The sequence below is a fragment of the Lycorma delicatula genome, chromosome 1 (assembly GCF_047948215.1).
Source record: "Lycorma delicatula isolate Av1 chromosome 1, ASM4794821v1, whole genome shotgun sequence".
Lineage (NCBI taxonomy): Eukaryota > Metazoa > Arthropoda > Insecta > Hemiptera > Fulgoridae > Lycorma > Lycorma delicatula.
Window position 1 is genome coordinate 104,760,927 of NC_134455.1, and position 72,089 is coordinate 104,833,015.

At 30.7% G+C, this 72,089-nt stretch overlaps 2 protein-coding genes across 2 annotated transcripts; both read left to right on the forward strand.

Moving 5' to 3' along the window:
- The first annotated feature begins 6,329 nt into the window (after positions 1 to 6,329).
- LOC142320680 (uncharacterized) lies at positions 6,330 to 25,268 on the forward strand. Its single transcript, XM_075358735.1, has 3 exons — positions 6,330 to 6,483; positions 14,727 to 14,900; positions 23,655 to 25,268. Exons 1-3 carry the CDS (start codon positions 6,430 to 6,432, stop codon positions 23,904 to 23,906), a joined length of 480 nt encoding a protein of 159 aa, XP_075214850.1. The 5' UTR covers positions 6,330 to 6,429; the 3' UTR covers positions 23,907 to 25,268.
- A 9,097-nt stretch (positions 25,269 to 34,365) lies between these two features.
- LOC142320696 (uncharacterized) lies at positions 34,366 to 53,808 on the forward strand. The gene is made up of 2 exons (XM_075358736.1): positions 34,366 to 34,555; positions 52,585 to 53,808. The coding sequence occupies exons 1-2, from the start codon at positions 34,502 to 34,504 to the stop codon at positions 53,041 to 53,043; spliced, it is 513 nt and encodes a 170-aa protein (XP_075214851.1). The 5' UTR covers positions 34,366 to 34,501; the 3' UTR covers positions 53,044 to 53,808.
- Positions 53,809 to 72,089: the final 18,281 nt, after the last annotated feature.

Genomic DNA, 72,089 nt, shown 5'->3' on the forward strand with positions numbered 1-72,089 from the left:
ACTACTTCTAAATGCACATCAAATATAAAAATTTCAGTATATAAAAATTTGATTATATAAGGATCAACAATAGGAGTGTGCTAACAAATAGGAGGATAAAAATGAGAGTTTTTTTTTTGTCTTCAGTCATTTGACTGGTTTGATGCAGCTCTCCAAGATTCCCTATCTAGTGCTAGTCGTTTCATTTCAGTATACCCTCTACATCCTAGATCCCCAACAATTTGTTTTACATACTCCAAACGTGGCCTGCCTACACAATTTTTCCCTTATACCTGTCCTTCCAATATTAAAGCGACTATTCCAGGATGCATTAGTATGTGGCCTATAAGTCTGTCTCTTCTTTTAACTATATTTTTCCAAATGCTTCTTTCTTCATCTATCTGCCGCAATACCTCTTCATTTGTCACTTTATCCACCCATCTGATTTTTAACATTCTCCTATAGCACCACATTTCAAAAGCTTCTAATCTTTTCTTCTCAGATACTCCGATTGTCCAAGTTTCACTTCCATATAAAGCGACACTCCAAACATACACTTTCAAAAATCTTTTCCTGACATTTAAATTAATTTTTGATGTAAACAAATTATATTTCTTACTGAAGGCTCGTTTAGCTTGTGCTATTCGGCATTTTATATCGCTCCTGCTTCGTCCATCTTTAGTAATTTTACTTCCCAAATAACAAAATTCTTCTACCTCCATAATCTTTTCTCCTCCCATTTTCACATTCAGTGGTCCATCTTTGTTATTTCTACTACATTTCATTACTTTTGTTTTGTTCTTGTTTATTTTCATGCGATAGTTTTTGCGTAGGACTTCATCTATGCCGTTCATTGTTTCTTCTAAATTCTTTTTACTCTCGGCTAGAATTACTATATCATCAGCAAATCGTAGCATCTTTATCTTTTCACCTTGTACCGTTACTCCGAATCTAAATTGTTCTTTAACATCATTAACTGCTAGTTCCATGTAAAGATTAAAAAGTAACGGAGATAGGGAACATCCTTGTCGGACTCCCTTTTTTATTAGGGCTTCTTTCTTATGTTCTTCAATTGTTATTGTTGCTGTTTGGTTCCTGTACATGTTAGCAATTGTTCTTCTATCTCTGTATTTGAACCCTAATTTTTTTAAATTGCTGAACATTTTATTCCAATCTACGTTATCGAAAGCCTTTTCTAGGTCTATAAACGCCAAGTATGTTGGTTTGTTTTTCTTTAATCTTCCTTCTACTATTAATCTGAGGCCAAAATTGCTTCCCTTGTCCCTATACATTTCCTAAAAAAAAAATTGGTCTTCTCCTAAGACTTCTTCCATTCTCCTCTCAATTCTTCTGTATAGAATTCTAGTTAAGATTTTTGATGCATGACTAGTTAAACTAATTGTTCTGTACTCTTCACATTTATCTGCCCCTGCTTTCTTTGGTATTATGACTATAACACTTTTTTTGAAGTCTGACGGAAATTGCCTTTTTTCATAAATATTACACACCAGTTTGTATAATCTATCAATCGCTTCCTCACCTGCACTGCGCAGTAATTCTACAGGTATTTCATCTATTCCAGGAGCCTTTCTGCAATTTAAATCTTTTAATGCTCTCTTAAATTCAGATCTCAGTATTGTTTCTCCCATTTCTTTCTCCTTAAATTCCTCTTCTTCCTCTATAACACCATTTTCTAATTCATTTCCTCGGTATACCTCTTCAATATATTCCACCCATCTATCGACTTTACCTTTCATATTATATATTGGTGTACCATCTTTGTTTAACACATTATTAGATTTTAATTTATGTTATCCCATAATTTTCCTTAACTTTCCTGTATGCTCCGTCTATTTTACCAATGTTCATTTCTCTTTCCACTTCTGAACACTTTTCTTTAATCCACTCTTCTTTCGCCAGTTTGCACTTCCTGTTTATAGCATTTCTTAATTGCCGATAGTTCCTTTTACTTTCTTCATCACTAGCATTATTATATTTTCTACGTTCATCCATCAGCTCCAATATATCTTCTGAAACCCAAGGTTTTCTACCAGTTCTCTTTGTTGCCTGAGTTTGATTCTGCTGATTTAAGAATTTCCTTTTTAACATTCTCCAATTCTTCTTCTACATTTTCTACCTTATCTTTTATACTCAGACCTCTTGCGATGTCCTCCTCAAAAATCTTCTTTACCTCCTCTTCCTCAAGCTTCTCTAAATTCCACAGATTCATCTGACACCTTTTCTTCAGGTTTTTAAACCCCAATCTACATTTCATTATCACCAAATTATGGTCGCTATCAATGGCTGCTCCAGGGTAAGTTTTGCAGTCAACGAGTTGATTTCCCAATCCTTGATTAACCATGATATAATCTATCTGATACTTTGCAGTATCGCCTGGCTTTTTCCAAGTGTATATTCTTATATTATTATTTTTAAAATAGGGTGTCGGCAATTACTAAATTATACTTCGTGCAAAACTCTATAAGTCGGTCCCCTCTTTCATTCCTTTTGCCCAGCCCGTATTCACCCACTGTATTTCCTTCCTTGCCTTTTCCAATGCTTGCATTCCAATCTCCAACTATTATTAAATTTTCATCTCCTTTTACGTGTTTAATTGCTTCATCAATCTCTTCGTATACACATTCTACTTCATCATCATCATGGGCGCTTGTAGGCATATAGACGTTAACAATCGTTGTCGGTTTAGGTTTTGATTTTATCCTTATTACAATGCTTGTATCGCTATGCGTTTTGAAATACTCTACTCTCTTCCCTATCTTCTTGTTCATTATGAAACCTGCTCCTGCCTGCCCATTATTTGAAGCTGAGTTAATTATTCTAAAATCACCTGACCAGAAGTCACCTTCCTCTTCCCACCGAACCTCACTTATTCCTACTACATCCACATTTATCCTATCCATTTCTCTTTTTAAATTTTCTAGCCTACCAACCTTTTTTAAACTTCTAACATTCCACGCTCCGACTCGTAGAATGTTATTTTTTAATTTTCTGGTGACCCCTTCCTTAGTAGTCCCCACCCGGAGATCCGAACGGGGGATTAGTTTACCTCCGGAATATTTTACCAAGGTAGGCGCCTCCATCGTTGCTATAGCCATCATTGCTATATGAAAATGCAGAGAGCCACATTTTCTTGGAAAAAAAGCAGCTGTAGTTTTCCATTGCATTCAGCTACGCAGTACTCAGAGGACTGAGTGATGTTGATATGGCCGTTTAAGTCATTCTGACTCACGCCCCTAACAACTACTGAAAGAGCTGCTACTAACAAGCCCTCTTTCAGGAATCATTCGTTAGTCTGGCTCTCAACAGATACCTCTCCAATATGGTTGCACCTTCGGTCCAGCTACTCTGTATCCCTGAGCACTCAAGGCCCCTCACCAACGGCAAGGTCTCATGATTCATAGAGGAGGAATGAGAGTTTACAGTCATAAAAAACGCATTCAAGAAAATTATCTACTATAACCATTTAAATTCTAAAATAAACATAAAATTTTGAATTACTCAAAACTAAAGAAGCAGGTAAGCTTCAAAAGAAGTTTCAGCTCATTCGATCTCAACCAGGAGGTTCAGCAATTACCCAAAATAAACAGGGTAAAAAAACACAATTTACATAAACTTGCTACAGTCGATATACGAAGAAGCAAAAGCTACCATCTGTCTCAACATAAACATAAAATACAACATAAAGTAAAAATTAAACATAAAGTAGTAACTTAACATAAGTAACAACATAAAGTAAATTAAACATTGTAGTTGAACATAAAGTAGAAATTAATGCACAAAAATGTGTGTGACAAGGCGACACTTTATCACCCACTCTCTTCTCAGTCAGTCTTTAGGAGGTATTTAGAAAGCTTTTAAAGCATTTGAATAAATGGCGCATATATAAACCACCTGAGAGACGTAGATGATAGAGTTCTTTTCTCACAAGAACCAGCAGAACTAAAAAGACTAATACTGGAAATTCTGATGCCTGGCAAACCCAGTGACCAAAAGATGAACCTTAAAATAAACAGGTCATGTACAAGTTTGCCGAGGAAAGAATGATTTTTTGTCAATGGAGAAGAAATCGTACCGGTGGATCATTACATATATCTTGGCCGAGAAAAATTAACTGGGGATGATACAATCAAAGCCGTTGAATGACGAGTTAAATATTGGGTAACAGGCATTCAATTTTCACTTTTTAAAATGATTCATCATTTTCAAGAATAAACTCCACTTTTGACTTCAAATGAAAGTTTTCGATTAATGCACATTCCCAGTCATTACTTATGGGAGAAAAACGTGGACATTAAATGTTCAATCTTTACAGAATCTGCAGGTAGCAAAAAAATACGTAACGATGTGTGCTTGGAGTTACAAGACGGGATAGGAAGACGTATAAATAGATCAGAAAAAAGATGAAAGTACATGATATCATAATAAAAGTTAAAGAATTAAAATAGTGGTTGGTAGGTAATGTAGAAAGCAGAATTCATGGCAGATGGACTAAATTAGCACTTGAATGGTTATCATTAGACATCAAATGCCGACTAATAAGACCAAAGGCTGCTTGGATTGATGATATCAAATACATTGGACCGAAATGACGTAAGACCATAAACCTATAACGAAAGACTCAAAAGACCGTATTAGTTAGAAACTTGATGAAGAGGACTTCATCCTGCAGTGGATCGGTAACAGCGGAAATGATGATGATATATTTAGTGTTTAGAAAATTAATAAATTGTTTTAAAGACGTTATTAAACTATCTCGGCGAATACAGATTTATTCTTTTAATAAGCTGTTGTAAATATTGTAGTGGTAATATTCAAATGAGGTGACATACAGAGCGTTCGGAAAGCAGTTCACTGGAATTATGAAAGTGTAGTAACAAAATTTTTTTATTTAATTTTTTATGTTTATTTCATTATATTATTGAAATAGATATTGCAATAACTCAAATAGTTTATAAAATGTGTTGAAAATGATCTCCTGCAACATCAATACAGTACTGCAGACGTTTCAGTTTGCTTTCAAACACTTAAATCAGGTGATGTTCTGGAAGTTTCGTACGTATGCCGTTATTGCGGGTTTTTTCGTAAATCATGGGTGGTCTGTTGCGATATACTGCTTGTTTTGCTGTTTTGTAGAAAGTAATCTTACGCAGTCAAATCGAGCGATCATACAGGCCACAAACCCGTCGAAATTATTCGTTCACCATAGACATTTCGTAGAAAAATCATTGACCTGCATGCTGTCTGCGCATGGCGCCATCTAACAGGAACCAACCATGATTTATTTCCTCCTCTGTTAACAGAGTAATGAAGTTAGTTAAAACACTACAATAACGATAACTATTGGCTATATTTTCCAAAAACATGGACCCACAATCCGCGTTCTACTCGCATCGACCCAGACTCCAATTTCGGCTTCGTGTAAAGATTGTTTGTTTAATTCACGGGAGTTAGTTTCAACCACAGTCGTATATTTTGTGAATTAATATATCCTCCCAGATCAAACTACGGTTCATCTGTAAAAACGTTATGTCGAGGATACAGAATTTTGGTTAATAAAGCGTATAAACCTTGAAATGAATTTAGAAGTTTGGCATGATATGTAGGATTTTAGTTCTTGATTACACAATACCTCGTAGAGGAAAAGTTTCAGTTCCTTTCTTACAGCTTTATGATTGGGAGAAAGTCAGATATCTTGCTGCAGTGCTAACTTAAGCATTGACTTTCGCCTATAGCATCCGAATTACAACCAGGTTTTGTTAGTTAGTTTAGGTGGTCTCCCACTTCGATCATCGTCTTTAACAGATCCTGTTATGGGAAATGTATAATAAAAGTTCGAATTTCATTGCGATGAAAAACAGAAGTATTTGGAAACTTTTCTAATACTAGCCTACTACAAAGATAATAAAATCATTTAGTAAAATCTAATTTAACAATAATGAATCATGATTAAATACTTAATTAGGTATTCTTTTGAAAAAATAGACATCAAATATAACAAAAAAATAAAAATAAAATAATATATATGGCAAAAATTATAAACTATTTAAAGGTTAATATGTTAATCTGTTAAACAGTATCTATAATTTTCAAGAAGTGGTAAGTAATTAATAGACAATATGTAAAAAAAATATTTTAATTTGATTAGGGGTAAACGAAATGGTATTTTATTTAGCAATCAATTGATATAACCTTGGACCTTGTGGCGTACTTCGATATATCAGTAGAGAGATATCCATGATAAGATTCTCCCATCAGATCATCACGTAATCTAAAGAGTTACCCCCCAATACCCCATTACTATTCATCTAGACGTAACGCTGTTCAACAACGGGCTCAACCGTAATTACACAATACTGTATAAGTATTAATACTGTTCGTTTAACTACAAGTCAGTTATACTTGAGACGTCGTAGTGGTTACATCGTTAAAATGAGAACACTTATCTTAATATCTTTGTTTATTGCTTCTGTTGTGATACTTCAGGTGAATATAAAGTAATATCTAATTGTCTAGACAAATAATAGTAACATAAGATAATATTTTTTTCAAAAATATCAAATGTTATTCAATTAAATTAAGAATTAATTAATTTGAAATTATTGAGAATACAGAAATCAAAAGAGTTTCGTAGTTTTTATAATGGATGTTGGCCTGCCGCTTGTTCGACTTAAAAAAATATTTAATTCAGTTTATTAAAAAAATTATTTTATTGATACATTTCATTAATAAAATAATTTATAAAAATTCAAAATAAAAACCGAGTTCAACAATTAATGGTACTACAAATTACAAATAATTATATATTTATTTATTTACTAGAGTAAGAGTATTTACAACAAATAACTATTTTTTTGAAGTCCCACATATAAAGTGTGATCTCAAGAGCAACTAAGAGAGAGCGTATCACGACGATACCTTACTTTGATTTCGCTAAGGCATATGTACTTGGTGAAAATATATCTACCTAAGCATCTATAAAGTATTCTTATATCATATTTTTGTAAGACGAATTTTATTGTTGAAAAACTTCTATTACCAATTTTATATTGCTTGAAGTAACATTTGATTTATATAGATCATAGATTTTCTTCTTTTTTTTTGGCTAACTTCAAAAATAATTATTTGTTGTAAATACTTTTACTTTTGTTAATAAATAAAAATATAAGTACTTGTAATTTTTAGTACTATTATTTGTTGTAGTCGGTTTTATTTTTTATTTTTTATTAATTTTATTTCAAAATTTTCAGTGATATCTAATACCTATATAATAAAATATTAACTGTAACACGGATAGACAAAAAACATTTTTTAATGTTTCTCTAAGTATGATACCATTTCTTGAATTGCTTTTCTGCGTACATTACAGATCTCTAAATACAATTTTTTTATCACCATTAGTTTTAAATAAATTACGCTTCAAAAAAAAATTAAGGGAAAATAAAGTTAAAATCTGTAAAATTTATAATTTTGTTTGGCCATACCTTAGTAATAATGATTTTGCTCTTGTTTTTTTTTTTATAAATAGCCTCATGAACATCCCGAATTAATGTTCAATAGTAATCGGCTAGCATGTCAGTATTCCATTTCGCTTGATAGCGGCTTTCCATCACCAAAATATCTTGGTGGAAAACGTTCACCGTTTTCGTCACTTACGTCTTCGAGGTTGTCCGGTAAAAAATCCAGATGTGAGTGGAGAAAATGTATTTTCAAAGACATATTACATCCCGTAGCTTTGAATGAAGTAAGAAGTTGATAACAATATCGTGGTAATGGTCCGATTTTTATTTGCCGAGAAAGGTTTTGCAAACTTCTTTAAATGAAGCCCTAGCTGCACTTCCTACATTATTTAACATTGATTTACATACATAATATTTGACCAACTCTCTTATTTGAGGACCAACAAATAGTCCTTCTTTAATTTTTTCTTCACTTACATTCGAAAATTTCTGCCTGATGTACACATATCCGGGACTATTCCTCTTCATCACTTTTACAAAATATTTCATTAGTCCTAGCTTGAAACAGTGAGCAGTAAAAATATTTTTTTAGGTACAACTAAGGGCTCATGAATAATATTTTTTTTCATTTAGAGTTAAGTTGTCTCGTTTCTTTCACTCTTTGGTAACACAATATTTAACAGTTCGGCTGTTCCATTCGCATGTACGTAGTATAGCCTGACTGCATGCCTAGCAAAATAGCTATAACTTTCAAATCACCACAAATATATTCCAGCTATGTTTTTTATAATTTATTTTTTCAAGAACGTCTTTCATCACATCGTAAAAATTATAAGCGATTGGTATCGAAGGTTATTTGTTACGGTTGTGTAGAAAAATCAATTTTAAACTATATATGGATGAATCTGTGAAAAAATGCCATTCCTCAGGTTTATGAATGTTTCCTAAGTGCAACATAAGCTCATCAGTATTTGTGCAATAAACCCACCGGGTTGGTCTAGTGGTGAACGCGTCTTCCCAAATCAGCTGATTTGGAAGTCGAGAGTTCCAGCGTGCAAGTCCTAGTAAAGCCAGTTATTTTTACATGGACTTGAATACTCGATCGTGGATACCGGTGTTCTTTGGTGGTTAGGTTTCAATTAACCACACATCTCAGAAATGGTCGAACTGAGAATGTACAAGAATCTAAACTTCATTTACACTTATACATATCATCCTCATTCATCCTCTGAAGTATTATCTGAACGGTGGTTACCGGAGGCTAAACAGGAAAAGAAAGAAAAAGAATTTGTGCAATAAACCAAATTATTTTCATCAATAAAATACTGAAAAGGTTCTTTTAGTCGGCTTAGAAATCCCGAAATTTCTGAAGTAAATTGTAACCTTGCATTCTTGATTCTAACAGCTTGATATTTTTATAAATTTAAATCCCTAACCAGATCATTTAATTCACCTTGTGATATAAGTTGTGGTTTGTTAGAAGATGCTTCAAAATCATTGTTGTCTTCTTCAGTCCTGCCCGATTCTTCATCGCTGCTTTCGAAACATAAGTTTCACAGGTGGCTCAGGAACTGGAATAATTTCACTGTGAGGGACAGGGCTGACTGCCGATTGGAATGAAGGATATTTTACAGTATGTTCAGATTTTTTAGAAACTTCATACACACTTGTTAAAGAAAGCCTTCCGTGTACCTTTTAGCCATCCTATTAAATATAGAAAAATTAGTGCATACTATAAGAGGAGCCCCCGTCTTATCCGATCACCAATTTTACTCTGAAAGTACAAATGATATGCTTTTTTAATTAATGGTGTAATGTTTATTTTATTTGATTTTACGGTAACTCACCACATACATAACAAAAGGCATTCAGATCATTTACACAATTTCCAAAAATTATGACACAGCACTGTTAATAAATTTAATACAGCAATAAGATTAAACGAAATTAGTTCATCCTAAATCTAGTGCTTAATACAAACAATACAGCTGTGTTTTCAGCTACATGTTTTGAACTGCACACACATGATTAATCTTGTCCATCAAGGCTCACTCTTCAATATTAGATATGATGTCATAATATGTGACTATGATACGATTTCATTCTTTGTCTAGTATTGTTTACTTATAGCTTACACATTATGTTAACAAAGTTAATCAATAAAAATTGAGCTAACAAAATACAATATAGGGGCTTAAAATGCTAACTATACTTTTGAAAAATGAAAAAATTTTGTAATAAAATTTAAAGATTTTTCGAAAATGGTGTGTGATAGAAAGGTACTGAGTTCATATTCGTTTTTAGCATCACAAAAGATTAAAATCATGTATTGCATGTTAGGAAACAAAAATTATGTTTATCCGTGTAATATAATTAATTAATTTTTATTATTATATAATTAAAATATGAGTAAGCCTGCTAAACGAGCTGATCAAATGAGATAGCGACGTTTTAAGAAATGTTGCTAAGAAAGGAGAAAAGGAATGATCCTTTATGGAAAAATAGAGAAAGAAGTGCCATGAATACTTCCGCAGAGACTTTTCAACAACAATTTTTTGTGGAACCTGTGTCAGAAAATGTAAAAACGAATATCTCATTTTTAAACGGATTACCATACCTTCCTTCTTGTGGCATAGCTCTAGAGCTATGAAGTAAAAATAGAAATTAAAATTTATTAATTGTTTAAATGAAAAATAAAGAAAAGAAATAGACTTCATCTTGCCAGATCGATGAAAATTTAAAAATACGGATAATCTATATACATTTCTCAAAGAAAAACAGGAGCTTGAGTATATATATATATATATATATATACACAGAGTGATTTAGGAGGAAAGGAAAATACTTTGGAAACTGAGTCCAGAGCATGAAATAATGAAAAAGTTCATAAAAAAAATATGTCTGAAAACGCTTTGATATTGAGTTACGGCTAGCGAAAATTTTCACTTGAATTCAATTCAAATAGTGAAATGAGGTCATATCAAAAACTATAAGGCATAATATAACGAATATAATTGACGGTTTCTTTGATTTTTTAACCTAAAAAAATCAAATAAATCAGTATCTAAAATTAAAAATCATAATTTCTTGATTGATTCATCATAGTTTCGTAACTACCTTCATTCCATATAAAATGTTTATTTGAACGTAATGAGATTTTATTGCAGACCGCTGGATTATATTGCTGTATGCCTTTCAGTTGTACACGTTTTGTTAGTAAATTTCTGTAAATTGTATCCTGTTTCAGGTAAACGTTTTTGTTATTAATTACATTCTGTAATTTATATCTATACACTATTATAAAAATAAAATTTACTAATATTACTATTTAAAATTATTGGAGTAAATCGTTGCAAGTATTATATTTGAAACTGATTAGATTTACAATAAAATCCAACTAATCTAAATATTATTAACTACAAAATTTTATTAGCATCATTAATTCATATATTATTAAACTATTATGAATTTATTGTTTGGTTTAATGAAGTAATTCAAACGCAAATAACACGTATTCCCACTCTAAACCAGTATTTTCAAATTTAATCGTACGTGCAATATAAATCAATTTTATTATTCTTTTATTTTTATGAATAGTAAAAACTGATTTCCCAGAAACATAAAAATAGTGTAGTGATTCAACTCCAAAAGAGCTAATGCAATTAACAATCGACAGTTTCATTATATGTATGGGGCAATTCTAAAACAGCAGAACCGATCTTCATAATTAAGATTTTTCTTCTTTTTCTGTTTAGCCTCCGGATCCACCGTCAGGATTAATTCAGATGATGAATGAGGATGATATGTGTGAGTGTAAATGAAGTGTAGTTTCGTAAATTCTCAGGTCGACCATTTCTGAGATGTTTGGTTAACTGAAACCCAACCACCAAAGAACACCGGTATTCACGATCTAGTATTCAAATCCGTATAAAAGTAACTCCCTTTATTAGGATTTGAACCGTAGAATTCTCGACTTCGACATCAGCTGATTTGCGAAGACGCGTTCACCACTAGACCAATTCGGTGTATTTATAATTAAGTTTGCTGGTATCTTACTTTTCATTTTAATCCTTTGAAAAACAATGAAAAATGTGAAAATTTATACAAAATCCTGTGAAAATTTAAATCAAGTAAACACGAAATAACGCTAAACAAATATTTTATAGTTATTTCGGTTTGTGAACAGACATTTCTGGTTTATATGATCATATTCTCAGAAATCATACGGTTATTTAATTCTACAATTTTCAAAACAATTATTTCAAATTTCTTGACTAAAACTTTATGTTCATGCTGATGAAATAAGTAAAATTACATACATATTTGATCATATATAATTTAACGTGACTGAATATAGGCTACTTTCAAAGGTGAACATTATTAGCATATTATTATCACACGACTATTGGTGTAAAAGAACTACACCTTCCCACGAATTATATTTAACAGGTATTTGGTCAGTATCCCGTATGTAAAATAGGGTGACTGTTTTGTTTATATAAAACCGTCAGTTTTATATAATCACCAAATCAATAAACTTAAAAATGTTTTCCTACTAGTTACAAGGCCTTAAAAAAAATGTTTTTCTATTTCCGTTGTTATTAATTATAACTCAGTAGAAGACATTTCATATCAAGAAATAAAAAATAAATAAATATTCCTTAATTATTAATCAATTCCGGAGAATATTATAAAATAGAATTGTGCTGTTTTGAATAATGACAAGAAGAAACCTATTCACAATTTAATAATAATAAAATTTTATTTATGCCAAAGATAATTATTTTAACTTCAAACAGTTATGTTATATATTTCCTTTGTTCATTAAATAAAACATTTGGTTAACAAGAACGTAATTTCCTGTAGTGTGAAATAAAATAAAATTATTTTGTAGAAAAAATGAACATTAATCAATGGTATATTTTCCATATTGTCCAATAACCTTTAGCATCTTTATACCAACTTTATGATTCCGCGCGCGTAATTCTTCGGGTTCTTATCAGAAAAAACTGAACCTAGTTCGAAACAATAATCTGATGGTGCAAGATCAGAGATTTGTGTGGGATAAGTTATCACTACACGATTAAGCACCAGTAATTTACTACTAGTTAAATATATCCCTCTCCATACTTGACTAGTTAAACTCGTCATCGCTATTCAGCTGATTTCGAAGTCGAGATTTCTAAGGTTTAAGTCCTAGTGAAGGCAGTTATTTTTACACGGATTTGAATACAACATGATGGATACTGTTATTCTTTAGTAGTTGGGTTTCAATTAAACACACATCTCAGAACTGGCGATCTTTTCTTTCTTTTTCCTGTTTAACCTCCGGTAATTACCGTTCTGATAATACTTCAGAGAATGAATGAGGATGATATGTATGAGTGTAATTGAAGTGTAGTTTTTTACAGTCTCAGTTAGACCATTTCTGAGATGTGGGGTTAATTGAAACCTAAACACCAAAGAAAACCGGTATCCACGTTCTAATATTCAAATCCGTGTAAAAATAACTGAGATTACTAACTCTCGACTTCCAAATCAGCTGATTTGGGAAGATGCGTTCACCAATAGACCAACCCGGTGGGTTACAACCGACCACCTGAGGCTGTACAAGACTACACTTCATTTAAATGCATACATATCATCATAAATCATCTTCTGAGGTAATACCTTGCGGTGGTTGCGGAGGCCAAACAGATAAAGAGAGCTACAAAATAGATGCCAGTCTCGCATTATGTTGGTGGAACACGTTTTCTTTGCGATATGCTAATTAAGGGCATTTTTCTTTCTTAATTGCTTCTCCCAGTTTCATTCACTGTTGACAGTAAATATCTGGATTGATCGTACGGTTCCTTGGAAGCAGCATAAAATTACAACACCTTCGTAATCGCACCGGATGGACGTCATTATCTTCTTTTGCTGTAATTCAGCTTTAGATGTGGCTTATGCCGGCCGATCGTACTTGGACCATGATCGGTTTCGAATAAATATTATTTTAGATTTTCCATTTTTCTTTACCGATATGATTCGTTTCAAAAAATATAAACTTTTTTAGTTTTGAAAAGCATATCACAATTATCGATTCCTTATATAAAGTGAATCTGTTTCAATTAATTCGGAACCCAAATATCGAGTCTCTTTACGAACCAAACATATTTGGTATCTACAGTTAAATTACATTTGGTATCTACATTTGGTTATAAATTAAACGATAAAAATCAATTAAAATGTTTTGTACATCACTTATTCACTGACGAGCGGGAGAAAATAAAAGAATAGACATATAAAATTTCTTCTGCTAGAAAACCGAAAATGTAAACCAATGAGACTATCTAAGTAGAAGGGAATAATCCACATAGTGATGTAGCAAGGCCATATTAAGTTACATTTGAAGAGAATTGAGGCGAACAATCCTTTCTTATTGTCTCTTTACCAGATACTGAGGATAATTTAATAGAAGTAAAATAAAGTTTTTTAATCAATTATTTTTTCCTTTCATTACGATAACAATTACAAAAGATATTATTTGAACCTATCCAAAAAAAAGTGATGTCAATTTTATTGGATTTCTGATTTTGCCATATTAGGCGAAATTATTTTTTATGTAATTTTCTATTTCCTTTAGAAAATCAGCGTGATAAACAATTTTGTTTGGTGAAAGATCTGTCTAAAAACAACAAGAAAATAAAATTAGGTTTGCTGATTTTAGTAAACAATATGTAACTACAATATGTAATTAAATAAATATTTTAAAGCAATAAAATGGACTGAAAGGTAAAATTTTCGGGTATAGAATAAAAACAAGTCAGACTGATTAAATTTATCCCACCACCTTATTAAACCTGAAAATAATTTCACGATCTCTAATTCAGTTTTTATAACTTGAAGTGTTTCTTTTTTCTTTTTTTTTGACTTCAAGTCCTGAAGTTAAATGATGCTGAGCTGAAGAGTCTGAAATAGAAAATAAAAACTTCTTTTGAATGAAGTGTGAAAAGAACATCCATGTTACCAGTTCATATATTACTGCAAAAACACAAAATCATCACTATGTAATTTTCATGAACTCAAATGAATATTTCAACGTCCTTGATAAACTAAATTTTTATAAAAATCTTATTCAGTATTTCAACGTTAGCTACCATGGATGTGATATCGGTGGTATATTTTTTAATTAAATCAGTAGTAAAATTTTATTTTAAGACTTTAAGAGCGATTTTAATAGATTTTATGAAAAATAGTAATTTAAAAGAACGTTTTGAATTTTTTCAGGTCCGTGGTGAAGAAGAAGGTACACCTGATCAACTAAGTTTACTATTGAAAAATGTGGATAAAGCAATTAAGCAAGAAATGGCAGCTTTTCAAAGAAGAACTGATGGCCTAACGGAAATAGCTAAAGAAAAAATGGAAGGTTTAAGTGACAGAATTAAAGAATTGTTGAAATCGGTGAGAAAAAGCGTTACCCACAAACCCAAATATCGAATTTCTTAATGAACATTACATGTTTGATGTGATTTTCAATTGTTGTTTGGGATACATTAAACCCCACTGTAATCTCTGGTACAGTTATATCAAGATCCGAGTAATTTATGCCTTTGATTTGGGTTTCATCCACGTCAATAGGTGGGTCAATCAGAACGTTGGTTAGTTTTGAATGAAAAATCTCGAGAACGGTTCTTTAAACCGATTCTGACACGTGCATTTTATTAGGCCAATAACACCATAAACTTCACATATCTCTCTGTGAACCTAAGCAGCTTTCTTGCCTTTACTGCAATATTTAAGTGTAATATCTCGAAAATATTAGTTTTGTGCTCGATGTTAAAACTGAACATAAACTAATAGGTGCAAAGATACAGTCAGTTACAATTGCGCAGTATGCTTCTATAGTATGTTTCAAGTGACATTTATCAAATTCCAAAGAAAAAATCATAATATTGAGAGAATTCCTTCAAAAGCAACGTAAAACTGTCTATTTGTGAAAACCGAAATTACTTTCTTGCCATCCCCAATAATCTTAGTTGTTTACTATTATTACTAGTTTCACATTTTTTTCTGTACATAAGTGTTCAATATTTCATTTTAAACAAAAAATTCACATTACTGTTTGCTCTTTTATCACTCATTTTGTCAATTGTATCATACGTGTTTTATTTAATTATTATGAAATTTTGTTAGTTGCAAAAAAATGTAATTCCTGTATTCTGCAATTAGTATGAATTTAAAAAAATTGTTTAAAAAACTGTTTTACTCATTCATGACGCGATTGGATGAATTTCAATCCTAGCAATATTTCATACACCATCACATATATACGTGTAAAATAATTTAATTCATGTGAATTCTATATTTGTGATTTGTATTTATTACAGAAATTCGACAATTTTTTGTAATATGTAGAGAACAGTTTTATGGTGGATTTTGTAACCCTAAACTGTTATAAAAAAAATGGGGAATTAAAAACAATAATAAAAATATGTTTTAACCAAGTTTCTTAATACCTCAGCAGTAAGATTTTCATAATATAGTTTTTCTGTTTTGACTTGACGATATCGCACATAAGCTTTTTTTTTCGTTGGGATGGAAAAAAAATTGTTTATCGTATAAAAACTGCTATACGTATCAGGATTCGAATCCCGTACCTCTAGTTGGAAGGCAATGACACTACCACTCCGCCACGGAGATCGACGAAATTATAGAAATAGTAATAAGGTAGAATTTATAGTTATAAAAGTAGTAATGATCATTGCTGTAAAACAATATTCCTGAAGGTATAGTAAGTGAACATTTAAATTAAATATTTCTGTGGATGATTTTTTTTTGTTTTGCTTGCTAGCTTTCTTTTACAATATGTTTTATCGTTTTTTTCCTTTTCAAATTATAGCCTGATTGTGTCGGAAAATTAAATTAACGGACGGTAAAATCTCATAATTATTGAATGAATGCTTTTACTGACAACTCATGAAATAAAAAAAAAATGTTTCAGATTATTCCTTTGTTTTAAAAGTTTATTTATTTTATATTATTTACAGTAAATTTAAAATTTATTTAAGAGTTTTGTTCTGTTTCAAATTATAATGTTTTTCTGCCTCTCTTTTTTAAATATTGATTTTAATTTAAATCGAATTTCTGCAATTCTATTTGTACGAATATTTTGTTGACTGTATTTTCATTAATTTTTTGGGGGATAAATTTTTAACAAATGTTATTAAATTATTTCTTAATTGGAAATAAGGCGACGTTGTTTTACGGAAATAAAAAATAATGTGTTCATCTTCAATGTTTTGGCTTTTGTTGGAATATTTTCGGAAACTTAGAAATATAATTCTGAGTAGCAACATTTTATATTTTTTAGGTTTAAAATAAAAATTTCTAAATTTCCGTTCAGTTAATGTTCCAAAATTACATATGAATTCATTGTAAATATTGTAGAAGATATCATATCACAGTAATAAGCCTTGGCCACGTTGGGATGCCAACGATGTAAATGCCTCGGTAGACATTTACATCATTGTAGAAGATATCAGGGTGAATATTTCGCTGACCATTACTCAAAAACAAACTGTTTCGTATATATATATATATATATATAACATGTCTGTTTGTTTGTTGTTCTCGTATCACAGGAGAACCAAGCCCTATAGCTAGATTGGAATGGAGAGGGAAGCAATATATGTGACCGTGGATTTGGCTACGTGTGATTTGGAGCCTCCGGGGTCGGCTTCAACCCTTGATCCCGAAATCTAGAGAGCTCCAACCACTGACTTATATATGAATTTTTTCGATCACCTTATTATCCCAAATCAGTTTCCAAAGTATAGCCGTAATTTTGAAACATTGTTTACATACCGGAATAAAATTTGAACAATTTTTTAAGATGTGTATATTCAATAAGATTTACTTACTTTTACATTCCTTATAGAAAATACATTAAAAAATGACGATAAGAAACAACACCAAAATTTTATGGGAGATTTTTCGAAACATAATTTTAACAGGTTGATTTGTTAATATTATTTTAGGTAGTCTGAACACAGTACATATTAAACGCTGTTTACTGTAAAATTATTTAATTATTATTTAAATATATTATAATATATATATATATAAAATTGGAAAAGCAATGGTTTTACGTTCGCAGTAATCTGCCGTTTCAAAAAAGAAATTAAATTAATCCCAGATAACATTCGCTAAAAACTGTATTCAAAATAAAGTTAACCCTGAGAAGGTATAAACAATTTCAAAATTAAGGACGTAGTTAATTTTCTTGTTTGTAATTACTCACTAGATCCGTTAATGAACTTTTTATGTAATTTGAAGGAGGGAATGAATTACTAACATTCTTTCTTTCATTTTACTAAAAAGACAATAGATCGTAATAAAAATAAATGCATATTCCCATTATATTAAACCTTGAGAATCAGTTGAACAAGTATAGGCTATTTTACACATAATCTATCCAGTTAATAAAACGTGTATCTTATCGATGACCTTATGTTATTCACTATCAATCGCTGTTAACATGATTTCCTGCTTGTAGTGTTTTACTGTAGAAGGTCTGGATGATTTGAATCGCTAATCAATCGGCATACATTTTTGATTATATATTATAACATGGTTGATAATAATGAATCTGCTAAACTATATTAGAGTCACGTTGTATATTTTTGACAACAAGATTTTAATAATTCTCTTCAAAATAGAGGTAAAAATTCTAGAAAAGTATCATTTTATTTCTCTTTTCCTGTCAATTAATGTAATTTCACCTCTTTATTAATTTGCTTTTTTCACGCTACGAAAAGAAAACCAAAATATACTCTTTTTGGACTGCTTTTTAACCAAACTCCTTTATACTGCCTTGTGAAAGACACTAAATTTTTGCTTTTAAATGTGTTCTGGGAGGACTAATTTTATTTCCCTATACTAGCTAAATTTGGGTTTGTTAAGAGTAGATTTTTTTCACGTTGCAGACGTTAATTCAAGCAGTCGTTACGTTATTATGTATTATCAATTAAACCAACTACACATTCATGTTCTTTTGGAATATAAATAAGAAATTAGTAAATGGCTGTAAATATTAAAATAATCCCTTTCGGCACGCTGGAAGGCGGAGATTGATTGTACCGGTACTACGTAGGAGATAAAAAATATTTCCACCTTAACGTTAAAAAAACTTTAGTTTACTCAATATGACAATGGTTGCATGCGAAAAAGATTTTATATGTTTACCAGACGACAAGCTCAATCTTCTTACAATTCCAGCAACATTTTGGTCATCCCTTGCCGAAAAGGATGGTCATTTCAAAAATTATTTCAGACAAAGGTTTTAGGTAATGTATAGAGGACTATGAATTACTTTAAACCGATTCGATACTGTGCCTATTAAAGAAGGAATGATTTTTTTTGTCTTCGAAAACCAATTATTCCACCCCCTGGGTTGGTGATATCAAAAAACCTATACGTAGATAAGTTTTAGGCCCTTATCTAAAGAACAGTAGGAATTTTTAACAAATTCTATATTTTACTTAATAAGAAAGTTATAGCGACATTTTTATTCGAAAAATCCTCCTCTATTTCCACCTCTATGGTCCGATTTCTCCCATTAACAAACTTGAATGAGATGTTGGGTAGTTATATTTTATGTATCAATTTGAGAGTAATTGGCGCAAAATTATGGTAGTTATCGTGTGCACAAAAAAGCGAAACATTTCACTTTACACAAACATTTTTTATATGTATATATATATATATATATATATATATATATATAAATGTTTTTATAAACTTTGAACTGACGGTAGTTTTGTGTTATGGAAGATGTGCAACACAAAAAAATGTAGAAATTTTCCGGAAGTCGAATCATGGTACCCATTATAATATGTAGGTCTCTTATTAAATCTATCTAAAATAATAATTATTAGGAATTGCCTAAAATGGTATTTGAAATAAAAATAAAACATATTTAAAATAATGCTTATTTACTGTTACAGAATGGAAATACTTTAATGATTACCTAAGAAATTTAACTACTAAGATACTATTATGTGATATATTACAAAAGAAAATTCCTTTGTTTAATATTATACACTTATTCTTACGCAGATATTTATAATTAATTTACTAGAATATTTAGATTTAAAAAATAACAATTCCAGCCTGAGAATAATACTTGAAAAATGATCGATAACTAGCAAAAAACGGCAATATACTGCCTGATTGCTTGAGAACAATGAGAAAAGACAATTAAAATGAAATAATATTACCAGACAGTTGCTGGGTTTATATAATATATTTTATTTTATTAAGATTTTATTTTCCTAGTTCTACAAGGCGTAATCGTTCGATGTACTCATAGGTTGAAACGTATGCAGTAAAATTTTTGTTTTGATTGCATCAGTTTTTTTTAAAGCAATTAAAAAAATAAAATGTTATAAAAAAAATAAACTAAAAAACAGGTATAAATAATAGTTCTGGGATTAGAAACGTCCATCAGAATATTTCTGTTTTATGAGTTGTTGTATGTTTTCGAGTTATTATTGTTCAGACTCATTGAAAAGGACGTAACAAAACTAATAAAAATTTCAATCCAATTATTAATTACACTTATTATTAATTCAGAAAGTTATTTAAGAAAATTATCCTAGCCGTTAAAATATTCATATAATCTATACTATTAAAAAAATTAAGTGAACGTGTTCGTAAAATTAATATGAAATAGATCAAAACATATGACCATCATTAAACCAAAAAAATGACCATCATTTGGTCATTTTTTTTGTTTTCATATGACATGAAAAAAAAAACCTGATGACATCAATTGCATTTGAATTATTTTCACACCCATGAAGATAAATACCACAACCCGGGTCCGGGCCCTGCTGCTAGACAGGCAGGTTTCGCTTCGCTCATCCTGATCTGCTATTTATTGGTTATAAATTAAATGATAAAAATCTATTAAAATATTTTGTTTACCCACTCACACATTGACAAGTGGGAGAAAAATAAATGAAGAGAAATAGAAGATTTCTTCTGCAAGGAAACCTTAAATGTAAACCAATAGACTATCTATGTAGTATGGAATTATCCACATAGAAGAACGAAAGTCATCTTAATTTACATGTGAAGAGAAACGAGGTGAACAATCCTTTTATCACTCTCTTTACAGGTACTGATAATTACCTTTAACAGGAAGAGTAAAATAAAGTTCCTTTATCTGTTATTTCTTACAATATTCTTTAAAAGTTGTGATTTTTCATTTTTTTGTGATAACAATGACAAAAGATAATTTTTGAACACGTCCAAAAAGAGAGCGATGTCGGTTTTACTACATTTCTGATCTTACCAGAGTAGAAGAAATTATTTTTTACGTACTTAATTATTTTCTTCAGAAAATTCCCATGCAAAAAACCTTTGTTCGGTGAAAATATTTCCTAAAATCATTAAGAAAATTAAATTAGTTTTATTCTTATTAGTATGCAATAAATAACTGCTAGAATTATACTTCTTTAACATTGGTGTTTTATAATTTTTTTATTTTTGAAATGGATGAAAAAGGGCAATATATAATTATTTCTACGGCAGAAATTAACTTCAAAAGAGTAAAGAGATAAATTAAATTTTGTTTTTTACTGTATCTGTATATGCCAAAAACCTGTTAGTAAGGAATGTTTTATTTTTATTAGAAATAGAAGTAACAGAGTTAACATAATTTTGTATTTAGTATAAGTGAGAAAAATGTTCAAAAAGAGTCAAACTTATTTTCCATAAATCCTAATAATATTTGGTTATGATCAGACCAAAGAATAGATAAGGAATATCAATAATATTATTCAAGAATCGTCTTAGCATAATACAGCCATAAATAATTACTTCATTCTAATCAATACTTAATTATATATTATACAGATTATGTGAGAAATGGATTGGCGCACTACTTCATTGAAAAAGGACGATCTACACAACCATTTCTTTGAAGGAAAAAACAAAACCACACAAGAATTATACTCACAGAAGCGTATACATTCAAAAAAGGTGTGGCAGAGAGTGTCCTCTTGACCGCAGTACACACAATTTAGGAGCTTCCTTCTTCTAAACCTGTGTAAGTATACAGCCTCACGTGAACGGAGAGGAATTGTGACAGGTAGTACCTCAGGTCGCCTTGTTTCTCGCCACGGTCCTATATCAGTATAAGCTTCTTTGTCAACGCCCTACTTGTAGCGGCATTCCACTTCTCGTGCCATTCTTGTAGCCATAGATTAGTGGCATCTTCCCTGTCCATGCCCTCATAGATCCGTTTCATTTGAGTAGCCCGCATCCGCCGATACCGTTCGGTACGTCGTCACGGTCCTTAAATTCATTCGTCTCTGCAGTGATATCATCATCTTCAGACTCCTCTTGCTGTTTAGTGCCGAAAACCAGGCAGGCAATGCATATAATACTGTAGAAATCGCTACTATCAACAATAACTTTCTTTTAGCTGCTCTGAGTCCCCACTTGGCGCCCATTAGCTTACTCAGAGCGTTGACGATCGCCTCCGCTTTACTACATACTTCATTGAGGTGTCGATTGTGTAGCCCATTTTGATCGAATCATACATCCGACGTACTTCACAAAGGTCGTTGTTTCTAGCCTAACTTCATCGACCGTAACTCGAATTCTTCTAATCTTTTGAACGTGCACGTTGGAAGGATCTAATACCAAGATATAACATACAAAATATAACCCCGGAAACTAAAACAAAGTATATGCCGAGAGGTAAAGAGGAATGGTCGACAATAGAGAGATTCGAGGTAGAGGTTATACGAGCAAAGGTAATGGATTACAAGAACTGGGAGGAGTTACTTTAAGAAAAGAAAAAAAAAATCATGACATAGACCCGGCTGCTGAGGTAGGGTCCGGTGTCTCTGGCCTTAGGGGTTAGAAGCAGAGGCAAGATGAAAATAAAGAAAAGATCCGGAACCGGAGAGATGACCAGCCATGCCAGACGTACATGCTGGTAGGCGGAGAGGCTCATTACAGTCGCAAGGACACACCCCTGGGTTGAGTTATACTTGATTCTTGAGCCGGCCCAGCGGAGCAGAAGAACAAACACAAAAACAAAATCAGAGAAGATGGTAAAATATAAAATTAAACAACAAAAGAGAAGTAGCATATTAGTTTATAAAAAGAATAATTATTTGAAATTATATTATTGCAAATGTAAAACAATTTTGATTTCATTTTGTTTAACTGGTTTAATGAAGTTCACTCTTACTTTCCTCTCTTAAAAGTTAATTTTATATCGTGTTGATAAAAAGATTTTCTCTGAATACTTGCTGAAAATCATTTAAAGAAATATTTTGTTTCTCAATTCAACAAAAAAATTTCGGTAAGGTTTCATAATAGCCATTGAAAAATGTGTCTAGTTCTTTTGGTATTATATACAATTCGTAGATTATAAGATTTCCCTTAATTTAATGCAGTATATTTTCTGCTTTCTAAAAAATAATACTTCAGAAATATTATAATAAAAATATATAATAAACTTTTAAAATTGCCTTACATATATTTAAGTTATTTAAGTTTATTTTGATAAATTAACTTATATTTAATTAGAAGCTGTTTTGCATATAAAAATTAATAATATATATATATTTAATGTTATACCTAATAACATGTATAAAATGTAAAATCTGAATAACAATAAAAATTAAAATGTTTTAAATATAAATAGTAATATTATAGACGGAGCTAAAACTTTCAGAATATAAAAAAGGTAGAGGTAAATTTTATGCGACCGTCTTATTAATCGAAAAAAAAATGTACAATCTTTACTTAAATTTTTATAAATTGAAGTGTTTTGATTCTTTTTAATAGAAGTGACTTCAAATCCAGAAGTTACATGTAGCTGAGCTAAAGAGTCTGATATGAAAATTAAAAATTTAGTTTGATGTGTGAAAAGAACATTCATATTTCTAGTTCATATATTAACGCAAACAGGATACAATTTTACTCTGTTATATACATGTACTGCATTGAATATGTGATCCTACTGGATAAACTAAATTTTTATAAAAATCATATCTGTATTTCAACATTGGCTACCATAGATGTGATATCGGTGGTATATATTTTTTTTAATTAATAAACTTAGTGAAATCCTATTTCAAGTTTAAATTTATGAAAAATAGTAATTTAAAAGAACGTTTTGTATTTTTTCAGCCCCACGGTGAAGAAGAAAGAATACGTGACCAACTAAAGTCAAATAATAATATGGATGAAACATTTAAGCAACAAATGGCAGATTATAAAAAAATTACTGATGACCTAACGGAAATAACTAAAGAAAAAGTAGGAGAAATTAATGATAAAATCCATGAATTTTTGAAATCCGTGAGGAAACGACGTTCCCAACAAACATATGAGGAAAACCAAGAATTTCAAGAGGTAAAGAAAAATAGAAACTCGGCTTAGGATTGAAACACAGTATTTCAGTTTTTTTTCTCATGTAAACAATTCAAGAGCTTACTCAGGTTTATCAGACAAAGTTGATAATGTTAAGCATCCAATACAAGAAACTGATTCTAAAATTAAATCAAGTATTCTTGAAGCCACTGCACCAAAGAATGGCCCTAAAATATCAAAAGGAAATTAATTTAATTTTAATTTAAAATTTTAGTTACGTGTATAATAAAATTGTTCTGTCTACATATTTAAATATATGTTTTTTAGATTTTTTTTATCTCTTCCTAATAAAACATGATTTTATAATTTTTTATTGAATAAAGATCAAAACACAAAATAATTAAACATAACACAATAATGAAAATTATTAAATTAAAAATTCTTTTTCTTTTGTTTATGAAAAATAAATTATTCATACAAAGAAAATTCTTGATCTTAATTGAAACAATACAACTTGGCAAAAAATAAAATACTAGGATGTAATTTTAGATTTCAACTCAAATAGATTATCAGGAATGTTGAATACGTGGAGAAGACGAGTTTAATGTTCACCACATCCTCATGAATGTTTTAATTAATGACAATCGTTGATTTCTATGCAGAAATTTCTTAACAGTTTACAGTTGGAATTTAATAGCCAAATTTTGTTTGAAGATGTTGATAGAAGGAAAGACGAAGTTACACATGAAAGCTTAACATTTTAAAAATATTCACATATATTAGGTACATCATACTACTAAAGCACAGGCTGTTCGTTGTATTTTGGCTACCATCTTGAATAAATGACAAAAATACTCCACCCCCTCAAAAAGGTGAAAGATTCAAGAATTTTAATAATAAAAAACGTACAAAAACAAATCAATGGATATCATTTAAAAATGTATAATTTTTTTAATGTTTTGTATTAATATTTTTACTATGAAAAATAGTCCCAATCTATTGATTCATGTTAAGACGTTTCTTTTGTATTTCTTAATAAATTTATTATAAGTCAACATTCCGATATTTGACATGAACCTAACTTATTATTAATAAAATTTAATTTCAAAAATGATACAGAATACGCTGGGACGCTAACCTGACCTTTAGCGCAAATTATAAGTAAGTAATTGTAAGTAAGTCGTAATTGGGTATTTCCATGTGAATAGAAGTTAAAATTTAATCCTCTCTCCCTCTATTAAATATAAGAATTACTTTTATCCTTTTAGTGATTTATATTGAATTTATTAATTTTCTATTATATCTAAACACACAAATGTTATAGATTGTTTTCATAAATTATAAATAATTGTAAAAACTGGCTCACCTGCCACCTAATTTTAAGTATCTTACAATGTAGGTATAACATCTCAAATTATAATATTTTGGGTAATTAAACGAATAATTACATTATTTTTTTTTTTTAATTCATCCACTGTTCCTATGATCTGTAATAAAGTTTACTTTAAAGTTATTTTGAAAATATTTACATTCTGATATCAGCTCATTTGGAAAATAATTGATAGATAACCAAAAATTCTGATGTGGACAACACATGACTTCCTTGTACACCAATTACATATACACATTTAAAAAAAAATGAAAAGTACATAAAATTTTATTTCATTAATAACTTCTGCGTTTTTTCATATCTTTTTTTTATTGTTATTAGTGAATTTAATATTTATTGAAAACTTTTATTTAATACCAGAGGTTAATAATTGTTAATAAATCAATAAATTTAAATTAAAAAAAAGTTACAAAAAAGGATTTGATGTCGGATTTGAACCGAATGAATGTTTCCGTTGAAATCTGAAAAAGAAAATTTTTGGCGATCACAATACTTCCTTTATTTCGTACAAGGAAGAACAGACGAAATTAATTTTTTTTTTTTTGGGGGGGATTATCTGTTTTTTTCTATAAGTTGTTTTATAAGCCAAGAAATTAAAACATGCATTCTGATAAAAAAAAAAAAAAAAATACTTTTTTAGAAATTTTGTGTATTTTATTTCATTTGTAATCCAACAGGTTGTGTAAATTACAGGTAAGAGTAATTACCCAAAAAAACTACTTTATAAAAATTTGATCTGGACCTCACGTCACTTACTTGTATACCTATTAAATTACATAACCCATTTTTTTTTTTAAATGAGTAGTACATTAAATTTTGTTTTATTAAGTTCTGAAAATTTTTCTTTTTTTTCCTATTGAATTATTATTTACTGTTCTAATTTTTTTACAAGCAGAGATTAATAATTATTATTATTAATAAATTAATATGTTTAAATTAAAAAAAAAAGTTAACAAAAGAAGGAGATGAAGTCTGATTCGAACCGTTGTGCCATCCCCTTTTAGATTCAAATATTTCATTAATTAAAATTTTATTTAACTGTAACTCTGGAACCAGTGAAAACAAGTACCATTTATATATACCATTGAAAAGCTTTCAATGAGAGGTTATTATTGCAGTTAAGGAAACGTACAAAAACAAAAAAATTGGATTTTGGATTTTTTTGAACACTTTTGGTTCAGTCGATTGCAATCAAAAGGAAAGGTGCAGAACTAGATGTTAGAACAGTCCTAAATTCAAAATTTCAAAAACCTACGGCTAACTATTTTTGAATTATGCGAGATACAAACGTGCGTATGTAAATATGTCACGCTGAAACAGATCACAATGAATTAAGAAATGATCAAAATAGATATTTCCGTTAAAATCTGAAAACCTAAATTTTTCGCGATTCCAATACTTCCTTTACTTCGTACACGGAAGTAGAAATTGTATAAGCAATCATTAAATTTAATTCCTAGCTATTAATTACAACAGTAAATATTACACGATGGTAGTGGTTTGGAAAGTAAACATTAAACATTATTTTAGTGTTTAGAATAATAATTAATAGTTGGTATATTGTGCTTCCTTAGGATCTTTCTTAAAAGGAAATAGTTTTATCTTCTGATTAACTAATTTTCAATAACTTTTCCAAGCTTAAACTAAATCAATTTTGTCAAATTGTTTCAAATGTCAATGTTTCTCAAAACATTGTAATGGAAATGTTTTTCAAGTTAAAGTTTTATTTAAATATTGTCAGAAATATTAAAAGTTAAGTTAAGTGGTCTCAGAATGTTTAATTTTAACCCACCGGGTTGGTCTAGTGGTGAACGCGTCTTCACAAATCAGCTGATTTGGAAGTCGAGAGTTCCAGTGTTCAAATCCTAGTAAAGGGTTACTTTTATAGGATTTGAATAGTAAATCGTGGATACCGGTGTTCTTTGGTGGTTGGGTTTCAATTAACCACAAATCTCAGGAATGGTCGACCTGAGACTGTACAAGACTACAGTACACTCATTCATATATATCTTTCTCATTCATCCCATTCAACCTAATAACTGACGGTGATTCCCGGAGGCTAAGGCTTCCACAAAGGCAGACCTACCTTTGCGGAAGCCATACTAATATTCCGATAGACTACCGTGAAGCTCAATTTCCTGTGTGAGCCGAGCATCGATCATCTTTTCTAGTAGTTTGCAGATGGAATTCGTGACGCATATCGGACGGTAGACATTTGATCGTCCAGGGTTCGGAGACAGTACCAACCGGGTTCTGTCCGTGACTGAAGGATGTTATCAGGCAGTAGGAAACTTTTCATAAAATCAAGTATTTCTATCAGGGTCTTCTCTAAAAGAATCTGAATGATCTCCGTGGGGATGCCATCCGGCCCCGCACTGGTATGGAGTTTAGCCGTTTCCTGGCTTGCAGTAGTTCGTCCTTAGTGAAGAGTGACGAGTCGTCAATGGCAGTTTCCTCCCCAGGAGGATCATCCTCCTCGGGAAACAACATCTGGACAGTCTCCAAATCTGGTATGTCTTGGAAACTACTGACATAACTGGAACAGAAAATATACTAAAGATAGAAAGAAGAATTTAAAAAGGATTTGTGGTCCAAAAAGAACACACAATGAGATCAAATAAAGAGATTTACAATGAAATTGAAGATCGAAAATAAAAATAAGAAAGGACAACTTAAGTTTTATGAGCACATGGTCCGAATTAACCAATCAAGGTTAAACAAACAGATTTTCAATAAACCTTTGAACTACAATACGTCAAGGTGGCTATCTTAAATAGATGAAAATAGAAGTGATAAAGTTCAACATAAAGACAGTCTAATTCTAAAAGAATACAGAAATATAATTTTTGAATTAAAGGTTTTTATAGGTGAAGAGAAAATACTTAACAGAGGAGAATTGACTGAAGAAAGAAGAATTAAACAGTCTGAAAGAATGAAAAACGTCTGGAAGAACACGAAAAACTACATAAAATGATGGTCGCGGGATCCTTGAAGAGATATCCTAGGAGAAAACATAATGCTTTATTGATACAATGTCAAAAACAAAAATTAAAATAATACCGATCACATAGAGATTTATTGAATCATCTGCAATCTTGAATATGTCTAATTGTGGCTTATGTGTACAAAATTATATTTTTCGGTATAAAATAATATTTGAAGATTTTGTTTTTTTGAAGAACAATTCACCAGGTGAAGGCCGTCCAACAGTTCAGATCATTTAACTCTGTGGCTCTTAGTTATTACAAACAGTGTAAGTGTGTAAGTGTGTGTGTATAAATATATACACACGACACATACCTCACACCATACATATGTATGCGTGTTATATATATATATATATATATATATATTTATTAATTTACAAAAAATAAACACTGAAAAGCTATTAGAAAATAAGAGCAGTTTCGAGCTTAATCGATCGAAATTTGGATGATAGTGGCATCAAAACAAAATAAATGAATTCTCAACGGTGTACTTGATTCAGCTAAGTCCACAGCACCATCGGACAAATTTTATGGAGATACAAAAATCTCAATTGAATCTCTTAGTCCAGTGGTCGGAAAAGGCGGCTCGCGAGCCCATGACTCCTTTTATGCGGCTTTTCCATGAAATCTTTAGTGCGAATACAAATTTATTTGTTTAAAGTCGAGGATTCAAGTGTAAGTATGTAGAAGTTTTTCATAGTATATGTTACATTGCCTGTAAGCATATATATCATTATTGAGCTGGTCTGCCGCGTAATTAATTTCTTGCACCACAGACTGCTAAACATTTCAACGTTTAAACAAATGTTGAATGTACCTACTGGTACATTCAAGAGAGGTTGACAAGTATTCTGGTCTTGACTGCGAAGGTTTTCAACCAGGTTTAAGCTTCAGCTATCCGAGAATAGGTGCTGGAATGCTCCCCAAATAGAGACACTATCTCTTACAATTCTCTTTCGATAACCTGCTTCCTTCCGCATAGATTACTCTTAACGGATTATAGTACTAGATATAATATAAATAAAACTCTTGAGTGTGCTTCTAAGCTGTTTAATTTAAAAATTGTATCTATATAGCAGAGCTCTTGTTAAAATATGCCTCTTTGAACAAATTTCAATTTTTTATTATTATTTTTTGGCTCTTTAAATGAAAAGTTTGCCGACCAATGTCTTAGTCCAATGAAAAAAACAGCGAAATGAGTAATTTAGGAAATTTTGTTATGAAATTGGAAGATTTTGAACCCGTAGAACATAAGAAAACACGTTCGGGAAGAAATGAGTGGGTTTAACATGAATGTAGTGCAGAACAATTTGTAAGAAGGAAAAAATAATAAAATGGCTCAATTAATAGAGTAAAACGTAAACTGGTGAATACAATAAAGTAAATTTTTAGCTAAAAACCAGAAGAGTTCCATATGCAGAAGGCATCAGGAAATAATACCAATAACTGACGAATTTTATTCTAATTTATACAAGGACAAAAATCAGACAAAATTAGAATTCCCTCTAGAAGAAAAAGTACCAGTCGTTTTAATAGAATAAGCAACACAGTTTATAAAGTCAATAAAAAATGGGAAAACTGCAGTACCAAATAATATTACTGCTTATATACTGAAACCTTATGGAAAATCGTTGCAATTATCACTTGCCGAACTGTACTTAAGGTGCCTTAAAAAACAAAAAATTTTGAGTGCATGGAAAACAACTGAAATGATTGTTCTACGCAAGAAAAGAACACAGGAAGAGCTGAAGAATTATCGCAAAATAAGCCTCCACTCAGTTATCTACACGATTTTCATCAAGATAATAGCAAAGAAAATGGGAACAACACTGAATGAATCACAACCACTGGAGAAGGTAGGCTTCAAAAGCGGTTGACAAGATACCAATATACAAGATACTAATATACCACCCATTCTCCACTCAATCTGTCTTGACGAGATATTTAGAACGCTGAAATGGGAAGAACAGGATATAAGAATAAATGGCGCATGTATAAACACCTGAGATTCGCAGGTGAAATATATCTCTTCTCACAAGATCCAGCAGAATTACAAAGATCATACAGAAAATGTAGCTGGCTGGCGATATTATGGTCTAAGGATGAACTTTAAATTGAACCAGGTCATAATCAAGTTTGCCGATGAAAGGAAAAGTTTTGCCCCTGGAGAAGAACTTGAACATATAGATCATTGTATAATCTTGGCAAACGGATGTCAATTGAGGGTGAAACAAAAAATGAAGTTTAACTATCAGTTAACTTTGGGTAATAGATATTCGGGAGACTTAACATCGTTTGCAAGAACGAACTCCCCTTTTGCCTTAAAAAGAAAGTTTTCGATCAATGCATACTGCCCAGTCATTACCTATGGGAGAAAATCCTGGACATTAACTGTACAATCATTAAAGAAGCTGCTGGTAGCAGAAAAAAATATGGAACGATATTTGCTTGCAGATACAAGCCGGAATAGGAATATCCAATGTATTTGATTATATTATCCGTATTTGTCCAATGTATTTGATTATATTATCAAACACATTGGACCGCATTGACAGAAGATTGCACAAGACCGTATTAGTTGGAAACGTGCTGAAGAGCCCTTCATCCTGCAGTGGACCGATAACAGCTGAAATGATGATGATAATATATTTAATTTTCAGTAAATTAACAAATTGTTTAACGACATTACTACACTATCTCGTCAAGTACAGATATATTCTTTTAATAAGCTCTTGAAAATATTACACGGGTAATGTGCAAATGAGGTAAAATATTACTCACGAACTATCTTTATCTGATTAGTGCTTTGATAACCAGCCTTTTTATTGTAAAAACATTAATGCTTCATGTGTAGAAATCAGCAAGACAAATTTAACAATCATTTTTTTAGTCAAACTTGAGTTATCAAAAGTATTTATATGCCAATGCCCGCACGTACGCTCGCAAGCGCGCGCAAACACACACGGATTCATTCATGTATACGTAAAAGTTATCAGAACTTACTTCCTGAGTTTGAAAATCATACGTAGAAAAGTGTTATTTGGACATATTACAGGACTTTCTCTTTGTTATATTATTTAATAGACTACAATTGTCGCTATTGTAACCTTTAAGTTTTGTATTTTGATGAACCAAACGTCATTAGAGTTTTATGTGTCTGTATTCGCGGGATCTTTTTCTAAAAGCGGTTAAATTATGAGTGACTTTTACTATCTTAACAAGCTACAGCAACTGAGCAACCCCTGTGTAGAATCAAAATTCGTCCTTCGTAGTTTTTCATTCGTCCTTAGCACATCATTTTTCAAACAGCTCTCGACTGGAATTCAACAGTATTAATAATCCAGTTCATTAATGCAAAATGAATCTTTATGATGAGCTGAACCTGTAACAAAAGAGTATCTAATTTCTATTTAAGTGAAAACTGATTTCGTCATTTAATTTATAGTTTAAACTTGAATCACCTAGTCATGAAAACGTTTTCAGCTGCATTAATATATTTACCGCCACTGAAGCGTTAAATTCGTGGATGAATTATAATTCGGGCTGAGGTTTCATTTAGAATTTTTCTTGAATTTTTAAAAATGTATTTAGAATGTACTTACAGCTAGCCTTAACTGGATTTGAACTACTGATAATTATTGCTTTGTTATATTATTTAAACATTTATATTTATGGTGAAATGTGTCCTTGATGAGCAATACTTATGAAGATTCTCGTATGTATAACAGTTTATACATTTTTATTTATCTTATTGAAAATAAGGTATAATATTCAGAAAAGAGTGATCTGTTAGTATATCGTTGCTATTCTAAGGCAAAATCTGTTACCCACCGGGCTGGACTTTCTGTTAAACTCGTCATCGCAAATCAGCTGATTTCGAAGTCGAATGTTCTAAGGTTCAAATCCTAGCAATGCCAGTTAATTTTATAAGAATCTGAATACTACATCATGGCTACCAGTGTTCTTTGTTGGTTGGGTTTCAATTAACCACACATCTCAGGAACGATTGACCGAGACTGTACAAGACTACACTTCATTTAAATTCGTATATATCATCCTCACTCATCCTCTGAAGTGATACGTTACGGTGGTTCTGGAGGTTAAACAGAAAAAGAAAGAAACCAGTCTGTGTTATTATGAGATATTAACGGTCCCCCTTGTATCTTTGAAACTATATCTCAATGTATAACTTTTTATTTAAAGCAGACAGTTTCTGTACTGCTGGATCTGTACGTTTGTTTAGCCAATATGTTCTGCTTACTTTTTTTTTCTTTAGTCATAAATATACATTTATATTTTTACTCAAAAGTTACAAAATCACAACTCAATCAGAAAAAAAATTCTAAACAAAAGTTACATTTCAACATAAATTAATTTTTCGGTTAAACTTTAAATAACTTAAACTCTACCAGACAAAAACACTGCGAATAATGCTACACATACCCCGGTACATAAGTAGTAGACTTATGTATAATGATCTTAAGTTGCGAACGGTTCGGCAGGAAATCTCTCTGATCACCCTACGTTATCAAAATAGTTTGGATCGACACCCGAATTATTTCGCGGTCAATTTATTGGATAGCGCGGTCAGTGATTTTTCAAGATTGCTGCGGAATAATATTCTGGTTGTGCCCTATCGACTTATGGTCTGGCCGTACGGAGTGCCCTTCTATTTCATTATCAAGTCACAAGCCGCTGGGTCTGTGACTACTTAATGTTAGTTCAAATAGATCTTATTTACTTATTGTTCAGTTATCTTGCTGAACAGTTTGTAAAGTGGCTCTGTCGTTATAATAAAAAAAAAACCATCAAATACGCGTTTTTTCCGATTTAAACAAAAATTCTGTAATAACATTAATTGCAATTTAATTACGTAATTAAAAGTAATTCTCAGGAATAATTCATCCAAATTATCAAATATTATATTAACTGCAGTTATAAACTCTTAAAGAATTATCTTTTATTATTAATATTATTTATTTGGTTTTGCTTCCTTTCCTGTTAAACTTGGCAACTAATGTATGAATCATGATTTAAAATATCTTGATCAGAAGAAATTCTGCAGTTACAATAAAATTGTAATGACAATGCCTGTTTTGTTGTGCCAAAGAAACCATGAGGAGATAAAAGTGCAACTAAATAATTGTATGGAAACTTTAGAAGTTCTTATACGTGATTCTTGTTTCTTCGTATTAATTTTAGAATGGAGACTAATGAAAAATGAAATCAATTGATGATGTTGTAGATGGTGAACAAAAAATTTAGATTAGAAAAGATTGTAATTTTTTTTTTAAAGAAAAGCGTGATTGAATTTAGTAACAATAATTTATAAATAGTATAAGAATCACATGCAGTAATAGTAGAAAAGGAAAGTCGATCTTTGCAATTCAAAGTGAATGGTACAATCATATCTCCAGTTTTTTTTTAACTACTGTATACAGTAGACGAACAGAAAAATGAACTAAAGATAAACTTTAGAAATTAAGTAGTAATTAATAGGCAGAAAATGGACATGTCATATCGTTAGCGGATGATATTTAAATTTTTCTGAGTATAATAAATAATTTTATTAATACGTTAAATTAACCTTTAACACCCTTTTACATTAACCTAAATGGAAGATTTAAATTATGCAAATTATTAAGATGTGAATGCTAGCTTACCACAGAGGTAATAGAATTATTTATTAAAAGTAATTAATCAATTGTTAGTTATTGTTTCCATTAATATGTGGAAGTTACAAAAAAAAGAATAAATGAAATAATAATAAATTTTGGTATTTATACTTGTACAATAAGAAATAAAATGGAAATTTATTACTGTTTCATTTCCTTCCTAAAATAATGACTTGTGGTTAAATAATTTATTATTTATTCTTGTGAAAAATGATAAAAGATTATAAATTATTACAAGGTCACAGGTTCACAATATGTTAAACAGTCACTGTCTAATTTTATCTAGAGAGTAATTAATAGACAATATGTTAAAAAGAAAAGAAGATTTTAATTTGATTAGGAGTGAAAGAGATGGATGTTTATTTGTAGAACAATTGATATAACCTTGGAACTTGTGTCGTACTTCCATGAATCAGTAGAGAGCTGTCCACGATAAGATTCCCCCATCAGACCATCGTGTAAACTAAAGAGTTACCCCCATTACTATACATCTGGTCGTAACGTTGTTCTACGACTGGCTCAGTCGTAATTAAATACTGTACAAATATTAATGCTGTTCGTTTAACTACAAGTTAGTTGTACTTGAGACGTCGTTGTGGTTACATCGTCAAAATGAGGTCACTTGTTTTAATATCGTTGATTATTGCTTCTCTTGTGATACTTCAGGTGAATATAAAGTAATATTTAATCATTAAGAATAATAACAGTAGCATTAGTTAATAATTTTTGAAAAATATCAAATTTTGTTCAATTACAATTATACTGAGAATGGATTATTGTGAGATTTATTAAGAATTGCGAAGTCAAAACAGATTCATAATTTGTTTTAATGTATGTAGACCTACCGAATGTTAAAAAAAATTAAATTATGCTTAATTAAACATAAATATGGAATTGATAAATTACATAAAACATTATAATTATGTTATAACGTAGTAAAAATTGCGTACTCTTTTATATAAGCTTTCATTATATTAGACAGTATTTTCCTTGCACAAACGTAACGTGATATTTATAAAGAATTATTAATTTACAATCATAAATATTATAATTTATCTGCGTACGTAATGAGAAACCAAAAATCAACCGTTAGAAATATTAATTTAATCGGTGGGATTTTTACCCGGCCTACGTGGCGCAAATGGTAGATTCTCGGCCTTTCATCAGGAGGTCCAGGATTCGAATCCCGGTCAAGCATTGCATTTTCACATGCTACAAAATATATCATTCGTTGGTACCTGAGGTTAAAAAAAATATCAGTCTGATTTGTGCTCAATTTGTTGAGAAATTTATCAAATTAATACAGTAAATCTTAATTTCAGGAGTTAAATCAAGAAAATTATATAACGCTTCAAAAAATAAATTTTTTTAACGGAGTAGAGCATTTTCTCGTAGAAAAACAAACAAAGCATTCGAGACTAATTTTTTCCGTTTTTTATAGAATAGCATAGCTTATAAGCTGATTTATATTATTTCTTTACTGTTCGGTTGCTTAATTTTATTTATTAATTTTGCAATTACATTACTTAATTTTTAGACTTCCACAAATAATAAAATTATTTCTGTTAACTTTAAATTAAAAATTTTACAATTAAACATGTGAACGTTAGCAATCATTATAATTCAATGCTAAATCGCCATGAAAATTGTATTAAAAAGTTGACCAGTCCCCTACCTTCAGTGAAAAAAAACCTTATTTATACATATCAATACTGACGTAACTATTGACATTTAAGAATATGTAATAAAAATATTTTTTTATAAGTTTTTAGTTTGTTATTACACGTAATAATAAATTTAATTTATTTTATTTTATGAATATATAATAAATTCTCCATGGTAATTTTATTCTATTTGTTGTTGCGTAATCCGTTAATATAATGTACTTAAATTTTTTTTTTAAATTTAAAAAAAAAGATAATTATAAATAGTTACTAGGGGGCTGCGCCATTTGAACAGCATTTCAGCGTTTTTCTTACCGTGTTACAATACAGGGAGAACCGATATTTTCTCATCCTCGACTTAGAGTTGAGGAAAAATTTTATCATATTAGATACGACTTGACTCCAAGAGTTTTGTAAGCCATTGATCGTCCCAGTAGATCTATTAGGTCTCGAGTTATTGTAATTTTCGTGTTTTCAGCATCTTTCTTCCTATTTTATAATTTAGGGAGATTGTAGATGCAATGAAATGGTAACTCATAACAAATAACATAATGAAATTAATTTTATTTAAAAAACATATCGTATGTGATTTTTATTAAAATGCAAAAAAATTAAATAAATTTCCAGATATTCAAAATTATAAGCAGAAAAATATAAATGTAAAGGGTTATTAGTTAAATTTATTCGGCAAAGTTATTCAACTCTAATAATAATCTATAAGAAACCCAAAATAATATTTTTTTCCTACACCTCTGGGCGGGATCTGAAATCAAGCACGACTCAGTCCAGGGGCGTGTCCTTGCGACTCTAACGGGACTCCCCGCCTACCAGCAGTAGATCCGGTAGAGCAGGTAGGCCCGCCGGTTCTGGATTTTCTTATTTTAATTTACCTTCCCCTAACTTCAGTGGCGGGAGTAACGGGGCCCAGCTATGTCGTTCCTAGCATCCCGCCCCATCCACTGGGACATTTCTCCAATTTTTAATTTTCAATCGGGGGATATTATTTTACTAAAATAATATCTAGCTAATTAAAAACATTTTAAAGTTCAGTATGCCGTTAATTTTAGTTAAGCTCATTTAATAAGCGGATAAAAAGGGTGTTGAATCAATTAATTATACATATTCAGTATGTTTATCCTTAAAAATACGTATGAAGTCAGCTATGACTGATCTTATGAAAAAAATATTGCAATGAAGAATAAGTTATAACTAAATAAATACACTTTTTTTAAGAAATAGTTTTTTACGATATTTATGCCAAATTAAATTTTATAATCGACTTCTGTGGCTGAGTAGGTAGTGTCTCGTATTTCGTGCGGAGGACCTGTGGTCGAATGCCAGTCAACCATGGCATCATTTCATACCCTATCAATATCTACTGGGCATCATTTCATACCCTACCAATATCTACTGGGCTAATGACAGTAACTGTTGATGCCAGCTATCAACTGTACCCGCTATTTTTTACCAAAAATTAATATGACAAAAATTCTACATATAATTATTTTTAAAAAATGAACATCACAATTTATAATGAATGATAAATTGTTGAAGTGAGTTTTGAATTTTCAACTAATTAAATTTAAGAAAATATTACATTTCTATGTTCTTAATATTTTTTACTTAGAATTTGTGTTTTGATTTAATAATTAATACTAATATTTAACAGTGAAAACGGAATATTTTAAAAATTGATCTCGAAAACTGTTTTATGTAAAATAAAAAAAAATGGTAGTTAATAAATAAAAATAATAAATAAATAAATAAAAATAAAATGTGTCAAACTACCAAGCATAACTTTCTTTTTACAGAAAATAAAACTTCAACGAATTTATTTGTATGCTTTAATTTTATTAAATGATATTCAAAATCAATCAAAGTGTCATGGTGCTTGAAATGTTATAGATTTCTTGCCATAATTTACAACTGTATATTATTTAAATCCTATCGGTAATAATTATATTCCAATTCGAACAATTTTTCAACCATACAAGTTAATGGTGTCACTAGTACGTTAGCAAACACAAAAAATATTATTCTATAAGTAATAACATCTTAAACTAAAAAAATTAAATCTGATGTGGATATAACATGATTTACTTGTACGCCTATTAAATTACATATAGATATTTTTTTTAAATGAAAAGTACATAAAATTATATTTCTTTAATAACTTCTGCTATTTTTTTATGTTTGTTTTTTTTTTTATTATTAAATATCATTTATCATAATTTTTTTTATTTATAATTCATCAATATATTTAAATTAAAAAAAAATAAATAACGATGAAGTCTTATTCAAACCGATGAGCCTTACCCTTTTAAGATCCAGATATTTCATTAATTAAAATTTTATTTGGCTATAACTCTGAAACCAATGAAAATAAGTACCACTTACGATATATCGTTGAAAAGCTCACAATGAGGGATTAATACTGCAGTTAAGAAAAAGTCCAAATCCATATATTTTGAATTTTGGACTTTTTTTGGTACTTTTTGTCTAGTCGATTGCAATGAAAAAGGGAAGATGCACAACTAGATGTTTCAGCAGTCCTAAATTCAAAATTTCAAGATCCTACGACTAATCATTTTTGAGTCATGCGAGATACATACGTACGTACATATAGACGTCACGCCGAAGTCAAAATGGATTCAGGAATGGTCAAAAAGGATATTTCCATTGAAATCTCAAAACCAAAATTTTTCGCGATCAAAATACTTCCTTTACTTCGTACAAGGAAGTAATAGTAGAATTAGAGTTCCAACAATGAATTCATGTTGTGCAAGGAAGTGAAAAATGACAAAATTTATTCTAGCTAGCTGCACATGTTTAAAAACAGAATTCATCAAAAGTAAACTACCAGCAATATAAATAAGAATAAAATATGCGAACCTAAAATTTTTATGTAAAAATTCTTTAATTGCTAATAAGATAAAAGTAATAATTATTTCTTTTCAGTAGCCTAAATAATGTAAAATTAATGATTTTGGTAGTATAATTTTTTATTGTATTACATGATACACTTTCTATAATAAAGTTTTTTAGTTTTTTTAGTAATTTAATAATACAATAATTATAAATTTACTTATATTAAATTCACAATAAAATTTTTTACTTGTTATTACGTTATTAGAACCATGAAAAACTGGTATTAAACACTTTGCTGACGTCAGTAAATATTTCTATAGTGTGGACGATTAAAATATTTTTCTCTGTTCGATTAATTAATTCATTATTTTCATTTAACTTAACTTTAATATGTTCATTTATTCGATTTAATAGTAAGAATGTAACCGAAAAAATCTGAGAACAAAGTTCTAATACTTTCTTGGAATTAGTTTTTTTATTCTTGCACAGGGGGAAAATAATGATACATGAAAAACGTTTCTAAGATTTTTATATGGTGAGGGAGTAATTAGTGATGAACGTTTATCGTAAAATAAGTATTATACGCTTAAATAAACCAAAAATGCATAAAAAGTTTTTAAAAAATCGGTATTTTTTAATGTTTTTATACGTTAATTTTAAATATTTCAAAAATTGAAATTATTAAACTTTGATCGGCTTTCCTACTTCCAATATTCCCCCAAAGTATTTTTGTGACGCTTGCAGTACTGATATGCATAGAAAGACATAAAAAACTTCTAAATGATATGCTGTAAACTTGTTTCGATTTTTGCGGAAGGGTGAATTTTCTGGCAAAATTAAAAAAAAAAATATTAAGATAAGCATGCATGCATGTACTGAGCAATATCAAAATGGGTTATGTTTGCAAAATTTTTAGATAACCATCTACCCCCTTGGAAATATTGACCGCTAAAAATTTCCCTATACACACCAACTTCGGTATAAAATTTCATCAAAATCGGTTCTCCCATTCAAACGTTATACTCCAACGGAAGAACATACAAATAATTTTGCTGGTTTTTGTGGTTCCTGGGTAATGTAACATCGAGAAAAAACCCATACCCTCTTTACTTCCTTGTACGAAATAAAGGAAGTACTGTGATCGCGAGAAATTTTGATTTTCAGATTTAAACGGAAATATCCATTTTGACCATCCCTGAATCCATTTTGATTTGTTTCGGCGTGACGTCTGTCTGTACGTAGGTACTTATGTATCTCGCATAACTCAAAGACCATTAGCCGTAGAATGTTGAAATTTTGGATTTAGGACTGTTGTAACATCTAGTTGTGCATCTTCCCTTTTTATTGCAAACGACTGGACCAAAAGTGTCAAAAAAGCCCGAAATTGAAATAAAAAATTGAATTTTAGACTTTTTCTTAACTGTAGTAATAAGCCCTCCATTGTGACCTTTTCAACGATATATCTTAAGTTTAATTATTCAGTGTTTCCACAGTTATAAGCAAATAAATGTTTAATTTATGAAATACTTGGATGTTTAAAGGGAATGGCGCATCGGTTCAAAACCGTCTTCATCTCTAGTTTTAAAATTTTTTTTTTTTTAATTTAAATGTATTGATATACTATTAGTATATCAATAGGTTATTAATATATAGATAATCAATAGTTATTATCAGAGGTTAATAATTACCTCTGATAATAAAAATTTTTCACGAAAAATAATAATTCAATTAAAACTATAAAAAAAAGAAAAATCATCAGAAGTTATTAATGAAATAAAATTTATGTACTTTTCATTTAAAAAAATAAAATGTTTGTATATAATTTAACAGGCGTGCAAGGAAGTCATGTGATCACATCAGCTATTTTTTTTTACTGATTACCATATTTTCCTTCTTGCACTGTAGAGCTATGATGTTAGGAAAGTAAACATATCAAAACACATATATCTGATGAACTTGTTAATTTCAATTACACATTGATTTCCTAACAAAGTTGGAGGATATTACCCGCCAGCATTATCTCTTGCAACTTTGAAAGAGTTAGATAATAACACAAAGACTTTCTGCAAGTACATTTCTATATATCTAGACACCGTGACTGTTTATTTAAAATATTTTTTAACCGTTTTCACTAAAAACATGGAAGTGTTTGCCCGTATATATTTTTTTTTTTTATTTAATAAACTAAATCCAGAAAAATGTACCGATTTTACTAATTCGCTTTCATGTTTGATTTTTCAAAACAATTTCCTTACCAGACAACTAAAAATTAAGATATTCCTAATTTTTTCTCTGGTTTGTTAATCAAAGTTACACGAAACGTATGCTATTTTACCGCAAAAAAACATTTTCACGGTAAACTAAAAAAAATTATTTGAAAAACTTTAGAGTAATAAATAATCCATACTCCAACATGAACTTAGCTCAAACTTTAAATTTTAAGACACTGGTAGTTTTTAATACGGCTCCCTTTCTTGAAAATTCATATTAAAAAAGAAATGGAAATTTTTTAAATTTTAGCTGTTGCTGAATTTTTTTTAACTTTTTTATTTTGTTTTGAAAAGTTAGTACATTTCTATTATTAAATACGATGCACGTTTAAAATTACTTTTAATTTTCATTTGAATCATATTAAAACAACATATCTAATTCACTCTAATTTACATAATTAAAAGTAAAATTTAAACACTAAAAGTGGTTCAACCACAACGAAACACAAAAAATTTATTCTAAAGTGACAATTCGATTAAATCAGAGCACCCCAACAATTAAAGGCTGTTGTAATTATTATTTCCACCACAAGTTTAACTGTTAGAACAAATTAATTTACCTACTCGAAACAAGTTTCATATATTTTCATTCGGACCAGTACTGTACCTAATATACGTGGAAAGTTAATATTAGACTTAGTGACCACACTTTTATTTATATAACGGATTTAAAGAAAAAAAGATTATTTTTACGAGCATGAATAAAATAACAGGCCGTAAATAACTGGCCGTAAATTAATTCACTACCTTTCCGCTTGACAGCGCTGATAAGAAAAATTGCTACTCCCTAAACAGAAAGCCTCTATTTTTTGCTATTATCTAAATGTGAATTTTTAGTAACAGTTCAACGTCCGTTTCGTTGAAAGTTTGATTGTGATCCTTAAGAGTCAATAAGATTCGTCAATTTCATAATTGGTTTTAAACGACCGGGATATCTGTGTAAAGGATAGAGTACGGAATGACCGAGTGTGTCTGAAGAAATCTTTGAACATATCAGGAAGTTTTTCCTGCATAGTTCTATAAAGTCTGTTTGGAAGGCCAACAGCAAACTAGCAGTGCCGGAGATGATAGTGTGGATTGTTTTAAGGAAACACTTACATATACTACGTCCATACCATTTACAGATGTTGAGGCTTTGTAGCTTACGACTACGCTATGGATGCCGACTTCGCAATCGATGGTAATGTTTTAGTAATGAATTAACATTTCAGTTTAATGGAAAAGTTAACACACATAATGTCTATATCTGGAAGTCAGAAAATTCACATGAATTATTAAAATCAGGAAGGTACTTCCCAAAATTAAATTCTTTGTGTGGAATAATATCCTGACTACAATTTCGCTGAAGCAACTGCAACAGTATTGATTATTTGGATGTGCTGCATATGGGTCTTTCCCCAACTGAAAGATGGATCAAATAATTTTATTTTTCAACAATATGGCGCGCAGATTTAAGAGCACAGGATTTAATCAGTTGTCGCTTCCTTACTACAGATATGCTGGTTAAGTATGGGACGAACTCTATTTTCAGTTGGGTGTGTGCGATGTGACAAAAGGTGCTCACATTGAACACACACTTGTGCGGAAAATTTTTTAAACTTACTCTTTCCTTTTATTTTGTATTCATTGTTCTAAGACAAAATTGTGTTTTAGATAGCTTTACAACTCCAATATTCTTTTTTAATAAATCCGGCAGAATAAAATGTAAAGAAGGTAATAAAAAATATGTATGTTGCATTTAAACCGACATTCTCAACGAAAAAATTTAAGTAAAAATTTTTCCACATGAGAAAATTTACAATGGCACTTGAATTAATTTTTGAATCATTAGCCTCTTTAAATGAATGTTTATGAATTTTATTTTATAGTAAAAATCTTCAGATTTTTTTTTATGAATGGATGTTATTTGGATTGTTTAAAAGTTACGTCGGGGAATATTTGACTCAGTCCCAACTATTAGCCATTTTTCTTTCGCTCCAGTAAGAATTAAATAGCACTAAAATAAAAAAATAAAAAACCAAAGCAACAAATATGAAATGCTGGAGAAGAAAAAATCTAATTTTCCTAAGGGAACGTTAAATTTTATATTATTGAAAATGTTAGTTTAAACAGATAATTCTATTAATATTAATTTAGTCATATCCTACTAATTTCAAAATTTTAATGTGAGGACTGTATTACCTAAATTTCTCTCATTTTTCATCGATACTCTTTACTATTTCACTTCCTAATCTGGTATTATAATGGTGACATTATAATATAAAAAGATATAAATCGCATTTATAACAAAGGAATGGAGTTCCTTTGTTAAGAAGATACAGCTTCTTAACCTCGTGTTACATAGATTAACAAAGGATGAAACATTTTCTTTATATTACTTTAATCATTATTTATTGGGCCAAAAAAATTTTTTCACCAAAAGTTTTCATTTACTAGTTACGCAGTCAGAGAACTAGATAAAAAAAAGAATAGCAATTAAAGTAGAAATTTAACGTTTTTACGGTAATTGAGGGCTTGAAAGCACCTAAAAATTTTTAAAATTGATCTGCCAGTATTTGTTGGTAACAGCAAAAAATTAAACGGTCAGATTTTGATCCGAACGTAAAACTATCAATTTTGAAAGGTTTACTATTAACTCTTTTATCTTTACCCAGCTATATGCTGAGAAATAATTTGGTTATTTAATGTTTCATTTTTGAAAACGATTATCTTAAATTACTTGTCTTGATAGATGTTCATGCTGATCAAATTAGTAAAATTAAATATATATTGGAGTATTATCATAGTAATTTAATAAAGATAATTTTTATTAAGATAATTAATAAAGTAATGTTGATAATTGTATTAAGATAATTGCTTTTTATAAAATACGATTGTTAGTCATAAACCATTACTTATCAGAGAATCTTCCGAAGAGTTGCAATTAACATGTATTTGGTCAGTATCACGTATGTAAAACAGTGTATAACGACAAAAATGAGATATAAAAGGGTTATTTTTATACACTCACCAAATCAAAATACTTAAAAATTTGTTCCTGTCAGTTACAAAGGTTTAAAATACAAATATTGCTCTATTTGGGATTCTGTTATTTTTATAAGTAGATGGCAGAAATTTTGGCATTTATATAAAAATTGAAAATAATATTAAAAGAAATTTATAAAATTATCGTGATACGTATATATAAAAAAAAAAAAAATAAATTAATAATTATTTCTACAGAATAATATAAAATAGAATGTTTTTATTTTGAATAATAACAAGAAGGAACCTATTCAAAATTTAACAATATTAGAATTTTTATTATAACAAATGTAAATATTTCAAAGGTATATATTAAATAATACAAACAATTATTTTGAATACGTATTTCCTTTGTTCTTTAAGTAAAATATTTGGTTGAAAAGAAAGCAGTTTCGTGCAATATGAAATAAAACTCAGTTAACTTAATTCAAAGTAAAGTTGATACCGGGAAGTTATAAAAAATTTCAAAATTAAGTACGTAGTTAATTTTCTTGTTTGTAAGTTAAAAAGTTTGTAAGTTATATCAACACCCGATTGATATATCCGCGTTGATTTGAGTTTTATCCATTTCAATAGGTCGACCACAATGCTGATCAGTTTTGAGTGAAAAATCTCTAGAACGGAATTTATTAAATCGATTCTAACAGGTGCATGTTAGATTGGCCATAGACTAACAGCTGCCAACAAAATTACGCGTAATTTGCTTCTGTAGTGTGCTTAAAGTGACAGGAAATGCCAAAGGAAAAAATCATAATACTGACAGAACTCCTCAGAACAAAGATAAAACTACTTATTTGTGAAAACCGAAATTACTTTCTTGCCATTTCCAATAATAATTATAGATTTTACAAATGATTATTAATATTTTTACATTTTTTCTGTGAATAACTGTTTTACTTCATTAAACAAAAAATTCTCTTTACTCTCTGCTCTTTTATCATTCATTTTGTCAACTGTATAATAAATTTTCAATTATTAGTGAATTTTTTAGATCTTAAAAAATTAAATTACTTAATGTATTCCGCAATTACGAATAATTTTAAAAATTTGTTCTTAAAAAAACCTGTTTTAATCATTCACGACGGGATTGGATGAATTTTAATTGTTGTAATATTTCATATACCTTCAAATATATACGTGTAATAACTTTAATTTGTGTGATTCTATATTGGTGAATTGTATTTATTATAAAATTTGACAATTTATGCATTATGAGGAGAACACTTCTATTTTAAGTTGTGTAACCCTATACTATTACGACAAAGAAGAACAGGGAATCCAAATGAGATTAGGGAAACCAAAATATTTTAATATTAAAAGATTTTCACCAGAGTGTATAAAATCACTCATAACCGAACCATACTTACATGTAGTTACAGAGATGTAAAGTAACACAAAATATTAATTACGATAATTTTTTTTTTATAATTTCATTAAATAATAAAAGTATTTTTTTAAGAAAGTTTATTAATAACTCAGCAGTAAGATTTTCATAATATAGTTTTACTTTTTTTGCCTGATGGTATCGCACATAAGCTTGAAACTTGTTCGTTGGGATGGAATCGGAATTTTGTAGCGTACGAGAAAGGCCATACCTACCAGGATTCAAACCCCGGACCTCCGGATTAAAGGTCCTGATGCTATCATTCCACCGTGGAGATAGGGAAAGTTATAGAAGTAGTAGTCAAATATTATTTATAGTTATAGAAGTACTAATAGAAATAGTAATGATCGTTGCTCTAAAACAGCGTTACTAAAAATATAGTTAGGGGCACTTAAATAAAAATTTTTTTATGGATGATTTTTATATTTTGCTGGCTAGTCTTCTTTTACAATAATTATCCGTTTATTTCCTTTTTTAAGTGTAGCCTTGCTGTGTCGGAGAAAAAAATTAACGGACGATAATTTCTTACATGTTGGATAAATGCATATAATCAACTCATGAAATAAAAAAATTATTCAGTTAATTTAGATTATTTTAAAAGTTTATTAATTTTTTATTTGCAATTTATATTAAATTTTTTAAATATATTTCTTCTATTTAAAATTGTACTGTTTTTCTGCCTCTCTTTTTAAGTTAAATCGAATTTCTGCAATTTTATTAGTTTCCTGTTACTGCATTTTCAATAATTTTTTTAGAATAGATTTTTAATAAATATTAAATTATTTCATTACTGGCAATTTAAGAAAGTTATTTTACGGAAATAGATAAGCGTATTTTCGACTTCAATTTTTGGGCTTTGCTAGAATTTTTCAGAAACTATTACAAGTATAGTTCTGGGTATCAATTCTGTTAAATTATTTAGAAAAAACCATATATAAAAATTACCAAATTTTAATCCATTTAAAGTCCGAAAAATTTCATATGTATTTTATTCATTATAAATACTGTTGTATAAATCAGGGTGAAATATTCGGCTGGTTGCAACTCAAAAATAAACTGTTTCCGTACACACACACACACACACACACACACTCATATATATATACATATATATATATATATATATATATATATATATAGGTTTCTTGTATACGAGTATAAAGCCGAAAATTTATGTATATATTTGTGTTATCCCAGGTAAGATTTTAAGACATAGATCGAAGTCCAAGCCCTGCTGGGTGTGAAGTTGTGAAACAAAGAAAATTATTTAAAAAATCTATTTAATTCATTATTATATTTCTGTTACTATGGAAAATGGAATCTTTGAGGAGGAAACCTCCTCAAAGGACTGTGTACTTTAGTTACCATAGTAAGGACATTCTGTCTTTTGTAATTTAGTTCGTTTTTCAGGTTTCTATAAACTGTGAAAACCTTAAGTTAATTAAGCACTATTATTCTCACAACCATGAGGGTAACGAACGATGCGAGGCTCCAGGGGCGGAGGACACTGACTAGACGGAAATAGTGCGCGAAGGGAGATATGCGGCCCTGGATTTGTCTCCGTGATCCCTGGAGACGTTGAGGAGCCCCTATATTCACCTGGGTTGACCTTGGCTCCATGGATTTAGGGGCTACGAGACAGGGTACGGAGGCCCCTATCAGAACCGTTTTCATTACGGTATTGTGCCAAATCAGTTTCCCAAGTACTGCCGAAATTTTCAGTCATTATTTACATACCGTAATAAAATTTGAAAAATTTTGTAATATTTTGTCTATATTCAATAAGATTTTCTTATTTTTGTATTCTTTATAGAAAACATATTTAAAAATGGTAAGACACAACACCAGAATTTTACGGTGAAATTCTCGAAATAAAATTTTAAATGGTTAACTTCTTAGCATTGCTTTAATATTCTAAAGATTTGTACAATACATATTAAACGGCGTTTACTATAGAATAATTATATTTTTACTAAAAAATATTTATTGAAGAAAGTAGAATTGGATAAAGAATTGTTTTACGTTCGCTGTAATCTGCTGTTAAAAGAAATAAATTAAATTGGATTCGAGCGAACATTCGTTAAAAACTGTATTCAAAGTAAAGTTGATCCCAGAAAGTTATAAAAAATTTTAAACTTAGATACATAGGTAATTTTCTTGTTAGCAAGTACTATCTCGGTACGTTAAAGAAAATCTAATTCAGTTTATAGCAGGGAGGGAATGATCTACAAACATTCTTTCTTTCATGTTATTAAAACAGACAATAGATCTTAATAAAAAAAAATATATATTCCCAACATCTTAAACCGTGAGAAATAGTTGAACAAGTATAGGCTATTTTAAACACAGTCTATTCAGTTAGTATGTTTATATTGTCGATGTCCTTGATAATGTTATTCAACATCAATCCCTGTTAATAAATGATTTCCTGCTTGTAGTGTTCTACCGTAGAAGGTCTAGATGATTTGAATCGCTAATCAATCGACTTAAATTCTGGATTATACATTATAACATGGTTGATAATAGCGAAACTGCTAAACTGTATTAATCATGATGTATAATTTTCACAAGTGAAAGCTTAATAATTCTCTTCAAAATAGAGTCAAAAATTCTAGAAAAGTGTTATTTTATTTATAAGCCTTTTCCTGTTAATTAATGTAATTTCACCTCATTATTAATTGGGGTTTTTTCACGTTACGAAAAGAAAAAAAAACTTCTTTTTGGACTGCTTTTTAGCCATAATCCATTGTACTCTCTGGTAAAAGGTAAGAAATTTTTGCTTTTAAATGTGTTCTGGGTGGACTAATTTTATCTCGGTACACTAGCTAAATTTGGGTATTAGACTAAAGTTTTTTTCTCGTTGTTGATCTTAATTGAAGCAATCGTTACTTCATTAGGTATTATCAATTAAACCAACTGCACATTCTGGTTTTTTTGGATTATAAATATAAAATTAGGAAATGACTATAGATGTTAAAAGAATAATTATTAGGAATAGACAGAAATAATATTTGAAATAAAAATTTTAAAAAGTAATTTAAAATAGTGTTATATTAACTGATACAGAAAGGAAGTACTTTAATAATATCTAAGAAATTCAACTGCTAAGATACTATTATGTGCTACATTATCAAACAAGATTCATTTATTGAACATTATACACTTATTCTTACGCAGTTCATCATAATTAATATACTAGAACATTTTAATTTAAAAATAACAATTCCTGCCTGAGAATAATGCATGAAAAATGGTCAATAACTGGTAAACGAACGGTCAATAAACTGCCAGATTGCTTGAGAATAATGAGAAAACACAATTAAAATGAGATGATATTATCAGACAGTTAATTAGTAGAAAACATAATTTTAAGATTTTATTTCCCGCATTCAACAAGGAATAAGCTTTCGACTTAAGGGATATAAGTGACTTAAAGTTGAAAAGTAATCAGTAAAATTTTTCTTTCGATTGTTTCCTTTTTTTTAAAGCACTTAATAAAATGAAATTTCATAGGGAAATGTAGTAAAAATTACGTAAAAAAAGAAAATTGGGAATAAACAAAGTCCACTGGAATGTTTCTCTTTTATGAGCGAGTTATTAATATTCAGATTCATTGAAAAGGATGTAACGGAACTAATACAGATTTGATTCCTAATATTAATAACACATTATATTTATCCCAAATTTTTTTAAAAATTAAATAATCCTAGCATGTAAATATTGATATAAACTGTACTATTACAAAAATGTATATGTATGTATGTGTGTGTGTGTGTGTGTGTGTGTGTGTGTGTGTGTGTGTGTGTGTGTGTGTGTGTGTGCACGCGCGCGAACATGTAAAACTAATTCGAAACGACCAAAACAAATGTTGTATTCTAAACAGGGCAAAAAATTACCTACTGAAACCAAATGGAGCTTTGCAGCAAACTTAATGGTTTTCCAAGAGAGGAATATGAAGAGCTATCAGTTCATCATGCAATAACCAACTGACTGATTGCTGTCAAATTTTCAGGATAGATTTGTATTATCCAAGGGAGGTTTTTAAATCATAGATCGAGAGCCTAGCCACTTTGGAGTGAAGGTATCAGAGCTTAAATATCAACAACGAGGAAATCGTAGGCGGAAAGAGAGCTTTTCAGGCTTCGATTATTGTTTATCACTATTATTATCACAATCATTAGGATACTTAACACAGCGGGGGTCCAGGAGGCAAAGCCCTCAGCTAGACGGAAAAGTTTCACTTCGCCCGTCCTTACTTGCTAGTTATTGATTATAAAAACAAATGATAAAACTCGATAAAAGTATTTTATTAACTCACTCACTCACTGACGAGCGGGGAAAAATAAAAAAAGAGAAATAGGAGATTTCTTCAGCTCGAAATCCTTAAATATAAACCAATAAGACTATCATGTACATTGGAATACCCACATAGAAGCGAACGAAATTCATCTCAATTTACATACGAAGAGAAACGAAGCAAACTGTTCTTTTGCCAATCTCTTTACAAGTACTGATGATTATTTAACAGGAATAGTAAAACAAAGTTCTTTTATCTATTGTTACTTCAATCTTCTTCTGAAGTTGTGATTTTTACTTCCTTGTAAGAAGTAAAGGAAGTATTATGATTGCGAAAAATTTCGGTTTTTAAATTTCAACGGAAATATCCATTTTGATCATCCCTGAATCCATTTTGACTAGTTTCGGTGTGACGTCATACGTACGTACGTATCTCACACAACTCAAAAACGATTAGCCGTAGGATGTTGAAATCTTGGATTTAGCACTGCTGTAACATCTAGCTGTGCACCAATCTTTGTTATTGCAATCGACTGAACCAAAAGAGTGTTTAGAAAAGCCCAAAATTCATTTTTTTTTTTTTTTTGATTTTGAACTTTTTCTTAATTGCAGTAATAGAGAGCTTTTCAAGGATGTGTCATAACTGGTACTTATTTTCATTGGTTTCTGAATTATAGCCAAATGGCTATTTTAATTATTGAAATATTTGAATCTTACAAGAGGAAGGCATATCGGTTCGAATCAGACTTCATCTCTTTTTTTTTTAACTTTTGTTTTTAATTTAAATACATCGATTTATAAATAATTATTAACCTCTGACTGTAAAAGTTTTTACCATGAATAATAATAACAATAAAAAAAAGAAAAAATATCGGAAGTTATTAATGAAATAACATATTATCTACTTTTCATTTAAAAAAAAATATGTATATGTAATTTAATAGGCGGGCAAGGAAGTCGTGTGGTATCCACAACAGATTTTTCCCTTTCTTACGCTAACAATGTCAAAAGATTTGTACTCATCCAAAAAGGCAGGGATGTCAGTTTTATTACATGTCTGATTTTACCAGAGTAGGAGAGATTATTTTTTATCTACTTAGCTATTTCCTTCAGAAAATGGAATGGAATGCAAAGTCGGCAGGAGTTTATAGATTCTCCCTACGGATCGCAGAACCTGGACAGAGTCTCTTGCTGCTGAACGATTCAATCGGGCGTGTTTTTAAAATGTTTATTTTAAGTGACGGGTCTAATTTTCCAAGTTTTGTTTTTTTTTTAATATTTAGTATTTTTAAGGACGGATCTAATTGCATTCCAATCCGTTGTTAAACCAGCGTTATCGAACCCATTTTATGGGCCGACCGCGGAAGCCTAGGCTTATGCAACCTGGCCTCCCGACGTAATTCCCCTTCAGACCGTCCACTGAAGTCCTTTCGGTGCTAACGCTTCATAGGCTAGCAGGAATACGCCACAACGGGGCACTAACTATATGGAGGGAGCAATGCGCCCTTCTCCGGAGGAGTGGCTATTGCTGGTTTAAGTTAATTTACATGTAAGTTTTAAGGGAGAGGTTAGGTAGAAGTTCTTCTTCCACTTCTGTTATGGCTGCCTTTCAGAACGCATCTCTGTTGGGCTCTTTTCCGGACTCGTCCATGATGTTGGGACGAGTAGAGGGTCTTCCTTCTTCTTCATCTTCTTCTTCTTCCTCTTCTTCTTCTTCCGATGACCTCTTCATTCTTCTTTGGCCTGCACTTTCCGAGAATTTCAGAAAATCAGATGTAATGATCAGAAAAGTTAGAAGACTGTAATTTTATATCAGTAAAATTTTTCTTTTGATATGCTTCATTTTTTTTAAAGCACTTAGAAAAATGAAATTTCATGGAAAATATAATAAAAAATCAAGTAGAAAAAATAAGATTGGGAATAAATGTTTCTAAATAAGTGTTAGAATGTTTCTCTTTTATGAGCGAGTTATTAATATTCAGATTCATTGAAAAGGATGTAAGGGTACTAATACAGATTTGAAACCAAATAATAATAACACATTATAATTAATCCCAGAATTTAAAAAAAAAAAATTATCCTAGAAGTGTAAAAAAATAAATCATTCAATTTTTAATTGAGAAATGTGTTCAAAAATAGTAAAATTTATTTTCCGTAAACCCTTATTAAATTAATGTTATGATCAGACCCAACAAGAGATAAGAAATATCAATAATATTATTCGAGATTCGTCCTAACGTAATATAGGTATTGTCATTTAAAAATAAGTATTTTATTCTTATCAGTACTTAATTGTATACTACACAGATCACGTGAGGAATTAATTCACGAAAAAATTCTACTTCATTGAAAAAAGATGATTTACACATACATTTTTCTGGAAGAAAAACCCTAGAACACTTTTAATTAGAACAACGTGATAACATATAAAATTATATAACAGAAGAGAAGTAGCAATCGATATTAGTTAGTACATGAAATGATAATAATGCAAATGTAAAATATTTTGATTCTTTTTCGTTTGACTGGTTTGATGAAGTTCTCTCTTATTTTTCCCCCTTACTTTTATGTAATATTGATATTATAAAGACTTTTTTTAAATAAAAAATACTTAAATAATTTAATTAAAATTTTCTTTCTAGTTTCAACAAAAAAATTTCGGTAATGTTTCACAGGGCTATTGTGTGTCTTGTTTATTCGGTATTATATACGATTCATAGATTATATGATTCCCATTCATTTAATGCAATATATTTTAAATCTAAATGCCTTACTAAATCTGAAAAATTTTAACTACCTCTACCTTTGATTTTATTACTAATGTTTTTTTTAATAGAAGTGATTCCAAGCACCGAAGTTACTTGTAGCTGAGGTATAGAGTCTGAAACCGAAAATAAATACCTATTTGAATTGTGAAAAGAACATTCATATTACCACTTCATATAGAAAAGCTAAGAGCATGAAATTTTACTTATTATTTACATGAACTGGAATGAATATATGAGTTTGATATACAAACTACATTTTTGTAATTCTTATTTTGTACTTCAACGTTGGCTGCATAGATATGATATCGGCCGTATAATTTAATTAAAAGAGTTATTTAAATTCTATTTTAAGTCTTTTTGGGTGATTTTTAAAGATTTTATGAAAAATAGAAATTTTAAAGGACGTTTTGTATTTTTTCAGGTTCACTGTGAAGAAGAGAGCATAGACGACCAATTAAGTTCAACGTTTGATAATAGGCATGAAATATATAACAAAGAAATTACAGATCTTAAAAAATCGACTGATAGCCTAAAGAAGATAACTGAACAAAAGTTTAAAGAAAAAGTAGCAAAAATGAATCATAAAATTGATGGAATTATGAAATCGGCAAGAGAAAGGCGTTCACCACAAACGTATGCGGAACACGACAAAGACCAACTCCAAGAGGCTAAAGAAAAATTGAACTCGGCTTACTCAGGATTGAAAGACAGTATTTCAAATTTTTTTTCTAATGTAAGCCATTCAGAAATTTATACAGGTGTATCAGACAAAGTTGAAAAAATTAAAAAAACAGTAGAAGAAACCGGTTCTAAAATTAAATCAAGTATTCACGAATTAACTGCACCAAAGAAAGACTCTGAAGAATCGAAAGAAAAATAAATTATTTTTTTACTACAGATTCTAAGTTATTTATAATAAAATTGTTCTCTCTATATAAATATTAAACATATATTTTTAGATTTTAATTTACTTTTTTTTAGTAAAAAATGATTTTATATTTTTTTATTAAATGAAGATGGAAACATAAATAATACATGCTACAAAATAATTAAAAATATTAAATTAAATTTCTTTACTTTTTGTTTATGAAATATAAATTGTTCATATAAAACAAAGTTCATGATTTTAATTAAAACGTAATAACTCTTTATAAAAAATCATATATTAAGATGAAATTTTAGATTTTTTGTGAACCACAGCAACTCAAAGAGATTATCAGGAATTTTGAATATGTAGAGAAGACGAATTTAATGTTACTTATTTGAATCCTCTAAATCCTCCTGAATGGTTTAATTAATGACGATTGTTGATTTCTTTAGAGAAATTGCTTAACGGTTTACAGATGGAATTTAATAGCTACTTTTTGTTTGAAGTTGGTACTCGAAGGAAAGAAGAAGTTACATATGATAGCATAACATTATAAGAATATTCACATATATATTAGGCAAAAAACACTACTAAAGCGCAGGCTGTTTGCATTATTTTGGTCACCATCTTGAATAATGAAAAAAATATTCCTTCACCCACTGTAAAATGTGAAAGATTCAGGAAATTTAGTAGTAAAAACAAACAAAAATAGAATTTATAAATAATTAATGCTTGAAAAAATATTTTTATGAAAAATAAACCTGTTTTTTATGCGTATTTTGTATTTCTTAATAATTTAATTAATTAGTTAACATTACAATCTTTGACATGAACCTACTCTTATTAATAATAATGAAATCAAATATCAAAAATGATACTGAAAACGCCGAGACTGTAATCTGAAATTTAGCGCAAAATTATATGGTAAAGACGTTAATGGATGTTTCCATGTGAATAGAGGTTAAAATTTAATTCTCTCTCACCCTCTCTCTCTATCATACCCTCCTTCTTCCTAAAATCTCTCTCTCTCTTAAATATAAGAAATGCTTACATCCTTTTGACATTTTTATTGAACTTATAAAGTTTCAGTTTTATCTATAAACACAAATGTTATAGATTGATATGATAAATTAGAAATAATTGTAAAATTTATTTACTTGCAACTTAGCTTTAAGTATCTTAAAATGCAGATAAAACATCTGAAGTTATAATATAAAGAAATAATTAGCTTATTTTATTTTTAATTCAATCATTGTTCCTATGATCTTGACAACTGTTACTTTTAAAGTTATTTGGAAAATATTCATATCCTGATAACATCTCATTTTAAAAATAAGATAACAAAAAAAAAAATAAAAATAGAAAAAATGTTATGTTTAATGTGTTAAATTTTTTTTCTGTATCTTGTTATATAGTTAATAGCCAAGAAATTAAAACAGGCTATCTGATAAAGCAATAAAAATAAACGCTTTTTGGAACATTTGTTATTTTACCTCGTTTGTAATCGCGGAAATCCAAAATGTTCTGAAAATATATAGGGGTTATTACTAAAAAACAAACTATTATATAAAATTTCTAAGAAATCATTAAATTAAAGTACTAGCAATTCATTATCTAAGTAAAAATTACACAATGATAGTGGGTGGAATGTAACGTTTTTTTAGCGTTTTGAATAGTATCTGGTATACTGCGCATCATGAGGACATTTCTTAAAACCAAATAAACTTCTAATTTTGGATAATTTCTCCAAGCTTAAATTAAAGAATTTTTTCAAATTGCTAACAAATAATAGGTACAATCTTTTTTTCTCAAAAAAATTGAAATGGAATTTTTCTCAAGTTACAATTTTATTACAATAATGTAAGAAATATAAAAAAGAAATCATAGAATAAAGTTAAAAGATAGCAGGATGTTAATTTCATATTGAATAAAAAACATAAAATTGGTAACATGATATTCAAGATACTGTCACCAGCTCTTTGTATAGCAGAGATAAATTACAACAGGAATAATGCAGCTTTGAAAATAACAGTACTCAAGACAGTTATTTTGGTTTGGAGTGGATTAGTTTAGCTGCTTGCAATAATTAAACCAAATTGAAACGCAAATGGTCTTTATTTTCAAAAATATTTTTTTTCTTTTACAAACAAATTAACAAACTGTTTATTTTTTCTTGAAACCAGTAAAATGATTCCAAAATGTGAAAAACCAGTTCTCATGTTTAACCTTTACTATTTTGTACACATTCAATATTTTTAATTTCCTAACATCTGTGGTTTATCACTGTACAAAATATTAATTAGCTGAAACCTTTGATAACGGAAACAGAAACACCTAAAATACAACATTTTTTCTAGATATGTATTTATTAATTGGTATTTAATATATGAAGTTCTTAAAACAAAAACAATTTTTATTTGTCTTCAGTCATTTGACTGGTTTGATGCAGCTCTCCAAGATTCCCTATCTAGTGCTAGTCGTTTCATTTCGGTATACTCCCTACATCCTACATCCCTAACAATTTATTTTACATATTCCAAACGTTGCCTGGCTGCACAATGTTTTCCTTCTACCTGACCACCTAATATTAAAGCGACTATTCCAGGATACCTCCTTAATGTGGCCTATAAGTCTGTCTCTTATTTTAACTATATTTTTCAAAATGCTTCTTTCTTCATCGAAAAAAAGCAATATGAAATTTAAAAACACACTAAATTAAATGAAGACTTTATAATAAACAAATAAAACACAGTTGAAATAACAGCTTATTCGTTTACATACAAAAGAGATTTTCTGCTTAAGAAAAAAAAAAACATTGTTCCCGACTAATCCCTAATAGGAAGCTGCATAAATATCTCCGAAAAAAATCTTGTGGTAGAAACTTAATTTTTTTCCTCACAATTTGTTTATTTGTAACAACATATTTGTATTTAATACACACATAAATTATTTAAAAATTCATAATAGTAATATGCCTTCAACAAATTTTAAGAAACGTATTTCCATCCTGTAATTAATAGAATAAAATAAAATATTTCTTACAGTACTATAGTAAAAAATTAAAAATAGTAAATTTTGTAGTAATACAAAATATAATAAGAAATATTATATTTCCTTTCCTGGCATCAAACCTTTCTTGCAGTTATACTGCAAGAAGCATAGATTATGATATAAGTAAAAAAATAGGGTATGGGTATTTTTGCATTTATCGACGTTTCATATCCCAGTGAGCCAAAAGATAAAAAAAATTGTTGAGATATTTGAAGCTTAATAATTGTTGACTAGAAAAACCGATGTTAATGAAATCTTGGGAACGGAACGCAAGAACGGTGGGAGTTTCAATATTTCTCCCTACAGATCACAGAGCCTGGACAATGTCCCTTGCTGCTGTATCTTTCTATTATCGGGTGGATTTCATCGGTTATTTAGTGGCGGTTATAAATTTTAAGTTTTATTTATGAACAAATTTGGTAATTTGCGTTCCTATCCATATGGACCATGATGTAATTTATTTACTGGTTCTGATCGAGATAGACTAATCTTATGAGCCTAGTATTCCCCTTCAGTCCATCCGCTGAAGTACATTCGGTACCAGCACCTATGGGCTAGCAGGAGTGCGCCTACCGGAGCTCTAGTTATTTTGAGGGAGAAATGCGCCCCGTTCTCTGGAGGGAGTCGCGTACGCTGACTAAATGAAATTGTGGTCTTTTCGTGGGACGGTGTGGGGTGATGTCTAGCTTTTTATAGTTTAAAAAAAATTTAATTGCGAAAACGGTCACTTTCGCGGCCGGAATTTTTGTGCGGTTTCCATTTATAGGTTACGCAATATAGAGGCTCCAAAGCCTGGTTTGTCATTTTTTGACTCTCGTACCGCCTCTTCACGGTGGTTCGTTTAATTCCGGTATGAGGCCGTTTTCTTTTATCCTGTGGAGTACGGTCCTCTCGGCAGATGTTACGGAGAGGGCCTTGTTCGGACACGGCCGCTCTCCCGAAGAGTCGCACCGGACTCGACAAAAAATAAAGAAAATTTAGCTAGCCACCCGAACAAGACGCACGAGAATCGACGAAAAAAAAGAAAAGTGAGCTAGTCACCCAAATAAGATGCGGGAGTGGAGCAGTGCCTGCTCCACTACCACCATGGATACGGTGTGTACTCCCGCATCGTAGCGAAGAGTAACATTTCTGACGAACCACGGTGCTCCAAATATCGTCCGCAACGGTATGTTTTGGACGACTTCTAATTTCTTTTGAAGCGTCCAGTTTAACAAAGCTCCCCATGCCGGGTAAGCATATGATAGAATTGGCAGGACGTATAGCCGAAAAATGAGCAATTTGGTCGCCAGAGGATATGAGCTGGTACTGTTCAGTATTGGGTATAGTGAGGCCCTGACGGCTTTTGCCCTTTGAGTCACATATGTAATATGTTCTCCTAAGGTAAGCCGTTTGTCCAGGACTACTCCCAGGTACTTGACTGTTTTCCCAAAGGGGATTTTCTCTCCTGAGATTTCCAGCTGCCTGGCTGGAGCACGTCTCTTGTATGTGAACATCACTGCCACCGATTTTTCACCGTTGACCTTGATTCTCCACATATCGTGCCATGGCTCTAATAGATCATTTACGTTGGAACATATCCAACGTAAAATATTGACGTGGATATTGTGGTTACGGTCGATATAAGAGCGGGTGGAACATTCCGGAAAGAGAGGGAACCGATCCCGTCAACCCTCGGAGTCTTGTCGAGGCGTATGGCTTTTATTGCAGCGGAAACCTCCGCCTCAGTGACTTGGTCTATTTCTAGTGGGGCGTCCTTCACCTGTGCTAATATTCCACGAGGAAGGACTCCACTTCGGTTGTGTGGTCGTCGTTGGCGGTGGATGGGGGGTTTAGAGTAAATTGGTTTTCCAGTGTGTCGGTGAAAACCTCCGCCCTGTCAGCCTCCGAATATGCTAAAAAGCCTCGTTTCCCAACAACCGGGTGGCGGAGCTTCTTTCCTTTCGTAGTTTTTTGTTTAGCCTAAACACGGAGGAGTGATCGTCTGAGATCGAGGCGAGGTACTCGTTCCACGAATCCTTTCGATGTTGTGCCAGCAGCTGTTTCACTCTGTCCGTTTGAATATAAAAAGCCCTTTTATCATCGGGGGACAGGGTGATTCGGTATCTCCTCCTCAGTCGGCGCTTTTCTGCTATAGCATCAGAGACGTGAGGTGGAAGAATATTACGGATAAGCCTCGTGGACTTTTCCGTAGAGCTGTTTGAGCCTCGGTCATTGACGAAGTGACGCGTTCGACCGTGTCGTTGATTTCCTCCGGTGTGGTCAGGAGTTCAGGATGCGCTGGTCTGTAATCCTGTTGGAGAGTTTCATAGAACCTTTTCCAATTCACTGACTTTCGGGGTATAGTCGGGGGAACGCGGCCACCCCTACTTGGCCCAACTCCAATATTACAGGAGGGTGGTCCAAGCTGAGGTCTTCTATACTTTCAATCATGACCGGAGTTGTTACCGCCTTCATGATTGCGATGTCGAGTACATAAGGTATCGATCTGCCCCTTCGAGGAACGAAGGTGGGCACCTCGGGGCCTATGACGACTAACCGGCGTGCTCGTGCCCTTTCGTATAGCAGTCTGCCATTTGCACTTGTCAGATTGCTATTCCAAGACTCGTGCTTAGCGTTGAGGTCGCCCATGAGTATGATGGGCCTATCCCAATTTTCTAGCACGGCATCTAGATCTGCGCTGGATACCGTTGAGTTTGGTTTATTATAAGCCGAAATCAGCCGATACACCGTGCTTAGATGCTCCATATGTACACAAGTCTGTTCCATTACGTTAGTGTGGTGGTCGACCCGTTTGTGGATATGGCGTCTGTGGACTAAAATAGCGGTTCCGCCGCTGGCAGGGCGTCCGGGTCGTACTGGCCTATCCGTCCTATACGAAAAGTAATTCCGAATGGTCAGCTGTTTGTTCGCGTTCAGACACGCCTCAGACAACAGTATCACGTCTATTAATAGATCCTGGGCCAGACGTCATAGTTCTGCCGTCTTGCCTACTAATGAATTGGCGTTCCAATGTAGTAATGTGAGAGTTTGCCTAACCATATCTAGATAGCAGGTTCATGAGGCACTCTATAATGGACTGAATGCAGTTCTTAAGAGATTTTGTTTGGAGCAGGCGGGGCAATATTGCTAGAATTTCTGGTAGGACATCTTTAATTGCCACTTGTGACAAGAAATCCTTGCCTGAACTCTCCTTCGGGATTGCGGTTATATTTATTTTTTCGCTGGAGGGGCCGGGAGTCGTTAACGCCTTTTTGGTGGGGCGTGTCACTTCTGGCACCTTGGTGTGTTTGGCAGACGTCGTAGGTTTGGCACCCGCTATATTTGATTTTGCCGATTGTTCGGCTGTCTTTTTTCCCTGCGGATCAAGCTTCGTCGCAGGCTTGTTCGGCTTTTTTGCCTCCACCTTTATTGTAACTATTGCCGGTTTAGGCTTTTTTGGTGTAGGGGTAGGTGATTCTCATTTTTCCACCGTCATCCTTGCCGCCGGTAAAACTACGTGTGGCTGGGAGCTCAGTTTTCCCCCTCCTGCAACTCTTGCCCAGCTACGTCCGTCAGTAACAGCGGACGTTTTCTGGGTGCCCTTTTGATTGATCAGCTGCTCCTTATAATAAGGGCAGCCCCTGTAATTGGCCGGGTGCCGCCCCTTATAGTTTGCACACGAGGCAGGCTCTTCGCAGCGGCTTCAGACTCGTCGCCTTGTCGTGGTCTCCACCACATTTCTCCAGAGCTGTGCCCTGCGGCAATAGTTCGATGAGTAGCCGAACTTTTGGCATCTGTGGCATTGGGTCAGATCCCCTCGAGACAGAAATGCGGTCACCTTAATTTTGTAATAGAATAAGTTTTTCAGGTCATAAATGCCCCTAGTGGCTGGCGTTTGTTTTAAGGCGACAAGGCACGTGGGAGTTTCCCTTCCGTCCCTCATCGTCAGCTTTTTAACTGAAACCGAGCGAAGTCAGCTCCTCTTTTACCTCATCCGGGGTGGCCCCATAACGGATGCCCAGGATAACCACTTTGAGCTCCCTATCTTTTTGGAGCTGAAAGGAGTGCGACTCCCTTGAAATGCAGAAAACTCTGTACTTCCCTGAAGTCGCCTTCGCTGCTTAGCTGCAGCCTTACTGAGAGCCCTGTACTTTTGGCTACCAGGCACCCTCTTATAATGGCGGAGATTGCTCTTGCCAGCGTTGGCCACTCCTTGGGGAGTCCAACATGATAGGTTGGATTTTCACCCGCCTAGTGACCGGTGGTTGCGAGGAATTTCCATCGCTAACCTTCATGGTGGCAGCTGCCGTTTCAGAGCTGTCCCTCGTAGTGTTCGGCTCCTCGGAGGGTTGATCAGCCGTGGTTACCAACCTACGCTTTATACGTTTTCTTGCTCCCACACCGTTATCCTCTCCTCCATCAGAAAACTCCGGTGAGGGGAACAAGGGGTAGGAGGGAGGGCGGGTTCGGATTAGATAACATTCCATTAAGAAATTATTGTCCGAAGAGTACTGCTGAAATTTAAATTAATATTAAGTTATTTATTATTTTTGACTTCGATGAAAACTCTGTCGTAGAAAATTTAAAATAAAAAGTAAAAAGGTTAAACTAGTAGTCATTTAATATAATATAATAAAATTATTTATTATATTATGTTTAATTTATGTAAAGTCCAATTTAATGGCTTAATTAATTAAATTAAATTAAAATTAACGTATATGAAGTTAAATTAAATTAATTTAAGAATTAGGAATAAAATTACTTGTAAAAGTTCAATTGTATTCCCTAATATATTAACTTATAGATATAAATAAAATTAGAAAATTTTTATACAAATCTTTTAAAACTTATCCGGTCGTTGACAAATGCTTTGGTATGCGGTTGAGGGCCGGATTGGCGTCCTAACGGCATGTTGCCGAGGTCATATGGTCTTGGACTCAGGCAGCCGGAAACGAAACAGAACACCAACCCACAAGCACTAGTAACTCACACTAACGCAGGAGCACTATTTAACACAACCTTTCACGTTCACTTCTCAACAGAGACTCCAAATGAAATCTTGTAAAGAAACTCTTGAATGTAGGGTAATTTATTGGTGAACGTTTAGTGTCAATATCTCCAAGAGTTGAGGTTGATAGTTTTGTGACGTCAATTTCCTCAAAATTCTGTAAACATAACCCCACTTTATAGAATTTAGCTCAGTACAGCAGCGTGCATGATTTTTTTACCATTTTTAAACAAATTTTGTGGTAAAAATGAAAAAATCTTCTTATATAATGAATATTTTTTAACTAATTTTTTTATGTCTTGCTAAACATATTAGTTGTGTAACTGGCTCAAAACAAAAAAAAAAGTAGGGAATATTTGGGGTGGGAGAGCCCAACATTGTTTAGAAAATATAATTTTTGAATTTTGTAAAATGTTTCTTAGTTTATTTAAACTTTTAATGATATTACAAACATACTTCACATCACCACCAAAAAAAAAAAAAAAACACTTTTGGGTAACTTTTTATTGTTTGCAAACTTTGTAATGAAATTTTTTTTTCTTGACGTAAAAAAAATTAACTTGGTTCTTGTGTTAAAAACCTTGCTAAAAATATTTTACAAAAACATTGATTGTACCGATTAAATTGTCATTAAATTCTGCGTAAAATAAATAAATCATATTCGGGTGAGTAGACGACTGGGCAAACTGTATGTAGTCGGTCAGGGAACTTTTTTAATTCATGCTTACGTTTTAAATTTACTTCCACCATTCATCTCCATAATTTTATTTTAATTTTAAAACGATCTAACTGAATTCATTTTGTCCTAACGATTCCAATTAAAAAAATTACTCTTTGTGAACTGAGATTCACTTATTTTCATTTTCAGAAATCACGTAAGTAATTTTAAAATTCTTAAATCTAAACGGAACTTAACAAATCATTATAAAAGACAGATAAATAAAATTTTAAATTTACAGACTTCTATCTCCGCAGTATAATTTTTCTCAACACCTAAGCTTGATTTATTCCCAAGGAAAACACGCGCTTTTTCCTTTTTACACTAATAATAAACGAAATATAAAACTATAAGCGCTTGTTATTTATAAATTTTACACGGAAGATTACCAGTTTTGACTGTATAATTCATTGTATTGTACAATTTTTTTTTTTTTTTTGACAAGATATGTACATCTCCAAATATAAGCTCAAGTTGACTTGAAGTTCAGTACGAAAAATGTAATTTCTTGTCGAAAATCAAAAGGGATAATACTTTTCTTTGTTTTAATATTTACTGCCTTTAGAGAAATTTTTGGTTTCTATTTCTGAAATATAGAAATGTAGCAATCTGAAACATAGTAATTCGTTAATTCTTTCCTTCATTTCAAAACACTCATCTTTGTCAGATGAAATATCATCCTCTGAAAAGCATATCTATATCGCATTCTAAATTTACAATCAATGATTCTGTAACACCATCAGTGGGTATTTCAGTTTTCTTAACCTTATCTTGATTTTTCTCATGGTCATTTTTTTCGATAGATGAAAATCATTTCTTACACAATTTTACTCATCAGTTCAAATCTAGCCGTACAAACTCGATGACGTTTATATCCTCATGGTAGAAGACTATCAATACGAAAAACGTTTTCCCTATAGGTTTTTCAACGTAATAGAATTTTTTTTTAATATTCTCCTAACTTACTTCAACAAGTATATTTTTAACACGCTTTCTCAGAAAACGAACTTTTTTAACCCTATTTTTCTTTCTTCTGACGAAAAACAGTTGGAGCTTTCAAATTTTGTTTGTTATGTCAGTGATTATTTTCTAAAAGTAAAAAACTTTGAGGGAGATGATTGTTTTTTAACTGTTTCTAAGCAATTTAGAATACATGTTTAAGTTCATCTTATTCGTAATTCCTATTAGTAAATTTCTATATGGTTAACGCACATGAAGTGAATCCTATCTTGTCGTTTACGAGTTTCGTAATTAAAAATGAGGCGTTTAATAATCCTGATTTTTTTTTTTCTTTATCTCAAGTTTTTTTTGTTTAGATGAGTTAGTTCAATACATAAACTCGAAGTTTGTGCGTACGAATATGAAATGTAATTTTTCTAGCGCATGAAAAGTATCATGCCTGACCAGGATCGAACTCGGAACCTCCGAATGACAGACCGAAACGCTACCACTCCTCCACTGAGATCGGCATCTTTGGTTTCTGAGTTTTTAAATTACTTTGTATTAACAATATTATATGATATTAGTACTGGTGTACTACTGTTGTCAAAATGAAGTAGAACGGTTAGAAGATAACTTTGTACGACTAAATTAAAGGAAAAAACGACTACATTCAACTTCCGTTTAGACGTTTTAAAAAAATAGAATTAAAAATAAAAGAATTAAGAATTTTTTTATTAAAAATAGAATTAATAGTTAATTATACTTGCAATTTTAGTAAAAGTAAGTTAAAATATTTGTTTTAATAAGTCAACTGTTTTAAGTAAGTCAGTTAAAATGTTTTAATTATGATTAATAATAACTAAATTAATTAATATTTTTACATCTCGCGATGTCATTAGGTTTGACTTAAACACAAAGGAAATAGCGTATGGATTGCACAACTCATTGAACAATGCACAATTCACAAGTAATCACGTCTGATGTTTGGATTCACTAGCTGTAAGTTGTGCTACATGCTATTGCAACATTTTTACTCATAATCATGTTTCTTTTATAGTCAAGCAGTGGTAAGCCGCGCTGCTTTATGCTTCCACTATGTTCTCAGCATTAGGAATGAGTGCAGAAGATGATACAGTCTCAGTGAAAAAATTCAAACAGCCGTGCTGATTTCACTGGAAATCCGTTTTTGTTACCTTTTGAAAGTCTTCATTTACATTTATTGTTTACTAATAGAGTTTTTACATCGTTATAAAAAAATTCTTTTTTTTTAGATATTTTGTCTTTTTCTTGCAAAACTTTCTATTTTTTTTTTAGATATTTTATTTATAAATAAGGTATTATTTAATTTAAAATAAATATTTTTAAGAAAATTTTATCAACAAAAATATTATTTTTAAAACTGTTTTTACGCAGTAATTACAATTGTTTTTTTACCCAGTAATAACTGTGATTTGAAAATTAAGAAACAAATGATGTCGATCTCCATGGTGGAATGGTAGCATTTCGGCTTTTCATCCAGAGGTTCCGGGTGTGAATACCGGTAAGGCATAACATTTTTCATACGTACAAAAATAAAATTTCATATTCCTACGCACAAGCTTTGAGCTTATGCATTGAATTAGTTCAACTAAACGAAAACTGTTTTTAAAATAATTTCCTGCACGTAATATGTAAAAATCTATTTTAATATTTTTTAATAGTGATTAAAAAAAGGTTTAAATCACGTTCAAACGTATTTCAAAGTGGTTTTTAATATTTCGGTATTAAAGAACTAACATTTGCAAATTTCATATATAAATTGTAGGAAGTAAAATGTAGTTTATTATTGTTTTGTTACATATTTTATCCGTTATTGTTTTTGTAACGTATCTCGTTTAACTAGAATGTAATGTAGAACTTTATCTCATATGTATTTAGGTTAATTAAACGATAAATTCATCCAGTAAAAAAAAACATGACTTTTTACTCTCTAGTATACTAGTATAATATATGTTATTATCTACGGTTTCGAGTACCAGTAGATATTCTAGGTTCATTAAGCTTTAATTGATATCAACTAAGAATATGAGGAGAATAAGGTTAATTAAAAAACAAAACTCGTAACTCTGAAACTCAATGAACTTAACTGAGAAGGGGTTATAATTCTTTTACATCGTTCTGTCTGAATTAATCAAACTACGTAACATTGATAGAGTGAGAAAGTGCAAGTTTTGAAAATGTCTACTGTGGTAATTACTGTGACTGACATAAATAAAATAAATACAACTGGCTAAATTTCTGTTGAATGTTATAGTTTTCTTTTTTAATTAAGAAGATAGAAACAAAATTATTTCATCAAAAAGATAAGTGTTAAGAAATTTGTAAAAGGAAAATGAAAAAAATTTCATATTACATCCTAATTGTTATAAATTCTAAATATACTAAAGAGGAAAGTGTTTTGAACATCATAATTATTAGTTACTATATTTAATTTCAGGCTTATGCTGAAGAATATAGCCTAAATATTTTGTGTTTATTTTGTTTTTCTAAACTATTTTATTTCTTGATATTCATAAACGATTTGATACAGTTAATCATTCACTTTTATTAGATAAAATGCATAGTGCTGAAATTAGAGGTTGAGCTTTAAAAATGGTTTGTGTGAGAAGGATGCTGTATGCTTAAAATGAAAGGCAGAAATCAGTGTGTAGTTGTGGGTGATTGTAATTCAGATGAATTGTAGAGTCCCTTAAAGCTCGATTATTTGATCTATTCCGTTTCCAGTTTTTATTAATGACCAGTTTTCTGCATAGATTTTATGGTAAAGCAACATTTTTTGCAAATTATCCTTTTTCTAAGAATCTTGATAGCTTGCAGACTGTAATGTTGACTGAGCTGGATAATTTAGGTTTATGCCTAAATTAGCTAACTTGCTAACGAGCAAATAAATTAGCTTTTAATGCTCTAATCTCCAAATATTTAATCTTTACTTTATATTCTGCTTCCAGCTTATATTAAATACCGTAATGTTTATTGCTCTCCTATTCAATTACTATGCGACTGAGTTTTCTCAAGTGAATTTTATTAAATATTTGGGTTGATGGTAGATGACAAATTTCATGGGATTTGCATATACAGTGGATACTATATTTATTAAATAATTAAATGAATACGATTTTATACAGTGTATTGTATTGAATCATTTTTTGTGTATGTGTTATATATTCATGTTGCATTTGAGAAAAATTATATATTAATGTAATTAATAATATATTATTAATAATAATAGTATATATAACAGTCTGAATAATACAATAGTATTACATAGTAGTATATATATATTTTTTTTAATCACTCCCAAGGCAACCGGTCCTCGCAGATTAGATATAACTCGATTTCCTCAGGGTACCGTGGCAGCAGTGTGTCCCCCTAGCTTGGTCCGACCCAGAGGCCACCCAACAGTGTCCCCCGTGGATCGCAAAGACGCCCCGACTCTTAGGCAATCAAACGCCCCTCCTTAGGAGGGCTATCCGTCCCCCTTTCTATCCTACTAGGATATTACAATAATATACTATTATACAGACATGCATTATGCATGTCCTTCCCCTTATTCGCGCTCTCTCACACCGCAAGGGTCTCCCATGTCATCATTCGAAGCACCCTGACTCCCTCGCTCTTACATGCAAGCGAGCCAGGATGTCCTAGGCAACGAGGCTGCCCACCTGGCCCTACAGGTCACCAAGTTTCGAATGGTTATATTTTTTATTCCACTCTGGCAATACAGAGAAAGACACAAACAGTCAGAAAAACAACAATCTACAATAATAAAAATACAACGAAAACTGAATCAAAACTCATTATAATTTCATTATTATCATTTCAATATTTAAAAGTAATTAATTAATATTGTGATTATTAGAACAAAAAAACTTTCTCACTTCTTTTTGTTCATTACGATGAAAAGATTATTGCATTTCTTATGGAATTAATGTATCTTAAATAACTAAATAAATACCAATAAATTTATATTGTAACAGCTACGTTGGTATACTCTGTACAAAAAAAAAAAGATTAAGAAAAAGATTCAATATACTTGAGTAAAAAGGAGATTATTTAGTTTAAATATAAATTTACGCTATGAGTGTAACAGGTTCTATCAATAACCTGTTTATTAAAACTTTAAATCACTGAAATCTGCGTGAAATTTTCGTAATATTGTAAACTACTAATAACTATTGAAAGCTTTTGATACTTATTACGATAAAAAAATGTTAATCTTATAAGAAGCGAAGTTTGTAGATATTTATAAAAATAAACTAAATAAAAATGGAATTCATAACCTATTTCAATGTCTATCTACCATGTGATGTCAATGCTACTTTCTTTCAATTACAAGAAAAAAAAATCTGGCGTAAATTTTAAACTATTACTGTTTTATATTACGGGGCCATGGGGGCGAAGGTAATATCTAAATGATAAAATAGATAGACTTTTGTAAATATAGTTGCAAAGATGAACAGCATTGCCAAATGGGATTCCACAATTAGCTAATTTACCAGATGCCTTATCACAGAATCATTGAATTACAAAAAAAAACCATCTCCTTTGCTCGGGTAAAATATAAGACATTGAGATATAAGGTCCTAAACAAATTATAAGTCTGCAGAGAATATTTTATTTTGATAGTATGAATAATGAATAAGAAAAATCTCAAAGTTTGTTATTTTTATTAAAAAAAATTCTCTAACCTGCAAAATAGCTCTGATATTTAGTTTTCCCTTAGGAATTTTTTTTAATATGTAAATGCATAAAATAATAAAAATTATACATACACACATATAAAATGATATTTTTATAGTAGTATTTATGCATTCACTTGGTAACACCAAGGTTATGTACAGCAAGGTGGGATTTATGTAACCTTGAGTGACAAAGGACTAACACATATTTGAGCTTATTATATCTTCTAATAAAAGAAATGCCAATTTTTATCAAATAACGAATGCTATGACTGACCGGGATACCAATTTAAAATCTTCAAAATAAAAATTTATTATTGAAAGGAAAATTTAACTATAAACTTTTAACTAATAATGAATTTCCATTCTTTTCAACCAAATTATTGAATTTCTCAGAATTAGCCGTTGATGTTTAATTAACTAAAAATGTTAACTTTAAAAAAAGAGGTACAATTTGAAATTAATTAGAATAGTTTTCAACTATAGAGTCATCCAGAAAGTAAAAACTCTTTTTTTTTATAACAACTTTATTATAACTAACTTTAATATATGCATCGTAATCTACATTTTTTAAAGCTATAATTGCACACAATCTCCTCCTACGTTCAAACATTTGTTAAATCTTGGAACAAGTTGTTGTATGCCGTCTTTAAAGATGTCTGCCGCCTCCATTAAGCTACTCACAAACAGCTATGTAATGTTGTCGCATTTTTCATAGCTGTTACCGCTAAGTAAATCTTTTACTTTTCTATACTTGTGGAAATCGCTGAGAGCAAGATCTGAACTGTATGGCGGATGATTATAAACATCCCACCCAAAACTTTAGAGAAGTTCACACAATTATTTTTTTTTTTGCGGCATATAGACAACGCATGTTATGTAGAAAACCTAATTCACGAGTCATAATACCACACCAGCGATTTCGAATTGCGTGACGAAGTTACACAAAACTTTCCGAATAAGAGTCAGCATTAATTCCTTCACCTCGAGGTATAAATTCACACGGTAAGACTCAGTAGCGATTGCTAGAACACTGTGGCCAAGATTTGCGTTTGAAAGTGTTTGACATTTTTGGTTTTGAAGGATTTCAAGAATGATGCCTCTGAAGTTATAGAGGGTTTTTTCTCTTGTGTGTAGTGCAAAACCCAAGTTTTATCGTGATAAAAGTATTTCTAGTATTTCATCACCATCTTTTTGGTACTGCCCCAGGATTGACAAGGAAGTAGCCATACTTTTTTTCTGATTGTCTGTCAAAATTCTTGGGACCTATGACTCACAAATTTTACTGTAATTTAGGTGACTAGTCACAATTTCATGTAAAAGATGCCTTTAACATACAGAAAATTTATGACTAAATTTGGCTAACATGAATCTCCGGTTCTCTTTAACAAGTCAGTCAATCTACTCTTTCAGCTGTTCATTACGGAGAGTAGGATGTCGTGAATGTTACTCGTAATAAACAGATGTTCTATAACTAAATGATATTCCTCTGCGATTCCTTCATTTATTACACTGTCACAATATTCGTAATTTGACGATGTATTTTCACAAAACGAACACCTTGCGCGTTCAAAAAAATATTATCGAGCGTACCTCAGAGTAAGCAGTATATTCAATTTTTTTGTTTATTATAATCACATGCAAAATCACTCACTGCATGTCACAATGTAACTACGAAATTTCGTACAGCGCTAGCAAAACCATAACTGAAAACAGCTGGCCTTGACCCATTGTGGTGAGAGAAGCTGCGGTTAAGCGATGAGCAATCAGTTCTTACTTTCCGGACTACCGTATTGTTTATCTGTCTTTTGTTGTTTGTAATAATAAAATAATTATTAGTGTTTTGGGATATAAAGGGGAAATTTAATCAGAACAAGTGATTTTAGAATACTCTATGAAAATTCACTTGTATTATTACTTGGCATTAAAAAGTATTGATATAATATATGATAACTATATAATATAATAACTATATATATAATAATAATACAGATAACTATTTCATTAAGAATATAAAAACTTTGTAGTAAAATTTATACCAAAAATAGTAAAACATATTTGAACCTGCCGTTATAAATTTATGCACAACTAATGAATTTTGTTATACTTAATTTAATTTTTAATAGAGTGGATAGCTAAAACTTCACGTTTTTTTTTGTTTTTTGACAATTTTCAACATCACTTAAACAAAAATAACTTAAAATGTTATAATGATATTTATTTATCAAACAATCTGTTCATTTTCAGTAACATGTATCCCCTTTGTACTTCTGCTGGGAATAAATAATACATATAAGATTAAACTAGAGTATATTCGAGTTAATGCAACAGATTATTGTATTTTTACTCAATAAGTAAATATTGATAAATAATTGAGAATATTTTTGACTTTTTCTAGGAGGTTCTGGGTTTTATCCAGGGGTAGTCCGACCAAACTTTCTTATACCCAAAAATACAGTACCTGTAACTGGGCATCATTTATATATGTACGTACTTTCTTATTAATTAAATAAATATTTTATTACTGTAAAAAGTAAATAAAAATATTTATCTGCTTGTCCTACAATTACAACCGGAATTACAAAATATTAATAACAAACCAAACAAAACCAAATTATTTTTGCTGTTCAAATTATTATCTTCTCTATGTTGGGTTTTACCAGCTACGCAATTCAGATTTTGATATTTGTATGATATAAATACAGTCTTCGAGCTGATACGTAAACATAATAATAAAATATTTCATAATAGTGTGTATGTCAAAGGTAAAGTTTGAATTAATTAAAAATAGATCAAATAATATTTTTTTAAACTACCTTACAATTTGCTTTTTTTTTATAACAACATTTGTTTGTTTTAATTATTCATTTTGACTTTAATTGACAGTGTTATGAAAATATCTGTGGACTACTAAAATAAATGATTAAGCATTTATTCAGATTAATCAACTAAAGGTAAACCTGATTCAAATTATTATGTTAATTACGTCTTATGCACTACACAAACCCGATAAGGTTTGAAAAAAACATAAACGAACGTTCTCAAGAGAACTTATAAAATCACTCCAGTTCAAAACTATTTCTGACTTTATGTGAAAATAATAAACCCTCATTAAAATAGGTTTTATTCGTCGACTAAATTAGGTAAATTTAGATTAATTTTATGATTTAGTGATACTAGGCGTTACTCAAGATATAGATTCATGTTTTTTAATCACTTTTAAGAAGTTTCTCCGTCCATTTGTTTCTTCTAAATTATTTAGATTAAATAAAAATCTCATCAAATTTTTATTAAAAATTATGAAAAAAGAATATATTTGAATTTCACCAAATCAATTGAATTGATTTGATGAATTTCAGAGTTAATCTTATGAAAACTTGACTTTATACCAGAATGTATAATATTTTTTCACAATTTGGTGAAATTACGTCATAATTTATCAAAAAAAAAAAAACTTCCTTCTTAAAATTTATTTTTGAAACACATTCATCTCTAGCCACTAAAATCTAGCAAAAACTTTTTCAACGGTGTTATTAAATTTTTAACTGCATATACGGTTATAAATGAAAATTTGAAGTGATACCATGAGAGTTTTATCAGAAAACTTCCTTTATTTATTTTGATGCTTACAACAACAAAAATTAATTTAATAATGCAAATTAAGTTTATAATTATAATTTCTATATTAAACTAGCAGACCGAGCAATGCTTCCTATTACTAGATTTGAGTATATATATATATATATATATATATATATATATATATATACATTAAATGAACACAATTGAAGGTTTGATAAAACATTAACAAAATGAACATTACGGAACAAGTATAACCGTACTCTTTATCCTTTTCCATTTCCCCCTTACCCTTTCCACCCTTCCCCTTTCCCCCTCCTCACCATTTTCCTTTCCCATTTTCATTTTTACCATATTCACTTTTCATTTCCACAAATTTCTCCTTCCCCTTTCACTCATCACCCCCATTCCATTATACCCCCATTTTATCTTTCCTTATTTCAAATTCCTTCTTCCTCTTTCCCCTTTCCCCTTTCCATTTCCTTTTCCCATTTTTTCCTTTTTTGCCTTTTCCCTTTTTCCCATTTCTCCCTTCTTCCATTTTACCTTTTTCGATTTTGCCCTATTTCCTTATCCGACTTTTCCCTTTCTCCCTTTTTCCTCGCGTGTAAATCGGTCCAGTAGTTTTTTTAGTCTGTAGCGGACACAGATATCGGAAATATTGAAATGGAATCGTTAAGTATTTAGTGTAGCATGTGTTGGTTTTCCGTCCAACAGATAGCGCTGTTTTTCAAAAGAAACATGTTTTTACCTCTCACAGGTGTAATATCTTTGGTATATAAATAGTAAGTATATGAAAGCACGCGCGTGTCAAAATTTCAAAGCAATCGTTGAAGAACTTTCTGAGATGTAAGATTTTGAACAAACAAACATTTACATTTTTACTTATATAGATGATAACAATGTAAGGATTTTATTTTCAAACTTGCAATATTTTATCTGCTTGTGCGATCAGCTTTATTACTTTCTTTTAGGAATAAGCCTCGCCTTTTGTACCTACGTATTTTTTGTAATTTGTGCATTTTTTGTTTACTGACGTGTACAATAAATTGTCAAATAA

What these genes read in the sequence shown, in the direction of transcription:
- LOC142320680 (XM_075358735.1), top strand. Translation starts at nt 6,430, where the DNA reads ATGAGAACACTTATCTTAATATCTTTGTTTATTGCTTCTGTTGTGATA. An exon ending in CTTCTGTTGTGATACTTCAG is followed by an intron (nt 6,484 to 14,726) that starts GTGAATATAAAG and finishes GAATTTTTTCAG; the next exon opens with GTCCGTGGTGAAGAAGAAGG. An exon ending in TTAAAGAATTGTTGAAATCG is followed by an intron (nt 14,901 to 23,654) that starts GTGAGAAAAAGC and finishes GTATTTTTTCAG; the next exon opens with CCCCACGGTGAAGAAGAAAG.
- LOC142320696 (XM_075358736.1), top strand. Translation starts at nt 34,502, where the DNA reads ATGAGGTCACTTGTTTTAATATCGTTGATTATTGCTTCTCTTGTGATA. An exon ending in CTTCTCTTGTGATACTTCAG is followed by an intron (nt 34,556 to 52,584) that starts GTGAATATAAAG and finishes GTATTTTTTCAG; the next exon opens with GTTCACTGTGAAGAAGAGAG.